Source organism: Piliocolobus tephrosceles, chromosome 8, assembly GCF_002776525.5.
Source record: "Piliocolobus tephrosceles isolate RC106 chromosome 8, ASM277652v3, whole genome shotgun sequence".
Lineage (NCBI taxonomy): Eukaryota > Metazoa > Chordata > Mammalia > Primates > Cercopithecidae > Piliocolobus > Piliocolobus tephrosceles.
The window spans coordinates 33015043-33085340 of record NC_045441.1 but is presented as its reverse complement, the minus strand read 5'-3'; the positions used below and the strand labels follow the sequence as shown (position 1 = coordinate 33085340).

General features: G+C 47.4%; 3 protein-coding genes and 1 non-coding gene across 7 annotated transcripts in view; all 4 read left to right on the top strand.

Moving 5' to 3' along the window:
* Window positions 1–1441, top strand: part of DDX56 (DEAD-box helicase 56) — an 8586-nt gene extending 7145 nt beyond the window's left edge. Inside the window, exons 13-14 of the mRNA XM_023226345.2 lie at window positions 340–416; window positions 777–1441. Of these exons, the coding sequence (XP_023082113.1) occupies window positions 340–416; window positions 777–854 (155 nt within the window). The 3' untranslated portion in view covers window positions 855–1441. The remainder of the gene's footprint in view (window positions 1–339; window positions 417–776) is intronic.
* Window positions 1442–18702: 17261 nt separating this feature from the next.
* NPC1L1 (NPC1 like intracellular cholesterol transporter 1) lies at window positions 18703–46956 on the top strand. Of its 2 annotated transcripts, XM_023226505.1 has the most exons (19): window positions 18703–19019; window positions 19890–21415; window positions 23243–23343; window positions 23748–23920; window positions 24182–24310; window positions 25527–25709; window positions 26299–26413; window positions 26595–26722; window positions 27954–28091; window positions 28328–28417; window positions 37883–38073; window positions 38282–38406; window positions 38998–39124; window positions 39293–39348; window positions 42185–42335; window positions 42608–42839; window positions 43346–43459; window positions 43558–43720; window positions 45879–46956. In XM_023226505.1, the coding sequence occupies exons 1-19, from the start codon at window positions 18966–18968 to the stop codon at window positions 46061–46063; spliced, it is 3981 nt and encodes a 1326-aa protein (XP_023082273.1). In that variant the 5' UTR covers window positions 18703–18965; the 3' UTR covers window positions 46064–46956. The 2 variants fall into 2 exon arrangements, with proteins under 2 accessions (XP_023082273.1, XP_023082272.1); XM_023226504.1 differs by lacking the exons at window positions 26299–26413; window positions 27954–28091; window positions 28328–28417; ... (7 more) ...; window positions 43558–43720; window positions 45879–46956 and having other exon boundaries at window positions 26595–26931.
* Window positions 46957–56110: 9154 nt separating this feature from the next.
* LOC111552320 lies at window positions 56111–56217 on the top strand. The gene has a single exon (XR_002734602.1). It is a non-coding gene; the product is annotated as a U6 spliceosomal RNA (small nuclear RNA).
* A 10101-nt stretch (window positions 56218–66318) lies between these two features.
* NUDCD3 (NudC domain containing 3) overlaps window positions 66319–70298 on the top strand; it is a 107223-nt gene continuing 103243 nt past the window's right edge. For all 3 annotated transcript variants that reach the window (XM_023226327.3, XM_023226328.3, XM_023226329.3), the window contains exon 1: window positions 66319–66822. In XM_023226327.3, the coding sequence (XP_023082095.1) occupies window positions 66631–66822 (192 nt within the window). In that variant the 5' untranslated portion in view covers window positions 66319–66630. The remainder of the gene's footprint in view (window positions 66823–70298) is intronic.

Sequence of the window (70298 nt, the reverse complement as noted above, 5' to 3'; positions counted from 1 at the left end):
AGCTGGGATGTGGGCCCCCGTATCTGTAGTAATGGGCCACAGGTGAAGAAATTACCTGTTGACTTTTATTTCAGCTACATTTTCTTTCTTTAAGGATGTCTTTTTCTTTCTTGTTACATGTTTGTTGGAACACATCTAAACAATACAGGAGAGTGATTTAGACAGTGGAAGTCTAAGGTGCTCACATTCTCCTAGCCCTGTGCAGGTGTGATAGTGAACATATATATGTCATAGGCTGCCAGTTGGGTCAGAATTGGAGAATTTGCTGCAGAATCAGTGGGAGGGCAGGGGTGGGAACAGTAGTGGTGAGCCCACTGCTCAGGCAAGCATCTCTTCCAGTTCCTCCTGCTCTTCGTAGCCTGGTGCGCCCTCACAAGAAGCGGAAGAAGCTGTCGTCTTCTTGTAGGAAGGCCAGGGTATGGCTCCTGGGGACTTGGGGACAGCTGCAGGACTCCTCCCCACCTGGCTCTTTGTCATCACCAGAATGTGTAGGCGCCTTGCCCTCGGGAGGGGGAGAGAGGGCACCCTAGAACCGGGCCCCCAAAATCTGGTGGCTGGGACACAATCTGGTGTAGGATAGGAATACTTTTGCAGCCGCCTGCAGGCCCTGCTTTTCTTTCCCCAGCTGCCTTTCCCCATTTCCTTGTCTGTAGCACCTTCTGGTCGTGTTGGCCAGGTGCGGGCACGGCTCCCTTTGTGTCTTTCTCAGTTGGGTGGGTGAGTGGATAGTTTGTCAGCCTGATTCCCCCAACTAACCTGTGACTTTGCCTCCTTAGAGAGCGAAGTCCCAGAACCCACTGCGCAGCTTCAAGCACAAAGGAAAGAAATTCAGACCCACAGCCAAGCCCTCCTGAGGTTGTTGGGCCTCTCTGGAGCTGAGCACATTGTGGAGCACAGGCTTCCACCCTTCATGGACAGGCGTGGCTCTCGTGCTTACTGTACAGCCTGAACAGACAATTCTGGGGCTGGCAGTGCTGGGCCCTTTAGCTCCTTGGCACTTACAAGCTGGCATCTTGCCCCTTGACAGCAGAATAAAAATTTTAGCTGCCCCAGTTTGTGCCTCCAGCATATGAAAAGGACTGTTCGAATCCCCAAAACATCAGGAGTCAGGAAACTTCCGGAAGACAGCAGCGCCTGGCTCTGCAGCTGCATGCAGTGCTTCACTTGGCCAGCAGAGGTCAGCTGTGCTGAGCTGCCCCAGCCATGAGAAGAGAAGCTTGTCCTTGCCGGCAGGTGGCTATGGCCGGCCCAGAGCCTTCCTGCACAGCTGCTGCTGCCCTGCTGCCTGGGATCAGGCTGGGAGATGGGCCTTCCTGACCGCCAGCCTTCCTCTCCCCAAGCACACGCACATGTAGATTCGGGGGGAAGCTGCCTGCTCTTCCTTAGAGGAGCCAGGGCAGTTAATCTGCTGGTCCCTTTCTGAACAACTGTTGATGTGTGAGCTGTGTCTGTGTGTTATGTGCATAAGCGGTGGTGTAACATGCACACACGTACTGTTCCTTGTGCCCTGGCTTCAGCTCTCCAGCTGCCTTCTCAGCCTGAAGGCTGGGCTTCTCTGCTGGTTTGAGGCCCTAGATTGCATGTCACCTGCTTACTAGGCGTTACAAGGCCAGGCTGGGGGCATGAGGAGGTTGGGGCAGTGGGAGAGTGGGGAGAAACTAGGGGAGTGTCTGCATATTTTAGAACCAAGTTTTTTCTTGGCAAAAACTTGTACAGAGACGAGTGAGGCTGGGCCTTTGGTCACGGTGGGACTGAAGCTAGCAGGACCCGAGATTTGGTGCCTCCATGATCCCTGCTCCTCTTCGGTTAATGCCCAAGGATTTCCATGAAGCCAGCGTGTATGATGGGGGCAGGAAGGTGGTATTTTCTGGGCAGGTGTGAACTAGAGCTGCCAGGGAGCTGCAGATAGTATTCTTGCAGTCTGGTGGTTAGGAGTATTCAGAAGGAAAAAGTTAATGGAACTGGAGATAAAGAGCAACCATTTGAGCATCTACTGGGAGACACGTGTCAACTGCACAGACCCTCTCGGTGGGCATCACTCCCACCTCTTGGAAGATGAGACAGGGCAGAGAGTGCCTGCAGTGCTGAGGCCTGGTCCTTGCCCTAGGTTGGCCTTCCCACCTGGCTTCATGGAGTGCTGAGGCTAGTCCTGGGGACAGTGAGCGCTCTGGATGTTGCGGCCAAGCTGTGTTCTAAAGTGATGCACAGCCTGTCTCCACTGTGTTTATCTCTCTGACCCTGTCACTACCAGTCACACCCTACCAAGAGAGCTTGTATCCCAGAGCCACCCTGGATGGAGAGGGGATTGGTTTCCCTGGTGATTTCCTTCTTGTGGGGATGGGGTAGAGGAACATGGAGCTAGCCTTACGCTGTATTCCTGCCTGGGGACAGCAGGGTCTGGGCCCGGAGCAGAGGAGCTTGGGTAAAGGTATGGTGGCTGTTTGTTCAAAGTGTACATTCAGGCTGGGCGTGGTGGCTCACGCTTGTAATCTCGGCACTTTGGGAGGCTGAGGCAGGTGGATCACGAGGTCAGGAGATCAAGGCCATCCCGGCCAACATGGTGAAACCCTGTCTCCACAAAAAATACAAAAATTAGCTGGGCGTGGTGGCACGCGCCTGTAATCCCAGTTACCCGGGAGGCTGAGGCAGGAGAATTGCTTGAACTCGGGAGTCAGAGGTTGTGGTGAGCCAAGATCGCACCACTGCACTCCAACCTGGTGACAGAGCGAGACTCCCGTCTCAAAAAAAAAAAAAAAACGTACATTCAGGGCCAGGCCTGGTGGCTCACACCCGTAATCCCAGCACTTTGGGAGGCCGAGGCAGGTGGATCACGAGGTCAGGAGATCGAGGCCAGCTTGACCAACATGGTGAAACCCCATCTCTACTGAAAATACAAAAATTAGCTGGGCAGGGTGGTGAGCACCTGTAATCCCAGCTACTCGGGAGGCTGAGACAGGAGAATCACTAGAACCTGGGAGGCGGAGGTTGCAGTGAGCTGAGATTGCGCCACTGCACTCCAGCCTTGGCAACAAAGCGATACTCCGTCTCAAAAAAAAAGTATACCTACCTTCCTCCTAATGGCATCCCTGGGCGAAGCTATTTCTATGTTTTAGGTGGGGAAGATGCGACTCAGAAGTTGCCTGGTGTATGAGGTTCTGTGCAGGGTTTGGACTCTGGCCTGTCCACCCTGGTGGAACAGCTGGTACCACAGGGCCTTTTGCTATGGGGTTAGGCACCATGTGGGCGCTCTGGGGCCAGGGCATTGGATAGGATGGGAGGATTGCTTGAGCCCAGAAGTTTGAGGCTGTATGATCACACAGCTGCCCTCCATCCTGGGCAACACACTGGGACACTCTGGTTTTTTTTTGTTTTTTTGTTTTTTTTTTTGAGACAGAGTCTCGCTTTGTTGACCAGGCTAGAGTGCGTTGGTGCAGTCTCAGCTCACTGCAACCTCTGCCTCCTGGGTTTAGACAGTTCTTACTGCCTCAGCCTCCTGAGTAGCTGGGATTACAGGCGGCTGCCACCACGCCTGGCTGTTTTTTGTATTTTTAGTAGAGATAGGCTTTCGCTATGTTGGTCAGGCTGATCTTGAACTCCTGACCTCAGGTGATCCACCTTGGCCTCTCAAAGTGCTGGGATTATAGGTGTGAGCCACCACGCCTGGCCGTGAGACCCCCGTCTTTAAAAAATAAAGGACAGGGACTGGGTGTGGTGGTTCACATCTGTAATCCCAGCACTTTGGGAGGCCAAGGTGGGCGGATCATGAGGTCAGGAGATGGAGACCATCCTCGCTAACACGGTAAAACCCCATCTCTACTGAAAATACAAAAAATTAGCCAGGCGTGGCGGTGGGCACCTGTAGTCCCAGTTACTCAGGAGGCTGAGGCAGGAGAATGGCGTGAACCCAGGAGGCGGAGCTTGCAGTGAGCTGAGATTGCGCCACTGCACTCCAGCCTGGGCGACGGAGTGAGACTCCGTGTAAAAAAAAGTGAATAAAGAAAGAACAGGAAAGTCCGTCTTCGTGTGCTGAGACTACAGAGAGAAAGTATACAGGGCTCGCTCGTTCAGTACCCCACCGGGGAGGCAGTTACCATGTGCCCATTTACATGTGAGCAAACAGGCACTCAGGGTTAGCTTCTTGGACTTAGTCTCTCTGGCCAAAGCCTGTGCCCTTTGCACAAACATGCAAATCAGGACTGGGGCAGGTGTAGGATGAGGGTATGTGTGCTATGGGCAAATGAACCTAGGGCTGTCCAGGGCCAGACAGCACAGAGGACGTGCGGGCCTGGAAGGGAAGAAGGGGGTGTGGCATGTGCTGCCTGGAAGCCTAAGGCTTCACTAAACAGCAGAGAAGCTTGAATGGCTTTCAGGCTGGTGACGCCCTGGGCTCAAGCATGAAGGTCAGGAGAGTGCAGTGGCATCTCCACTCTGGGCTGGCACAGTTTTGCCCACATCTACACCTGAATGGGTGCCTGAGTGTCTGGACTGTGCTAGGGTGTGGAATCGGATGGACAAAGCACAGTCTATGAGGCAAGGAGCAGAGATGGTCAACCAATGCAGACTGCTCGATAGTCATGTTGGGAGTTCAGGGTACTGGAGGGCTATAAGGGGCTCTCACCCAGTTGGAGAGAATGCTGGCTTCCTTGAGAAAGTGGTGAGAGTATCTCATTCCTAGACACTTTTCAGAAGACGACATACATGCAACCAACAAACATTTGAAAAAAAAGCTCAATATCACTGATCATTAAAGAAACACAAAACCACAATGAGATGCCATCTCACACCAGCCAGAATGTCTATTATTAAAAAGTTAAAAAAAGAAAAAAATAACATGCTGGCAAAGTTGCAGAGAAAAGGGAACACTTGTACAGTGTTGGTGGGAGTGTAAATTAGTTAAACCATCGTGGAAAGCAGCATGGCAATTCCTCAAGGACCTAAAAGCAGAACTACCATTCGACCCAGCAATCCCATTACTTGGTATGTACCCAAAGAAATGTAAGTCATTCTACCGTAAAGACACGTGCACATGTATGTTCATTGCAGCACTATTCACAATAGTAAAGACATGGAATCAACCTATATGCCCATCAATGACAGATTGGAAAAAGAAAACGTGGTACATATATGTCATGGAATACTATTCAGACATAAAGACGTGAGATTATGTTCTTTGCAGGAACAAGGATGGAGCTGGAGGCCATTATCTTTAGCAAACTAAAGCAGGAACAGGAAACCAAATACCACATATTCTCACTTTCTCTCACCAAATGATGAGAACACATGGGGACTAAGAGGGGAACGACAGATACTGGAGCCCAGTGGAAGATGGGAGGAGGGAGAGGAGCAGGAAAAATAACTATTGGGTACTGGGCTTAGTACCTGGGTGACAAAATAATCTGTGCAACAAACCCCCATGACACAAGTTTACCTATACAACAAACCTGCATATGTACCACTTAACATAAAATAAAAGTTAAAAACAAGGCCAGGCATGGTGGCTCATGCCTGTAATCCCAGCCCTTTGGGAGGTGGAGATGGGCAGATCACCTGAGGTCAGAAGTTTGAGACCAGCCTGCCCAACATGGTGAAACCCTGTCTTTACCAACAACAACAACAAAAGCCAGGTGTGGTGGCCCACACCTGTAATCCCAGCTACTCGGGAGGCTGAGGCAGGAGAATTGCTTGAACTTGGGAGGCGGAGGTTGCAGTGAGCTGAGATTGCTCCACTGCACTCCCACTTGGGTGACAGAGGGAGACTCCGTCTCAAAAAAAAAAAAAAAAAGCGATACATCAGACACCACATGGCAGGATCCAGGATCCAATCAGATCAAGCTCTGGCATCACCCCATGGCAGGATCCAGTCAGATATTACCTCCTAGCATCACCTCATTGTGAGATCCAATTAGATCATGCCTCATTACCCTTTGCTTATAAAACCCAACCCAACCCCTAGCTCAGGAAAAGAGATTGAGTATTCCCTCCTTCCTTGCCAGTTGACTTTAAATAAAGCTTTTCTTATTTCAAAATATAAAAAAGAGAGTATCTCTGCTGGGCATGTTGGCTGGCTCGTGCCTGTAATCCCAGCACTTTGAGAGGCAGAAGTGGGCAGATCAACTGAGGTCAGGAGTTCAAGACCAGACTGGCCAACATGGCAAAACCCTGTCTCTACTAAAAATACAAAAATTAGCTGGGCATGGTGCCTGGATAATTTCCATGCCCGGCTAATTTTTGCATTTTTAGTAGAGATGGGGTTTTGCCATGTTGGTCAGGCTGGTCTTGAACTTCTGACCTTGTGATCCACCTGCCTCGGCCTCCCAAAGTGCTGCAATTACAGGCGTGAGCCACCACCCCCGGCCCTCTTGTTCCTGATTTTAGAGGAAAAACTTTCAGTTCATCATAAAAAAAAAATATTTTTCGAGACAGAGTCTTCCTTTGTTTTCCAGGCTGGAGTGCAGTGATTCAATCGTGGCTCACAGCAGCCTCAAACTCCTAGGCTTAAGCGATCCTCCTGTCTCAGCCTCCTGAGTAACTAAGACTCAAGGTATGTGCCACCACACCAAAAATTTTTTTTGGTAGGGTCTTGCTTTGACCTTCCTTTGACCTTGCTTTGACCCTTGGTTTGACCTTGCTTTGACAGGGTCTTGCAATGTTGCCCAGTCTTCTCTTGAACTCCTGGACTCCAGTGATTCTACCACGTTGGCCTCCCAAAGCAGTGGGATTATGAGCATGAATCATTGAGCCTGGCCAGCCTTTTGTCACTGAGTATGATGTAAGCTGTGGGTTTTTTTTGTTGTTGTTGTTTTTGTTTTTGAGACGAAATCTCACTCTGTCGCCCAGGCTGGAGTGCAATGGCACAATCTCGGCTGACTGCAACCTCTGCCTCCTGGGTTCAAGCAATTCTTCTGTCTCAGCTTCCCAAGTAGATGGGATTACAGGCGTGCGCAACCACATCTAGCTAATTTTTTGTATTTTTAGTAGAGATGGGGTATCACCATGTTGGCCAGGCTGTTTTCTAACTCCTGACCTCAAGTGATCCACCCGCCTCAGCCTCCCAAAGTGCTGAGATTACAGGTGTGAGCCACCGCACCTGGACTTATTTTTTCAATATATGGCCTTTATCATGTTGAGAAAGTTACCTGCATTCCTTGTTTTCTGAGTGGTTTTATTATGAAAGGATGTCGGATATTGTCAGATGTCTTTTCTGCATCAGTTGAGAGAATCATGTGATTGTTTTTCCCCTTCATTCTATTAATCTGGTATAGTTCATTAGTTCATTAATTGATTTCCATATGTTGAACCATCCTTATATTCCAGGAATAAAGTCTACCTGGTCATGGTGTATACTCTTTTTTTTTTTTTTTTTTTTTTTTTTGGGAGATGGAGTCTCACTCTGTGGCCCAGGCTGGAATGCAGTGGCATGATCTCGGTTCATTGCAACCTCTGCCTCCCAGGTCCAAGCGATTCTCCTGCCTCAGCCTCCTAAGTAGCTGGGACTATAGGCATGCACCACCACACCCGGCTAGCTTTTGTATTTTTAGTAGAGAAGGGGTTTCACCATGTTGGCCAGGCTGGTCTCGAACTCCTAACCTCAAGTGATCTGCCTGCCTCGACCTCCCAAAGTATGGGGATTACAGGCTTGAGCCACTGCGCCTGGCCAATGTGTATCTGCCCCAACTTCCCGAGTAGCCGGGATCACAGGCATGTGCCACCACGCCCAGCTAATTTTGTATTTTTTAGTAGAGACGGGGTTTCTCCATGTTGGTCAGGCTGGACTCGAACTCCGACCTCAGGTGATCTGCCCGCCTCGGCCTCCTAAAGTGCTGGGATTACAGGTGTGAGCCACCATGCCCAGCTGATATTAATTCTGCTTTAAACGTTCGCTAGAATTTGCCAGTGAAGCCATCTGGTCCTGGGCTTTTCTTTTGGGGGAGTTTAAAAATTACTGATTTAATTTCCTTAGTTATATGTCTATATAGATTAGATTTTCTGCTTCTTCATGAATTAGTTTTGGTAGTTGAATGTTTAGCAATTTGTCCATTTCTTCTAGATTATCCAGTTTATTATATGTTCATTTATATTATCTTGTATTTTTTATTTCTGTAAAATTGTAAAGCTCCCACTGTCATTTGTGATTTTGGTAATATCAGTCTTCTTTTTCTTAGTCACCTTACCTAAATGTTTGTTAATTTTGTTGATTTTTTTCTTTTAAAATTTGGTTTTCTGTATTATTTTATTTGTATTATAGATTGCTTCTTCAGAAGATTTTTTTCAAGAAATCAACTTTTTGTTTCATAGCTATTCTCTATAGTTTTCTATTCCCTATTTCATTTATCTCAATTCTAGTCCTTACATTTTTAAAAATTCTAGCTTTGAGTTATTTTTTCTTGTTCTAGCTCCTTGAGGTGTGCAGTTACAAAATTTCAAATCTTTCTTCTTCTCTTCTTCTACCCCTCCTCCTTCTTCCCCCTTCCCCTTCCTCCTCCTCCCCCTCCTCCTGTTGGGGTGATCATACCCAACACCAGGTCATGGGGGTGACAAAGTCCGGGTGGAGTCAAAGGATTGAGAAAAAGACAGTTTGAGAGATAAAGATGGGACAATCAATCGTGGAGGCTGCCAAGGCTCTGAGCTCTGGGAGCCCACGGTATTTATTGCTAATCCAACAAAGAAACAGGTGGTGAGAATGTGGAGGTCAAAAGGGCAGGTGCATGATCTACAGCTGTGATGGTTTAGCATGTATATGGAACATGTTCTGCTACTTGAGATAATGGAAATAGGAGCCTAGTAGGGCTAGAAGCAAGGAACCAACAAGTCTAGACACATTCCAGGGGACATTATGCAAGCCCTGCCTCAGTTTCCCTCCCAACACTGAACTTTTTCCCAACATCCTCCTCCTCCTTCTTCTTTTCTTCTTTCTCTTCCTCTTTCTCTTTTCTCCTTTTTTGTAGAGATGGGGTTTTGCTATGTTTTCCAGGTTGGTCTTGAACTCCTGGCCTAATATAGTTCCCCTGCCATGGCCTCCCAAAGTGTTGAGATTACAGGCATGAGCCACCACGCCTGGCCCTTTCTTTAAAAAAAAAATAATAATAATAATTAAAAATTTAAAATTTTTTTTGAGACAAGGTCTTTCTCTGTTGCCCAAGCTGGAGTGCAGTGGTGTGATCTCAGCTCACCGTAGCCTTGACCTCCTGGGCTCAAGTGATTCTCATCCCTCAGCCTCCCGAGTAACTGGGACTACAGGCACATGCCACCATGCCTGGCTAATTTTTTGTATCTTTCTTGTAGAAACAGGGTTTAGCCATGTTGCCCAGGCTAGTGTCCCTCAATCCTGCCCCCTTGACCTCTCAAAGTGCTGGTACTACAGGCACCACGCCAGGGTGCTTTCTTCTTTTTTGATTGCGCTTACGGCTAAAAATTTTCCTCGTAGCACAGCTTTGCTGCATCCCATAAGTTTTGGTATGTTGTGTTTTCATTTTCATTTGTCTCAAGGTATGTTTATATTTCCTTTGTGATTTATGCTTTGATTCATTGGTTGTTAAGCATGTGTTGTTTAATTTCCCAATATCATGAATTTTCAGGGATTTTTTCCTGTAATTTATTTACTTTTTTTTTTTTTTGAGCCAGGATGGAGTGCAGTTGTGTGATCACGGCTCACTGTAGCATTGATCTCCTGGGTTCAAGCAGTTATCTCACCTCAGCCTTCTGAGTAGCTGGTACCACAGGTATGTGCCACCATGCCTGGCTAATTTTATTTTTTTTGAAACAGGGTCTCACTCTGTGGCCCAGGGTGGAGTGCAGTGGTGCGATCATGGCTCACTGCAGCCTTGATCTCCTAGGTTCAGGTGATCCTCCCACCTCAGCCTCCCAAGAAGCTGGGACTACAGGTGCACACCAATACACCGGCTAATTTTTTGTGTTTTTAGTAGGGATGGGATTTCACCATGTTGCCCAGGAAGTTCTGAACTCTTGGATTCAGGCAATTCGTTTCCCTCAGCCTCCCAAAGTATTGGGATTACAGGTGTGAACCACCACACCCAGCTTCTTTTTATTTTTAGAAATAGAGTTTCTCTATGTTGCCCAGGCTGATCTTGAACTCCTGGGCCCAGGAGATCCTCCCAACTTGTCCTCCCAAAGTGCTGTGATTACAGATGTGAGCCACCATGCTCAGCCCCTTCTGTTATCAAGTTCTAGTTTCATTCCATTGTGACTGGAAAATATACTTTCTATGATTTTAATTATTTAAAATATAACAAGGCTTGTTTTGTCACCTAACATACGGTCTATCCTGAGGAATATTCCATGTGCACTTGAAAGAAATGTGTATCCTGCTGTTGTGGAGTGGAATGTTGTATATATACAAGTGTCCGTGTGTTTTATAAATGTTCAAGACTTCTATTTCCTTACTGGTCTTCTGTCTAGTTGTTCCATCAGTTATTGAAAATGGAGTATTAAAGTCTCCAACTACTTATTGTTGCATTGTCTGTTTCTCCTTTCAATTATGTAATGTTTGCTTTACATATTTTAAGGTCACATTGTTTGGTGCATATATATTATTATTACATATTCTTGATGAATTGACCCTTTTAGTAATGTATAATGTCACATTTGTCTCTTGTAACAATTCTTTATTTAAATTCTATTTTGTGGTCAGGTGCAGTGGCTCATGCCTGTAATCCCAGCACTTTGGGAAGCCAAGGTGGACAGATCACTTGAGGTCAGGAGTTCAAGACCGATCTGTCCAACATGGCAAAACCCCGTCACTACTAAAAATACAAAAAATTAGCTGAGCATGGTGGTACACAGCTGTGATTGCACTAATGCACTCCAGTCTGTCTCAAAACAAACAAAAAACAACCTTCTCCCAAAAAACCCCAAAGTTATAATAATTCTGGCTTTTGTATTTACCCAGGTAAATACCTTTATTGGGGATTTTTATTTCTTTAAACATCTTTGAGTTACTGTCTGGCATCCTTTAATTTCAACTGAAAGAGTCCCCTTAGCATTTCTTGTAAGGCAGGTCTAGTGGTAATGAACTTTCTCAGCTATTATGTATCTGAAAATGTCTAGGATCGTTTTGCTGAAAAAGGATTTTTGGTTGATAATTTTGTTTGTTTCAGCACTGTAAATATATCATGCTCACTGCCTTTTGACCTTCAGCATATCTTGTGAGTAATCAGCTGATAATCTTATTGAGGACACCTTGTATGTGATGAGTCACTTTTCTCTTGTTTTCAATATTCTCTCTTAGTATTTGCCTTTCAACTGTTTGATTATATTATGTCTCAATATAAGTCTCTTTGTATTTATACTCCTTGGAGTTTATTGGACTTTTTAGATATTTAATATTCATGTCTTTCATCAAATTTGGACAGTTTTAGGCCATTATTTCTTCAAATAACTGTCTCATTCTCTCTTCTCTTATTGAACTTCCATAACACCCATGTTATTTTGTTTCATGGTGTACCATAAGTAACTTAATCTCTGTTCACTTTTCCTCACTCTTTTTCACATCTGTTCCTCAGAACTGATGATTTCAATTGTCCTACCTTCAAGTTCACAGATTCTTTCTTCTGCTTTCTCACATCTGCTCTTGAGCCCCTCTAGTGAAGTTTTTTATTTCAGTTATTATCCTTTTTAGGTCCAGAATTTCTGTGTGGTTCTTTTTTAATAATTTCTCTTTATTGATAACCTCATTTTGTTCATGCATGGCTTTCCTAATTTACTTTAGTCCTCATCTATTTTTGCTCTTAGCTCTTTAAGATAGCTATTTTAAAATGTTTTTGTCTAATAAGTCTTATGTTGGGCTGCCTTGGACACAGTTTTTGTCAACTTGTTTTTTCCCCCTTTGAATAGGCCATCTTTTCCCGTTTCTTTGTCTGCCTTGTGATTTTGCTGTTGCTGTTGCAAACTGGACTTTTGACTATTATAATGTGATAAGTCTGTAAATCAGATTCTCTCTCTTCCTCAGCATTTTTTTTAATTGCTGAAGGCTGTAGTAATGTTTGTTTTTATACTTTCCCAAGCTATTTTTGCAAAGACCATTCATTGTCTTTTTGTGGTCACCAAAGTGTCCGTTTCTTCAGCTTGTGTTTAGCCAGTGTTTTGACAGAGAATTCCCTGAATGCCAGGAGCTAAAAACTACACCACCACCACCACACACACACACACACACACACACACACACACACACACACACAAGCATACCTCTCCCATCTTTTGCAAATTGGGTTGGGACTCTTTAACACTTATCTAGGCTTGTTCTGAGCCTAGGATCAGCCTGTGACAAAAGTTTCAGGGCTTTTCTGAACATGTGTTTTGCCCTGGACATGCATGTAGCATTCTCAATTTCCTGTATACATAGCTGTTTTATTTTTGTTTGAGTTGGATCTCGCTCTGTCATCTAGGCGAGTGTGCAGTGACATGATCATGGCTCACTGCAGCCTCGCACTCCTGGGCTCAGGTGATTTTCTTGTTTCTGTTTCCCAAGTGGCTGGGACTATAGGAATGCACCACCATGCCCAATTAAGCTTTCCCTTCCCTTCCCTTTTCTCCCCTCCCCTTCCTTTCCCTTTCTCCTTCTTTTCTCTCTCTCTTTTCTTTCTTTCCCTTTCTTTCTTTCTTTCTTTCTTTCTTTCTTTCTTTCTTTCTTTCTTTCTTTCTTTCTTTCTTTCTTTCTTTCTTTTTCTCTCTCTTCCTTCTTTTTTCTTTTCTTTATTTCTTTTCTCTTTCTTTCTTTTTTCTTTCTTTCTTTCTTTTTTCTTTCTCCTTCCTTCCTTTCTTCCTTTTTTCTTTCTCTCTTTCCATCTCTCCTTCCCTCCTTCCCTTCCCCCTCCCTCCCTTTCTTTCCTCCTTCCTTCCTTGCCCTTCCCTTTCCTTTCTCTCCCCTCCCTTTCCTTCCCCTCCCCTCCCCTCCCCTCTCCTCTCCTCCCGTCTCCTCTCCTCCCCTCTCCTCTCCTCTCCTCTCCTCTCTTGTTCCGTCTCGTCCCGTCCTGTCCTGTCCTGTCCTGTCCTGTGTGAACATAGCTCACAGCAGCCTCAACCTTGACGGCTCAAGTGATCTTCCTGTGTCCCTCCCAAGTAGCTGGGACAGCAGGTGCCTAACCCCCGTCTAATTATTTATTTTTTTCTGCTCGTCCTCTGTGGGTTGGACCCACTGCCTAACCAGTCCCAGTGAGATGAAGTGGGTACCTTAGTTGGAAATGCAGAAATCACCCGCCTTCTGCCCTGGTCTCACTGGGAGCTGCAGACCGGAGCTGTTCCTATTCGGCCATCTTGGCCCCTTCTAATTATTTATTTTTTTGTAGAGACAGGGTCTCATCATGTTCTCCAGGCTGGTTTAAAACTCTTGGGATCAGGGCAGGATCCTCCCACCTCAACCTCTCAAATTGCTGAAGATTACAGGTGTGAGCCACCATGCCCAGCCTGCTTTTCTATTTTGTTGTAGAGACAGGCTCTCACTATGTTGGCCAGGCTTGTCTCAAACTCCTGGCCTCAAGCAGTCCTCTTGCCTTGGTCTTCCAAACTGCTGTGATTACAGGCATGAGCCACTGCACCTGTTGGCCTCTTCTTCTTTTTTTGAGTCAACGTCCAGCCTGGAGTGCAGTGGTGCAATATGGCTCACTGCAGCCTCAAACCCCTAAACTCAGATGATCCTCCCACCTCAGCCTCCCAAATAGCTGGTACTACAGGTACATGCCACCATGCCAGCTAACTTTTTTTAAATTTTATTTTTTGTAGAGATGGGGTCTTGCTATATTGCCCAGGCTGGTCTCAAACTCCTGGCCTCAAGTGATCCTCCCACCTTGGCCTCCAAAAGCATTGGCATTACAGGCATGAGCCACTGTGCTTGGCTCATAGCTGCTTTAAAAATTTATATACACACATATATTTTAAGACAGGGACTTGCTCTACTGCACTGGCTGGAGTGCAGTGGCACAATCATGGCTCACAACTCAAACTTCTGGGCTCAAGCAATCCTCCCGCCTCAGCCTCCCAAGTAACTGGGACTACAGGTGCATGCCACCATCCCCAGCTAATTTTTAAATTTGTTGTAGAGACAGGGTCTTGCTGTGTTGTCCAGACTGGTCTCAAACTCCTGGGCTCAAGCAATCTGCCTGCCTCAGCATCCCAAAGTGTTGGGGTTACAGACATAAGCCACCGTGCCTGCAAATTTTGTTGAATATCCAAATTGTCCAAGCTTCTCCTCTGGGTTTAAAATGGTATATGGCATGTCTCTACCTATAACCTCTTGCCCCAGGCATCTTTTCTGAACAATGTCCTGATTTTAGGCAAGAGACACAGCATCTTGCATCAGTTCTTCCAGGATCCACCAGATAAGAACAGATGCACATAATAGTTTGCAAATAAGGCCTGCTCGCTTTGGAGGGAGGGAAATGAGAACTGTGCTACTATTGTCTCAATTCCAAAACTGTTGGCTGGGTACAGTGGCTCATGCCTGTAATCCCAACATTTTGGGAGGCCAAGGCAGGAGATCACTTGAGGCCAGGAGTTTGAGACCAGCCCAGACAACATAGTGAGACCCCATCTCTACAAACAATTTAAAACACTAGCTGGGTGTGTTGGCACGTACCTGTAATTCCAGCTTCTCAGGAGGCTGAGGTTGGAGGATTGCTTGAGCCCAGGAGTTTGAGGCTGCAGTAAGCCATGATTATACCAGTACACTTCAGCCTGGGCTACAGAATTAAATCGCTTAAAAAAAAAAAAAAAAAAGAAGACCATGCTGCCATGCTGGGGAAGTGGGGCGGTTGCGGGCAAGACTAAGTGAAAACACCGCAAAACTTTCCTACTGTTTTGACGATGGCCTTTTTTAAATTGAGTGTTTGCCTGGTTGCTATAGGCCTTTGTTTTCTAGAGTGCCAACAAAGTTAATTCTGACAGTTGGGCTTGTTTATTCAGTGTTTCAGTTTGGAAATGAGAGCTTGGAGCTTCCTAGGCCACCATTTTGCAGATGTCATTTCCAATGGCGTTTTTTGCATCTCGACTTTTTCCTCGTATTCAGTGCTTCAGGACCGCAAGATGGTTGCTACAGCTACAGACCTTCCATCTTTCTAGCACAGCGAAAAGCGGGGAAGGCTAGAATATCATGCCAGCTGCTTACCTCTCCTTTCATGAGGAAAGTAAAAGCCTTCCCATGGGGATCCCAGGGCCCCTGCTAGCTGCAAAGGGGCCTGGGAGAGCAGGGAGAGCCTCTCTCACCTAAGCAGTAGACACAGTCCTTCACCAGAGTGCAGGTTCTGATGGCAAGAAAGACGAAGAGGCCACCAGCAGGCTGGATACCCCAAAGAGCCAGAAGTAGGGGATGTGATTACTCACATCTGTGCCAGTCAGAGTGTTGTACACATATCCAGCCAAGGTACCTGTGACCCAGGTCAGGTGACCGGCTTAGCAATGTCACCTACCTTCCTCTCAACCCAGATCCCCAAACTCTTTGAATGCTGTTGGGATGCAGAACAGCAAGTCAGCGAGTGATTTAAAAAAAAAAAAAATTAATTTTTATGGGTACACAGTAGATTATATATTTATGGGGTACATGAGATATTTTGATACAGATATACGATGTGTCATAATCACATCAGGTTGTAAATGGGGTGACCATCACCTCAAGCATTTGTCACTTCTTTGTGTTATCTCTCTGTAAAAGGATGTTTAATTACACCCTTTCAGTTATTTTAAAATGTACTGCTGATTGTAATTACCCTGTTGTGCTATCAAATACCAACTTTTATTTATTCTATCTAATTATTTTTTTGTATCCGTCAACCATCTCCGCTTCTCCCTACCTCCCCAGTACTCTTCCCAGCCTCTGGTAACCATCGTACCTAATTTCTATTGCCATGTGTTTGTTTTAATTTTCAGCTCCCACAAATGAGTGAAAACACGTGAAGTTTGTCTTTCTGTGCCTGGCTTATTTCAGTGAGTGATCCTCATGTCTCCAGGGCTTGTCTCCACATGACTCAGCAGGGGAAACCTCTGCCAGGTGTCACCCCAGAACCAACCACAGAGGGCTGCTCTGCTGATGGCTGCCTCACCCCCAGCTGCTCCCTTAGTGAACTGGCACAGCTCTGCGCCCTTCTCTGGACCTGCTCAGAGTAGCCACATTTCAGGCGTGTCTTATGATTCTAACATCAAGCTTATAATATCAGTCCTATTAATACCAAGAAAAAGTGGAAAATGAGGTATTATCTGGCAGTCATTAAATTAGTAAGGTCTAATGACAAACATAATACACGATGACGGTGAGACTGCGGGGAGATGGTGCCTTTGTGAGTTGCCCGTGTCAGTGGTAAGAGTCACGGCCCTCGGGAAATCACTGAGTCTTCATTACCCAAGACTGGCATCAACCCTTCACCAAATTCCAATAACTGAGGATCTGATAATCACCCGATAAATCCTAGATTAGCCTGAGGAAAGAAATGAGCTGTCCACATAAGAGTCGTAAACATTGGGCTGGGGCTGCTGGCTCACGCCTATAATCCCAGCACTTTGGGAGTCCAAGGAGGGCGGATCACAAGATCAAGAGATCAATCAAGACTATCCTGGCCAACATGATGAAACCCTGTCTCTACTAAAAATACAAAAATTAACTGGGCATGAGGGCACATGCCTGTAGTCCCAGCTACTTGGGAGGCTGAGGCAGGAGAATCGTTTGAACCCAGGAGGCAGAAGTTGCAGTGAGCCAAGATCGCGCCACTGTACTCCAGCCTGACAACAAAGCAAGACTCTGTCTCAAAAAAAAAAAAAAAAAAGGAATGGTAAACATTGTACTCTGACTCACAAATCTCATCTAGGGGAACTCGTTTTAAGGAAATATATTTTAAAAATAATAGGAAACATTGTTAGGCACAAAGAAGTCAACCAGAAACGTATTTATCAAAAATGATCTATTGGGAACCAGCCCAACAGTCAGAACCAGAAGAGGAGATCCCTGAGTTCTGTGGACCATAACCTAGTCACAGACATGCTGATCAGAGATTGAAGGCAACAGGGAGGATTTTTGTGAAAAGTCAAGAGAAAAAGCAGGATGCATGTGTACATAGCATATGGTCACAACTTGGCACGTGTGTCCAGAGGCACTGGCAGTTGGGTTGGGAGATCGGGTGTGAAATTTTCACTGTCTTTCCGAGCCGGATTGTGCTGCTGTTACACTGCTTGTGTTTCACAGACGACCCCAGGAGATCACATAGCTGGACTCTATCTCTCTGTGGTGCTAGGCTGGGCACAACTGGGCTCCAGGGGCTTAGCCTAGGCAGCCCCCATGGGAACAAATATATGAAAGACAGGGTGGGCCTTTCATATGCTTGTTCTGACACTCAGCCCCATGCATACCAACAGTGACTTCTTGCTGCAAGTGCCCACAGCCCTGCCTAAGGCCCTTTAACAGTGAGTGTGCCCGCTACATGCTGGGGCTGAAGCTTCCAGGAGTGTCCTCTACCAGTGACAGAAGAACGTGGTGGAAAGGTGTCTGTGTCCTTATTCCTTGGAGGCGACCCTCTTGGACATGTCCCCACCAGCTCCTGGAGGTCCCTGGGGGCAGGAGAAAGCTCTTGGATGCACTCTGGTCAGCTTCCTTCCATCCCCTGGCTCATTCCCCACTCACCAACTGCTGTCATCTGCGATCACCTCCCCAATGAACTTTTTGCACCGGGATCCTTATTTCAGGATCTGTTTCTGGAGGAACTAGATGACAACACCAAGAACAGAGGACCTAGAGAGGCAGCGTCATGGGTGGTGGGGTCTCTGCCTCTGCCGGCCAGGGACTTGGGAGCAGTTCTGGGAAGGTGCTGGATGGAGCTGTCACTCCCAGGGGCAGGCCCTTGGCTGCTGACTGTCTTTCCTCTCCACTATGGCTGTCTTGAGGACTTAGGGGTCAGCCTGACCCTGCCTTGGCCCGCTTCCTCTCAGCCTCTGTCTTCCCCTGCGTGAGGCTGGGGTCCACAGAACACTAGAGACAGGTCCCTCCCTGCAGCTGTCTCCAGTAGATGGCACGCAGGTGATGTTCCCAACAAGCTGCCCTTATCTGCAGCTCAGCTTTGGTAATGGGGGCCAAGGTCATGGCCCATCCTGGTGATAGTGAGAGCCCAAGGTAGGCCTTGAAGATTCCTATCAGGAGGGAGCAGAAAGTGTGTACCACGCCCCTGGGCCCAGGTGGAGCAGGGCTGCTGCTCAAGGCTCCCAGCCATGCTCTGTCCCTTGCTAGGGGTGACTGGTGGGACAGGCCTGGGCAAGGGACAAGAGGGAGAAGGTCAGGGGGAAGTGGGGATGAAGAGTAAAATGAGCAAAGGAGAGTCTTCCGATATCTGGGGTCTCTGTCAACTGTCAGGCCCGGGAGTGAGCTGTTCTTTCCCTTTGCTTCCTGGAGGAGGGGACTTTTGTCACTGCGTAACTCCACCCTGACTGCCCCTCTGTTATCAGGCTGTTAATATTAATTAAGAACAGTCGCTAGGGATGACAGTGCAGAGGGTGCCTCTGAGCCCATAGCTGGCCCTGGTCCCGAGAAGGGGTAGGGCAGATCAGGGGTCTAAGGCTGAGCCAGGGAGGGTGCAGAGGTTCCTCGGCCATGCTGAGTTCCTGAGGCCGGAGCCCAGCCAGTGCCTGGTTTCACCTGTGCCTCCAGGCCCTGGCACCAACTCCAGCAGAGGCTGAGTTAGGGGCTGATAGCGTGGTCTCTTCCCCTAACTGGCTCAGCCCTCTGGCTTCGGTCGTTTTGGGAAGTGAGTAGAGACCCTAGCACCTGCATGATGAGGCTCATCTAAAGCGGGGGCCTGTGGACTGGGGCCAAACAGTGGGAGTGGTGGATCATTAACTAGCAGGGCTCAGCCTCATTGGTCCCTAACCCAGTCAGGCCAGGGTTGTCATCGAAGGGGAGGAGGCTGCCTTAATGTGTGTTCAGCCCTTGGCTATCCCTGAGGCCTGGCCCGGCTACCCGCTGACCCCTTCTCGGACCCGGGATGGCGCAGGCTGTCCTGAGGGGCTGGCTGCTGTGGGCCCTCCTCCTGCGCTTGGTGAGTCCCAGGGCTTGGCTCCACCTTCCCTACAGCCTCCAGTCAGGGACCCTGGGGCCAGCCGTGTACCAGGCGAGTGTTACTGGGTAACAGCAAGGGAGCCTCAGGGCGTGCAGGCTGGGCCAGTCTCCGGACACATGAGGGATGCCAGGCCCCACAGAGGAGGGGTGCAGGTGGAGGGTTTCCAGGTCACAGGGTTGAATGCACACAGGGGTGAAAGAGGTCGCTGGACTGGGGTGCTCCAAGTCCCTCCTGTCACTGGCCCTACTGCGGTCCAGGCCTGCAGTTGAGGGAGGTCTGAGGCAAGGAGGTGCTGGGATGGGGTTACCTAGTGAGTATCACCTAGGGAGGGCTGAGCACTCTGGAGGCTGGGAGAAGATCCAGGACTGGTGCCTCTTAAGTTCCTCACTCCCTTTGTGTCTGGGAGGTGGGTGATGGCTTTCGGCCTCAAGCAGGTGGTGGTGGTGGTGGTGGGAGCCGGGGGGCCTCCTGCACAGACTCTCCATGAGAGACCCTGGCCTCTGGATGTGGTGTGCAGTGTGGGGACTCAGGCTGACTTTGATGTGGGCAGGGCCCGGCACCATGGAGTCAGCTTTGCTCCTTACCCATACCTGGCCTCTCCAGCAGGACCTTCCTAAACTGCAGGTCTATCAGGCCACACCTAGGAAGAAAGGCCTGGCTGCCCTGCCCACTTGTCACTCCAACACTGGCTGGCTGGTACATGCCTCCGGGAGGCTTCCCACTCCCCACGCTCCCCTTCCCTGCCTCTGCTCGATGTCTTTCTTATCGCCACGCCCTCCCTGGCTGCCTGCTGCCTGGATGGCACCCAGCTGGGTCAGGGCCCATGAGTGATGTTGCTGTGCTCTGCAGGCCCAGAGCGAGCCTTACACACCCATCCACCAGCCTGGCTACTGCGCCTTCTATGACGAATGTGGGAAGAACCCAGAGCTGTCTGGAGGCCTCGTGACACTCTCCAACGTGTCCTGTCTGTCCAACACGCCAGCCCGCAACATCACAGGTGATCACCTGATCCTATTACAGAGGATCTGCCCCCGCCTCTACACCGGCCCCAACACCCAAGCCTGCTGCTCCGTCAAGCAGCTGGTATCACTGGAAACGAGTCTGTCGGTCACCAAGGCCCTCCTCACCCGCTGCCCAGCCTGCTCTGACAATTTCGTGAACCTGTACTGCCACAACACATGCAGCCCCAACCAGAGCCTCTTCATCAATGTGACCCGTGTGGCTCAGCTAGGGGCTGGACAACTCCCAGCTGTGGTGGCCTATGAGGCCTTCTACCAGCACAGCTTTGCCGAGCAGAGCTATGACTCCTGCAGCCGTGTGCGCGTCCCTGCGGCTGCCACGCTGGCTGTGGGCACCATGTGTGGCGTGTATGGCTCTGCCCTTTGCAATGCCCAGCGCTGGCTCAACTTCCAGGGAGACACAAGCAATGGTCTGGCCCCACTGGATATCACCTTCCACCTCTTGGAGCCCGGCCAGGCTGTGGGGAGTGGGATTCAGCCTCTGAATGAGGGGGTTGCACGTTGCAATGAGTCCCAAGGTGACGACACAGTGGCCTGCTCCTGCCAGGACTGTGCTGCATCCTGTCCTGCCATCGCCCGCCCCCAGGCCCTGGACTCCACCTTCCGCCTGGGCCGGATGCCGGGTTGGCTGGTCCTCATCATCATCCTCTGTTCTGTCTTCACTGTGGTCACCATCCTGCTCGTGGGACTCCGTGTGGCCCCCACCAGGGACAAAAGCAAGACGGTGGACCCCAAGAAGGGCACCAGCCTCTCTGACAAGCTCAGCTTCTCCACCCACACCCTCCTTGGTCAGTTCTTCCAGGGCTGGGGCACCTGGGTGGCTTCGTGGCCTCTGACCATCCTGGTGCTGTCTGTCGTCCCGGTAGTGGTCTTGGCAGCGGGCCTGGTCTTTACAGAACTCACTACGGACCCCGTGGAGCTGTGGTCGGCCCCCAACAGCCAAGCCCGGAGTGAGAAGGCTTTTCATGACCAGCATTTCGGCCCCTTCTTCCGAACCAACCAGGTGATCCTGACGGCTCCTAACCGGTCCAGCTACAGGTATGACTCCCTGCTGCTGGGGCCCAAGAACTTCAGCGGGATCCTGGACCTGGACTTGCTGCTGGAGCTGCTGGAGCTGCAGGAGAGGCTGCGGCACCTCCAGGTGTGGTCGCCCGAAGCACAGCGCAACATCTCCCTGCAGCACATCTGCTACGCCCCCCTCAATCCGGACAATACCAGTCTCTCCGACTGCTGCATCAGCAGCCTCCTGCAGTATTTCCAGAGCAACCGCACGCTCCTGTTGCTCACGGCCAACCAGACACTGATGGGGCAGACCTCCCAAGTCGACTGGAAGGACCATTTTCTGTACTGTGCCAAGTGAGTCCGTGGTGGGGCCCAAGCGAGGAGCAGGCTGGGGCTGGGCTGCCATGGCCTCCCGGGAACCTGGCCGGGCATACAGCTGGTCCTGAAGGACCAGAGGTAGCTATTCCTATGACTCTGGCCTGGGGCTGCCCGGATGCTTATCTCTGCCTCTTGTCCAGCCGCCATTTCCTTTGGCCAGAGTTCCTGCTCATGGCTGCAGGTTTGTGCATGGCCATCACTGGCCCTTCAACCCCGGGTCCACTCTGTCTTTCTGCAGAGCTCCTGACATGTGGGAGCTCCCTGCCACACTCTTGTTTTAAGTCTGACAGAGGAGTCTGATTGGCACAGCACATGTTTATATTTGCCTTGTTTTGCTTCTTGTTTCTGTGCTAGGTGCTGTAAGGCCGTCGGTAGCCCATGAGGTACCATGGTATGCACTGGAAAAAGTGCCCTCAGGCCAGGGGTCATGGCTGGTCTCAGGCACCTGGGCCGGGTGTCCCGGGGCAGGCCACAGCCACACACACTCCTATTGATTGGGGTTCGGTCCTGGTTCTGTCCACTCTGGTGTGCTGCCAACAAGGCTGCTGGGCCAAGGGGCCCGAGAGCCAAGGGCAGTAGCGGGGCGGTGGCAGTGGAGGCTCCTTGAGGTTGGAGTAGAGCAGAGGTCCTCAAAATGAACGTTTAGTACTCCATAGTCCAGAGCAAATGGGAGTTAAAAGGGGCAAATAGCATCTTAGTGTTATTATGAAAACAGTTCTGACCTTACAGACCCTTGGAAGGATCTCCAGGACACCTAAGGGCCCCAGGCCACACTTTGAGAACCACTGGATTGGAAGAGAGTGCTGACACTTTCTGTCCACCGCTATCTGGCTCTGCATCCCCCGGCTGGGCCCCAAGTTTGGGCTGCTTCTCAGAGTGTCTGTGCCAGGAACCCAAGGGCTGTCTCTTGGAAACAGCGGGAACGAGAGGAGCTATTGTTTGCTCTGGGGAGGCATCGTGGCCTGACCTCAGACTCATGTCTGATGCTAGCTTTATAGTCCATTATAGGGCATTACCTTTATTTTGACTTTGGATGCTCACAACAACTCTTGGGTGGTCCAATTATCCCCACTTTACAGACATGAAAACTGAGGCTCGCAGGGGTGTGGTAAGCTGCTCAAGGTCACACAGCAACCAGCACTTGCTTGCTGAGAGCTGAGAGAGGGGCGTAGAGAGCTTCGCTCTGGTGTCCCACCGCATCTTCACAATGATGGGCTTTGCAGAAAGGGCTAAGCTGAAGGAACTACAGACTTGCCTGAGGGCACCAGGCTAGTAAACTCTGAAAACATTGGCTCCTGGGCTCCAGGATTCCAAATTTGACCTCAATACCTAGAGGGTTTTGGGGGGCCCTAGGCAGGAGAAGGAGGCTGAGAGGGCAACATTTGAGACAGCCCATGCCAGACCCCACGGCTCAAATCCCAGCTCTTCCACCCTCATGGGACTTCAGGTGTGATGCTCAATCCAGAATGAGATACTGTCAGAGCCAGGAAGGTCAGGCTAGTGTGTGGAGACGTGAGAGGCACAGAGGGACATGGCCCGGGGCAGCCGCTGCCTGGCACAGGGGAGGCACGCGGCAGCTCCAACTCACTCTGTGGGTGGGGGCCTGCAGGAGATCTTGCTGGATGGGAGCCATTTAGGACCCACTAGGCTGGGCTATCTGCAGTTATCTGCAGCCAGTGTCCCCCGCCCCACCAGCTCACCCTCCGTAGTGCTGTGGGTCTGGGGTGGGAGGAGAAGGGAGGGGCCATAGGGACTGGGCAGGGCCAGGAAAGGCCCTTTCCCTTTGTGGTCATCTCCCTCCAGTGCCCCGCTCACTTTCAAGGATGGCACAGCCCTGGCCCTGAGCTGCATGGCTGACTACGGGGCCCCTGTCTTCCCCTTCCTTGCCGTTGGGGGGTACAAAGGTAAGCTAAGTGGGCCCTGAGAGGAGGCCAAGGAAGATGCAGTACTGGGGCAGGAACCATAGACGGGAGGGTGGGGGTGGTGCTGGGGGTTCTCACAGCCTGGGGGTGACCTGGTTTCTGGAAGCTATAGGCCGACTCTGTCCTGTCTCCTCTCTCTGCCATCTCCTTTATCTTCTCATAGTGTTACTCAGGCACTCTGGTTTTTTGCCTGAGGTCTTACCTTTGCCTGAGAGAAGTGGGGTGTAGGAGATAAGGCCATGAATCAGATGAAGAAGGAGTGGGGGAGAAGGAGCAAGGGGTGATGGGAGGGGTGAAGCTAGATGGGGGAGGGAATATAGGGGTGCAGCTGGAGGGGGAGGGAGGCACGGGTGCAGCAGGAAGGGACTGAGCGTTTCTTATCCCAGGGGAGGAGTATTCTGAGGCGGAGGCCCTGATCATGACGTTCTCCCTCAACAATTACCCTGCCGGGGACCCCCGGCTGGCCGAGGCCAAGCTGTGGGAGGAGGCCTTCTTGGAGGAAATGCGAGCCTTCCAGCGTCGGATGGCTGGCAAATTCCAGGTCACGTTCATGGCTGAGGTAGGGGCTGCAGGGTCCCTGGCTCTGGGGGTGCAACCCAGGTGGTCTTGGGTCAGTTCCTGTGTCCCCAACCTGGGCAGTGGCTGCCTGCTCGGAACAGGGTGATTGTGATGGCTGTTCTTGTAGCCTCACCAGGGATTATGGGGGGCCATCAGACCCTGTGACACAACACACAGTTAGTGCCCAGTGACTGAGCTATTGAGAGCTGGCCTGGCTGGAGCAGGCACGGTCAGTGGGGGCTGGTCGGGTGTATGTCCACAGCGCTCTCTGGAAGATGAGATCAATCGCACCACAGCCGAAGACCTGCCCATCTTTGCCACCAGCTACATTGTCATCTTCCTGTACATCTCCCTGGCCCTGGGCAGCTATTCCAGCTGGAGCCGAGTGATGGTGAGAAGCGGGAGGGACACAGCTAGGTGGGCTAGCCCAGGACATCTTCAGCAGGCCTTCTACAACTTTCCTAACCAGAGCATCTCAGAACAGCAGAATGGACACACCTAAGTGGCTGCCCCAAAGGGTAGCCACCCTCTCGAGGGTGTTCTGTGCTGAAAGTGAAAGGCCAAGAGCAGTTTTCTTTTCTTTTTCTTTTCTTTCTCTTCTTTTCTCTTTTCCCTCCTTCCCTCTCTCTTTCTCTTTCTTTTCTTTCTCTCTCTTTCTCTCTCTGTCTCTCTTTTTTTCTCTTTCTTTCTTTTGAGACAGGGTCTTGCTCTGCTGCCCAGGCTGGAGTGCAGTGGCATGATCTTAGCTTGCTGCAACCTCAAAAATCCTGGGCACAAGTCATCCTCCTGCTTCAGCCTCCCAAGTAGTTGGGACTATAGGCACATGCCATTGCGCCCAGCTTTTTTTTTTTTTTTTTTTTTTTTGAGACAGAGGTTTGCTTTTGTTGCCCAGGCTGGAATGCAATGGCGCAATCTTGGCTCACTGCAACCTCTGCCTCCCAGGTTCAAGCAGTTCTCCTGCCTCAGCCTCCCGAGTAGTTGGGACTACAGGCATGTGCCACCACACTTGACTAATTTTGTGTTTTTAGTAGAGACAGTGTTTCTCCATGTTGGTTAGGCTGGTCTCGAACTCTTGGCCTCAGGTGATCTGCCCACCCAAAGTGCTGGGATTACAGGCATGAGCTACTGCTCCCGGCCAATTTTTTTTTTTTTTTTTTTAAATTTTTTGTAGAGACAGAGTCTTGCTTTGTTGCCTAGGCTGGTCTCAAACTCCTGGGCTCAAGCAATTCTTCCTCGTCAGCCTCCCAAAGTGTTGAGATTACAGGTGTGAGCCACCACACCTGACCTAAGAGCAGTTTTCTTTCTGTTACATGCCATACGCTCACTTGCCCAAATGCAAAGCTAATACTTACAATCTCTTGCAATGCATGCTCAAGGAAGATGGAGTAGGCTCACCTATGCCTTTGGGTTTCATGGACCTGCCCTTGGGAGGATGGCTCTGCAGAGGGGCTTTAATGTGAGATGTGAGCTCCTCACCACCAGGGGCATATCGGGGACCTGCAGGCACGGAGGGTGCCTGCCTGCTGTGGTGTCTCACCTAGCTGAGGCTGGTGGGCATACTGGGTAGGTGCTAGGTGGCCAGGGGGCTGAGCCTGTTTGCATTGCAGGTGGACTCCAAGGCCACACTGGGCCTTGGCGGGGTGGCCGTGGTCCTGGGAGCAGTCATGGCTGCCATGGGCTTCTTCTCCTACCTGGGTATCCGCTCCTCCCTGATCATCCTGCAAGTGGTGCCTTTCCTGGTGCTGTCTGTGGGGGCTGATAACATCTTCATCTTTGTTCTCGAGTACCAGGTAAGAAGGGAGGAACTCTCCATACCCCCAACTGCCCACTCTTCTCCCAACCTCACCTCCTGGCCAGATGGGACTCTGGCATGAATTTGCTGGGTCTCCCTGCAGACTCTTTCTGTTCATCGACACTCATGTTTACAATATCTGTAGAAACTAGAGTGTGTTGACATAAATGACTTCATCCTGCCTCTACCATCCGGAATTAGCTTTCTGTTAACCCCTTGCAATGTCTAGTAAAACCTCTCCATGTTAGTACATTACAGCCTCCTCCTGTCTTTATGCTGCTATATAGCATTCCATGGTAAGGATAAATCAGAGTCGATTTCACCTCTCCCTGTTGGTGAACAGGGTTCCAACAATGCTTGGAACAGGGATGCTATAGACATCTCGAATGCACCAAGCATTTCTCCCAGCCAGACCCTGGAAGAAGAACATTGGCCGTGGAGAGTGTGAGGGTCTTTGATGACTCAGGAAGGTCAGAGCAGCTCCTCAGGCCTGGCTGCAGCTCTGGGCACTTGCCAGCTCCCTGCTGGCCTTTGAGGGATGGTGCCCTTGGAGGGCCCTGGCTCTTATCCCTGCTGTTCCCACACAGAGGCTGCCCCGGAGGCCTGGGGAGTCGCGAGAGGTCCACATTGGCCGAGCCCTGGGCAAGGTGGCCCCCAGCATGCTGTTGTGCAGCCTCTCTGAGGCCATCTGCTTCTTCCTAGGTGAGCCTGGGGCAGACCCTCCCCACTCGGCATTAGGCCTGCTGGGTTAGTGCTGGGGCCTAGGAGTTCCCAGAGGGCAGTGGGTATAGTGCAGACCCCCTTCCCCCTGTACCCTGTCAATGTCGGCTCCCACTCTGCCCTTGAAGCCAGGGTGCCCTGACAGCCCTCTGCTCTCTCACAGGGGCCCTGACCCCCATGCCAGCTGTGCGGACCTTTGCCCTGACCTCTGGCCTTGCAGTGGTCCTTGACTTCCTCCTGCAGATGTCAGCCTTTGTGGCCCTGCTCTCCCTGGACAGCAAGAGGCAGGAGGTAGGGGCAGCTGGGCCAGTACCGAGGGACCTGCCCCTGGGTTCCCACCATGGCAGGGAGATGGGGTGGCTTTACCACCACAGAGATGGCCCAGAGAATGGGGTGGGGGACAGGGACATTGTGCTGTAATATTTAGGTAATATTTAGGCCATGTATTCTCCAATTTCCTATAGAAAAATAAATTTGTTTTGACAAATTTTGCAATATAATCAAACCTCCTTAAGTGCATGAGGTTCAGAAATAAAATACAGTTGACCCTTGAACAACGTGGAGATTAGGGGACCGACTGTCTGAGAAGTTGAAAATCTGCATGTAACTTTTTTTTTTTTCGAGATGGAGTTTCGCTCTGTTACCTAGGCTAGAGGGTAATGGCGTGATCTCAGCTCACTGCAACCTCTGCCTCCTGGGTTCAAGCGATTCTCCTGCCTCAGCCTCCCGAGTACTGGGATTACAGGCCCCCACTAGCACTCCTGGCTAATTTTTGTATTTTTAGTAGAGATGGGGTTTCATCATGTTGGTCAGGCTGGTCTCGAACTCCTGACCTCAAGTGGTCCACCCACTTTGGCCTCCCAAATGCTGGGATTACAGGCGTGAGCTACCATGCCTGGTCTGCATGTAACATTTGACCCCTCCAAACTTAATTCCTACTAGCCTACTATTATCTGGAAGCCTTAATGATAACATAAGTAGTCGATAACACGTCTTTTGAATGTTATATGTATTATAAACTGTATTCTTACAATAAAGGAAGCTAGAAAAAAGAAAATGTTAGTAAGAAAGTCATAAGGAAGAGAAAATCTATTTATTATTCACGAAGTGAAAGTGGATCATCATGAAGGTCTTTATCCTCATTGTCTTCAGGTTGAGTAGGCTGAGGAAGAGGAGGAAGAGGAGGGCTTGGTCTTGCTGTTTCGGGGGCAGCAGAGGTGGAAGAAAATCCAGGGATAAGTGAGCCCAGGCAGTTCAAACTCATGTTGCTCAAGGGTCAGCTGTATAAATGAGGGACAGACAGGAGTTGATCTGTTGGTTCAAATGATGGCATACAATTTAGAGATATTTTATCAAGATTTAAAAAAAAAAAAAAGGCAAAGAAAACAGCACACTGGTATGTCTCCATGAGCGGCACTGGCACAGGCCACCCACAGAAGGTGACACTCCCTGGGGGCAGGAAGGTGGTCCCTGGGATCTGGTCTGCTCTGGGACTACCTCGAGGGGCTGCCTCCCACTCCAGGCCTCCCGATTGGATGTCTGCTGCTGCGTCAAGCCCCGGGAGCTGCCCCTGCCTGGCCAGGGAGAGGGGTTCCTGCTTGGCCTCTTCCGAAAGGCCTATGTCCCCTTCCTGCTGCACTGGATCACTCGAGGGGTTGTGGTGAGTGGGCCTGGAAGCACACGAGGGCAGGGGGACTAGGTGGAGACCTCGCCTCAGGAAGAGCAGGGTTGGAGGTGGGGAGGTTGCCTAGGCCCAGGTGCTGATGCCTGGGGCTGGCATGCAAGTCTGCTCAACTCCAGAATGTTACCCATGACACCCTGACTGACTTACATTTGTGGGGAGATTGGGGGGCGGCTATTGGGCAGGGTGGTCTCATGCAGCAGGTCTCTTCTCAGCTGCTGCTGTTTCTCGCCCTATTTGGAGTGAGCCTCTACTACATGTGTCACATCAGTGTTGGACTGGACCAGGAGCTGGCCCTGCCCAAGGTGAGCTCAGGCTCTTCTCAACCCTTGGCCCTTGGGATTTGGGGAGGGGTAGTAGCAACCAGCAGGGATGGGTTGGGGGTCTCTAGCCAGGGGCTTGACCAGAGGTGCAGAACTACCCACTGCTTTGGAGGCATCTCCAGCAGTCCTGCAGAGTGAAGCCACATTCGTGTATGAACAGCACAACAGCCAGGTGCCAGCCCCGGGCCACAGTAAGAGAGATGGCCCAGGCACCGGAGGGCTGCCCATGTGAGACCGCAGGCCACAAAGAATGACTGTCACTTTGCTGAGTGCCTGCCCAGTGTCCAGCCCTGCGAATCCTCTGGCCCTGAAGCCCAGGGAGGGCAGGGGTTCAGGGAAAGGAAAGCCCCATGGTTGGAGGGGACCTCCAAGCTCACATAGGATTTGCAGAGGAAAGTGATAACAGACTGGCCAATGGGAGGCTGGGGTGAGCCCAGGTGTGTTTCCTGGGTGTGGCAGCGACTGTGGGGGTGGGACGAGCTGGAGGCCAAGGGCATGGTTGGGGAGAGTGCTGATTGCCCAGCCTGGATCAGTAAGTGTGTGGGCCAACAGGCACAATGCGTCAGCCAAGGCTGGAGACCTGGCTCATCTGGATGTGCACCAGTGGTGGCCATGGACTGGTGGCCAAGAGGAAGCAGCCACAGACAACAAAGTCTGAGACACATGGTCAGACTGCATAAGCAAGCTCTGGGGAGAGGGAGGGCATCAAGGGGACTTGATGTCTAGGACCCATCTGGAGAACTGTGATGGAGACTGGGGCAAGAGTCTGGACGCTGGCAGGAGCCCCAGCAGAAGCAGCGAGGCCCAAGCCCCACAGCAGGGCTGAGTGGGGTGTGGCTGGGGCAGTACTGGCTTGGAAGCCAGGTGAGGGAGGACAAGAGCAGACAGCTCAGGACTATACTTTGGGTGACCCTATGGAGGGAGAGCAGGTGGGGAGTCCCAGAATGAACCCGCCACCTGCAGAAGCCCTGGGGGCTATGTCATGGGGCTGAGGTGAAGAGGGTCTTTAGTGCCCCAAGAGCAAGAAGGAAGGACGTGATGGGCCACTAGACCCTGCTGAGGTTTTATGTTGACGTCTTTTGTTTATTTTTCTGTTGGGGACATTTGTTTCTTACTGCTTTTAAAATTTTTATCATTTTTTTCCAGTTTTTTATTGTGGTAAAATACACATAATAGAAAATTACCATTGTAACCATTTTTAAGTGTACAGTTCAGTGATATTAAGTACACTCAAACTATTCAACTATCACCACCATCCATCTCCAAAACTCTTTCCTTTTTGCAAAATTGAAACTTCACCCAATAAACAGTGACTCCCCATTCTCCCCTCCCCTCAGCTCCTGGCACAACCACCATTTACTTTTTTTTTTTTGAGATGGAGTTTTGCTCTTGTTGCCCAGGCTGGAGTGCAATGGCACAATCTCGGCTCACCGCAATCTCCACCTCCCGGGTTCAGGTGATTCTCCTGCCTCAGCCTCCCAAGTAGCTGGGATTACAGGCGGCCACCACCACACCCAGCTAATTTTTGTATTTTTAGTAGAGACGAGGTTTCACCATGTTGGCCTGGCTGGTCTTGAATTCCTGACCTCAGGTGATCCACCTGCCTCGGCCTCCCAAAGTGCTGGGATTACAGGTATGAGCCACCGCACCTGGCCTCTACTTTTTCTTTTTTGTTTTGAAATGGAGTCTTGCTCTGTCACCCAGGCTGGAGTGCAATGGTACGAACTCGGCTTACCGCAGCCTCTGCCTCCCAGGTTCAAGTGATTCTCCTGCCTCAGCCTCCTGAGTACCTGGGACTATAGGCGTGTGCCACCACACCCAGCTAATTTTTGTATTTTTAGTAGAGATAGGGTTTTGCCATGTTGGCCAGGCTGGTCTCGAACTCCTGACCTTGTGATCAGCCCGCCTTGGCCTCCTAAAGTGCTGGGATTACAGGCACGAACCACTGTGTCCGGCCCATTTACTTTCTGTTCTATGAGTTTGACCACTCTAGGCACCTCATATAAGTGAACTCAAACAATATTTATTTTTTTGGCTGGAAGTGGTGGCTCACTCCTGTAATCCCAGCACTTTGGGAGGCTGAGGCGGATGGATCACCTGAGGTCAGGAGTTTGAGACCAGCCTGACCAGCATTGAGAAACCCTGTCTCTACTAAAAATATAAAATTAACTGGGCATGGTGACACATGCCTGTAATCCCAGCTACTTGGGAGGCTGAGGTAGGAGAATCACTTGAACCTGGGAGGCGGATGTTGCGGTGAGCTGAGATCATGCCATTGCACTCCAGCCTAGGCAACAAAGTAAGGATTCGTCTCAAAAAAAATAAATAAATAAAAATAAGTCTATTTTGTCTGATATTAGTATAGCTATCCCTATTCTCTTTTGGTTCCTATTTACTTTTTTTTCACTTTTTTTCACTTTTGACCTATTTGTGTTTTTGGATCTAAGGTGAGTTTCTTGGAGAGAGCATATAGTTAGATCATGTTTTGTTGTTTTTTAGCAGATGGGGGCTGCCTAGGGCACAGTATGCAAACTCTCACAATCTTGATCGTGTGTTTAATCCATTCTACCACTCTTTTTCTTTTCTTTTTTTTTTTTGAGATGGAGTCTCTGTCTGTCACCCAGGCTGGAGTGCAGTGAAGCGATCTCGGCTCACTGCAACTTACATCTCCCAGATTCAAGTGATTCTCCTGCCTCAGCCTCCTGAGTAGCTGGGATTACGGGTGCATACCACCAAGCCTGGCTACTTGTTTTGTATTTTTTGTAGAGACGGGGTTTCACCATGTTGGCCAGGCTGGTCTCGAACTCCTGTCTTTGAGTAATCCACCCACCTCAGCCTCCCAAAGTGCTGGGATTACAGGCGTGAGCCACCATGCCTGACTCTACTACTCTCTTTTGATTGGAGAGTTTAATCCATTTACATTTAGAGTAATTACTGATGAGGAAGGCTTTACTTCTGTCATTTTGCTATTTGTTTTCTATATGCCTTGTAGCTTTTTTGTTTCTCATTTCCTGCATTACTGACTTCTTTTGTACTTAGTTGGTTGCTACTAGTGAAATTTTACATTTTCCTTTCATTTCCTTTTGTGCATAGTCTACAGCTAATTTTATTTGTGATTACCATGAGGATTACATTAAATGTGCTGAAGTTATAACACTGTAAATTTATGCCAACTTTCTTTCCATAGCATACAAAAACTCTGCTCCTATAACAACTCCATCTTATCCCCCTTTCAGTTATTGATGTCACAAAATTATATCTTGGGCTAGCCATGGTGGCTCATGCCTGTAATCCCAATGCTTTGGGAGGTGGAGGCGAAAGGATTGCTTGAGGCCAGGAATTTGAGACCAGCCTGGCCAACACAGTGAGATTCCATCTCTAGAAAAAATATAAAATTTAGCTGGTCATGGTAGCACATGCCTGTAGTCCCAGCTATGTGGGAGGCTTGCTTCAGTCCAGGAATTCAAGGATGCAGTCAGTTATGATCATGCCACTGCACACCAGCCTGAGCAAGAGAGAGAGACCTTGTCTCAAAAATTATATTTTTCAGCTGGGTACAGTGGCTCACGGCTGTAGTCCCAGCACTTTGTGAGGTGGTTAGATCACCTGAGGCCAGGAGTTCGAGATCAGCCTAGCCAACATGACAAAACTCCGTCTCTACTAAAAATATAAAAATTAGCCAGGCATGGTGGCACATGACTGTAAACCTAGCTACTTGGGAGGCTTGAGACATGAGAATTGCTTGAATCTAGGAGGTAGAGGTTGCAGTGAGCTGAGATTGTTTCACTGTACTCCAGCTTGGGCAATAGAGCGAGACTGTGTCTCAAAAACTTTTGTATTTTTAGGCATTATGTATCCAAAATCATAGGCTAATGATTTTTTTTTTTTTTGCATTAGTCTCTTCAATCATGTACAAAAAGGCGGAGTTACAAATCATAACATTTATAACTGCCCATTTATTTACCCTTGCTCGGGATTTATTTATTTATTTATTTATTTAGGCAGAGTCTTGCTCTGTTGCCCAGGCTGAAATGCAGTGGTGTGATCATAGCTCACTATAACCTCAAACTCCTGGCCTCAAAAGATCCTCCCACCTCAGCCAGCTGAGGTACTGGGATTACAGGTGTAAGCCACCGTGCCTAGCCAAGGGATTTTTATTTCTTCATACATCTTTGAGTTACTGTCTGATGTCTTTTTTTTTTCTTTTTTTTTTTTTTTTTTGAGACATTGTTTCACTCTTATTGCCCACCCAGGCTGGAGTGCAATGGTGTGATCTCAGCTCACCGCAACCTCCACCTCCTGGGTTCAAGTGATTCTCCTGCCTCAGCCTCCTGAGTACTGGGATTACAGGCATGTGCCACCACATTGGGCTAATTTTGTATTTTTAGTAGAGATGGGGTTTCTCCATGTTGGTCAGGCTGGTCTCGAACTCCCAACCTCAGGTGATCTGCCTGCCTTGGCCTCCCAAAGTGCTGGGATTACAGGCATGAGCCACCACGCCTGGCCTGTCTAATGTCTTTTTATTTCAACCTACAGGATTCCTTTTAGCATTTCTTTCAGTGAAGGACTAGTGATAACAAATTCCTTCTGCTTTTGTTTATCTGAGAATGTCTTAATTTCACCCTCATTTTAATTTAAAAAAATTTTTTAATTTATTTTGAGATGCAGTTTCGCTCTTGTCACCCAGACTGGAGTACAATGGTGTGATCTCAGCTCACTGCATCCTCCTCCTCCTGGGTTCAAGCAATTCTCCTGTCTCAGCCTCCTGAGTAGCTGAGATTACAGGTGCACGCCACCATGCCAGGCTAATTTTTGTATTTTTAATAGAGACGGGGTTTTACCATGTTGGCCAGGCTGGTTGTGAACTCCTGACCTCAGGTGATCCACCTGCCTTGGCCTCCCAAAGTGCTGGGATTACAGGCATGAGCCACCATGCCCGGCCCATTTTTACTTTTTAATTAAAACAATTTTTTTGAGATAGGGGTCTCACTATGTTACTCAGACTGGTCTCAAACTTTTGAGCTCAAGTGATCCTCCTGTCTCAGCCTCCCAAAGTATTCGGATTGTAGGACGAATCACCTCATCTGGCTTCTCCCTCATTTTTATTTTTTATTTTATATTTTTGAGATGGAGTCTCACTGTGTCACCCAGAGTGGAGTGCAGTGGTGTGATCTCGGCTCACTGCAACCTCCACCTCCGAGGTTCAAGAGATTCTACTACCTCAGCCTCCAAAGTAGCTGGAATTAACAGGTGCATGCCTCCATGCCTGGCTAATTTTTGTATTTTTAGCAGAGATGGGGTCTCACCATGTTAGTCAAGCTGGTCTCAAACTCCTGGCCTCAAATGATCTGTCTACCTCGGCCTCCCAAAGTGCTGGGATTACAGGCATGAGCCACCATGCCCAGCCTTCTCCCTCATTTTTAAGTGACAGTTTTGCTGGAATTAGGATTTTTCATTGACAATTGTTTTTTCTTCAGCACTTGTTTTTTTTTTTGTTTGTTTTTGAGACAGAGTCTCACTCTGTCATCCAGGCTGGAGTGTAGTGGCACAATCTCAGCTCACTGCAACCTCTGCTTCCCAGGTTCAAGTGATTCTCCTGCTTCAGCCTCCTAAGTAGCTGGGATTACAGGTGTGTGCCACCATGCCCGGCTAATTTTTGTATTTTCAGAAGAGATGGGGTTTTGCCATGTTGGCCAGGCTGGTCTCAAACTCCTGACCTCAGGTGATCCACCTGCCTCAGCCTCCTGAAGAGCTGGGATTCCAGGCATGGGCCACCATGCCCAGCATTCTTCAGCTCTTTCAATATACAAACCCACTGCCATCTGGGCTTTAAGGTTTCTGATGAGAAATATGCTGATAATCTTTTTGACAATCTTTTGTATATGCCAAGTCACTTCTTTTTTTTCAATGTTTTCTATTTTTTAAAAAACCGTATTTTATTTTTTAGAGACAGAGTCTTGCTATGTTGCCTAGAATGGACTTGAAATCCTGGGCTCAAGCAATCCTCCCACCTCAAACTCTTGAGTAGCTGGGACTACAGGTATATGCCACCATGCCTGGCTTATCTTTGGTTTTTGACAGCTAAATTATAATATGCAACCGGGTGCAGTGGCTCATGCCTGTAATCCCAGCACTTTGGGAGGCCAAGGCGGGCAGATCACGAGGTCAAGAGATCAAGACCATCCTGGCCAACGTGGCGAAACCCCATCTCTACTAAAAATACAAAAATTAGCTGGCCGTGGTTGTGCGCACTTGTAGTCCAAGATACTTGGGAGGCTGAGGCAAGAGAATCACTTGAACCCAGGAGGCAGAGGTTGCAGTGAGCTGAGATCGTGCCGCTGCACGCCAGCCTGGCAACATAGCAGGACTCCAACTCAAAAAAAAAAATAATAATAATAAAAAAAAATTTAATATCCTTTGGTGTGGGTTTCTTTAGTTTATCCTACTGGAGTTTATTGAGTTTCTTGAATGTTTATATTCATGTCCTTCATCAAATTTGGGGAGTTCTGGCCATAAGTTTTTCAAATAATCTCACTTCCCCTTTCTCTTTTCTTCTGGAATTCTTACAATGCATATTTTGGTCTATTTGATGATGATGATGTCTCACAGTCCCTTAGGCTCTGCTCTGTTCACTTTTGTTATTTTTTTTCTTTCTGTTCTTCAAACTCAGTAATTTCAATGGTCTTATCTTCAGTTTGCTAATTCTTTCTTCTGACTGCTTTTGAATCCCTCTAGTGAATTTTTCATTTAAGTTACTATACTTCTTAGCTCCAGAGTTTTTTTTCTCCTTTTTATGTTTTCTCCTTATTGATATTTCCATTTTGTTCATAAATTATTTCCTTGGCTTTGTTTTCTTTTAGCTCTTTGAGCAACTTTAAGGCAATTGTTTTATTTATTTATTTATTATTTATTTATTTATTGAGACAGAGCCTTGCTGTGTCACTGAGGCTGGAGTGTAGTGGTGTGATCTCAGGTCACTGCAACCTCTGCCTCCTGGGGTCAAGCCTCAGCCTCCCAAGTAGCTGGGATTGCAGGTGTCTGCCACCATGCTTGGCTAATTTTTGTATTTTTAGTAGAGACAGGGTTTCACCATATTGGCCAGGCTGGTCTTGAACTCCTGGCCTCATGTGATCTGCCTGCCTTGGCCTTCTAAAGTTCTGGGATTACAGGCATGAGCCACTACACCCCGCTGAGACAATTGTTTTGAAGTCTTTGTCTAGTAAGTCTGCTGTCTGGTCTTACCCAGGGACAGTTTCCGTTGCTTAGTATTTTCCCTTTGAATGGGTCATGTTTTTCTTTTTCTTGGTGTGTTTTTGGTTGAAAAACAGACATTTGATTCTTATAATGTAGTAGCTCTGGAGATCAGATTCTCCTTCTTTCCCAGGGCTTGCTTTATTTTATTTATTGCTGTTGGTGTTTCTGTGCTGGGGATCAGCCAAAGGCACAGAGTTAATGTCTTCTCAGGTATTTTATGAGCCTGCATATTTATCTGGGCATTTATGCAGTGTGGTGACTGTCTAAATATCCCTATATTTATGGTTGCTTTTGAATGTCCTTGTCCTTATATGTATGGTTCCCAAAAGGAAAATGAGGGAAAAATGAAGGGGTGGGAGATAGATGCTTACTCTTTAAATCTCCTGGAAGTCACTTTAGTAAGATGTGGAGGCAGTTGCAACAATGGTGGTGGGAGTTGCAATAGTGGCTGCCTGCCTGTGTATCTGTACCACCAATATCAGAAGTAATGATCAATGATCAGAACTCAGATATCAGAACTTGATATTTGGATTTATTTATTTATTTATTAGAGACAGGGTCTGGCTCTCTTGCCCAGGCTGGAGTGCAGTGGTGCAATCATAGCTCACTGCAGCATCAAACTTCCAGGCTCAAATGATTCTCCTACCTCAGCCTCCTGAGTACCTGGGACTACAGGCATGTGCCACCACACCCAGCTAACTTTTGTATATTTTTTTTTGTAGAGACAGGGTGTCACTGTGTGCCCAGATCAGTCTCCCACTCATGGGTTCAAGTGACCCTCCTGCTTGACCTCCCAAAGTTCTGAAATTACAAGTGTAAGCCATCATGCCCAGCTGATATTTGGTGGATGACGTCCTTGCCTACCCTGGCTCCTGCAAGTTGTGTACAAGCTGCTTCTGGAAAGCATACACAGCTGCATACCTTGAAGCTGGGAGTGGCAGATGGGTAGCTGCTACTGTACTAAAAGCTGAGATTGCCTGAAATTATCCACAATTTACTGTCCAAGCCTTATCCTAGAAGCTTCCAGCCCTCAATAGACTCCAGAGTTCCAAAATAATTACACCAGAGCTGGTGTGGTGGCTCATGCCTGTAATCCCAGCTGTTTGGGAGGCTGAGGCGGGTGGATCGCTTGAGGTCAGGAGTTTGAGACCAGCCTGGCCAACATGGTGAAACCCCATCTCTATTAAAAATACAAAAATCAGCCGGGAGTGGTGGCACGTGCCTGTAATCCCAGCTACTCAGGAGGCTGAGGCACAAGAATCACTTGAACCCAGGAGGTGGAGGTTGCAGTGAGCAGAGATCGCACCACTGCACTCCAGCTTGGGAAGACTCCGTCTCAAAAAAAAAAAAAAAAAAAAAAAGAAAGAAAAAGAAACAAAACCAAAATAGTTATACTAGACAAGTTGTTTTCTAGGCAGGGAGAGAGATTCCTCATACTTCCTACTGTGCCATTTTCCCTAATGTCTCTCTGAGCCTTTATGTTATAGAAGGGAGCAGACCATGAGGATGCCTGGTGCATAGCTTTGAGGGTGTATACACTGACATTTATGTGTGCACACAAATACGGGCCATTGTCACAGGCCAGCTTGTTAGACTGTGGCTGTGCCAAATTGGGGGTGATAGGAAGGGATACAGTTATGTGTATGTGCATGTTTGTGTGTGTCAGTGTGTGTTCATGTGAGGTGATATGAGCTGCTCTGTGCTTGCACCCCCGTAAGTGTACTTCTGTTTGCACCTGTGATTATACCTATTCTGTGAACCTTGGAGTATATTCATCTGTGGGTACACCTAAACCGTGTTCTGGTGTAACTGTACAGTGCACATACATCTTAAAGGTACCCCTGAGTGTGTGTGTCTGTGCATGTCCTTCTCTATATGTACCTTGTGTGTGACCTCTGAGCATGTACCTCTCGGTGTACATTTTGTGTACGTGTGTGCATGTACCTCTGTGTACCTCTAGGCATGTATCTGTGTGTATACCTCTGAGTGTCCCACTGACACATCCCTTTGAGTGTGTAACTGCATGTGTATCTCTGAACATGTTCCTCTGTGTGTGTTCCTCTGATCATGGACCTCTGAGCATGTTCCTTTTAGCATGTACCTCTGTGTGTACCTTCGAGAGTGTGAGCTGGAGTGAACCCTTTAGGGGTGTGCATAGCAAACTGAAGCTTACTGACCCTCCTCCACTCCTAGGACTCGTACCTGCTTGACTATTTCCTCTTTCTGAACCGCTACTTCGAGGCGGGGGCCCCGGTGTACTTTGTTACCACCTCGGGCTACAACTTCTCCAGTGAGGCTGGGATGAATGCCATCTGCTCCAGTGCAGGCTGCAACAACTTCTCCTTGACCCAGAAGATCCAGTATGCCACAGAGTTCCCTGAGCAGTGAGTGCCTGGCCCGCCCCACACCCCGGCCTACTCCCTGTTTGAGTCCCCCCAGTCCTCACCAGTCCTTTCTTCCTGCCTGTTGTACCCCTGTCCCGCTGCCCTGCTGCCGTATGCCTGGGGAAGGCTGTGTGGGGGTTGGGCCATGAGAAGAATCCACCACCCTGCCCAGCTGGCCTTGTCACCCTTCCTCCCACCTGCCCCTTAGGTCTTACCTGGCCATCCCCGCCTCCTCCTGGGTGGATGACTTCATTGACTGGCTGACCCCGTCCTCCTGCTGCCGCCTTTATATATCTGGCCCCAATAAGGACAACTTCTGCCCCTCGACCATCAGTGAGTTTGGGGCCATGGGGGCTCACTGCCCACCATAGCTCAGGCAGACTGAGGCAACAGAAAGGAGAGGACTGGAGAGGCTCCCTCAACATCTCGACCTGTCTTGTGGGGTCTGTCGGGGGCATGGGTGCAGACGTGGCCTGAAGGACAGGCACTCTGTGAGAAGCACCTGTGTGGGTGGCTGTGCTGGCCCGTGGGCATCACACACGTATGCTACTGTGTACTGTGCCCCACTTTCAGAGCACGCGGCACTCCTGGGTGGCAGGGCACTGGGGAGTCAGGAGTGGAGAGCTGCTGAGGTTGGCACATGGCCCCGCCGCCCAAAGCAGTGGCATTTGTAGGTGGAGAGGACTTTGTGGGGCCCATTTTTCTGCCCCAAACTTCCTTTCCCCTTCTGCCTGTAGGTTCCCACAGTTTCTATAGCCAAGAGGAGAATTTCTCCCACAAATAACAAAAGCAAATCCCCCTAGAAGTGACTAGTTGAGGCTGGAGTGCCTGGGACCTCTGATGGGATTGTTGGGGAAGGAGGGGCACACAGCAGCTGCTGCTGGCCCTGGGGTGTCACTGCCCAGACCCCTGCTTTCTCTGCAGACTCCCTGAACTGCCTAAAGAACTGCCTGAGCATCACAATGGGTGCTGTGAGGCCCTCAGTGGAGCAGTTCCATAAGTATCTTCCCTGGTTCCTCAATGACCGGCCCAACATCAAATGTCCCAAAGGGTAAGGTTGGGAGGGCCTTCTGCTGGGGAGGACAGACATGTGGGACCTAGGACGGGGGTGAATATAGAGAGGCAGGAGGAGGCTATCAGGGGCCTCTCTGGGGTGGCTGTGGGCTGGGCAGATGAAAGGAGCTTTGTTCCTGGCTAAGCCTTTGCCCTGACCTCACAGCGGCCTGGGAGCATACAGCACCTCTGTGAACTTGACTTCAGATGGCCAGGTTTTAGGTAAGCATGGCCTTGCCTGGAGGGGAGGACATAATCAGTTGCTCTGGAGGGCCCCTGAGAACCCCAGGGAATAGCCTGTCACATGTTGTCTCCCTCCTGTGTCAGGAGCTTCTTTTTTTTTTTTTTTTTTGAGACAGAGTCTCGCTCTGTGCCCAGGCTGGAGTGCAGTGGCCGGATCTCAGCTCACTGCAAAGCTCCGCCTCCTGGGTTCACGCCATTCTCCTGCCTCAGCCTCCTGAGTAGCTGGGACTACAGGCGCCCGCCACCTCGCCCAGCTAGTTTTTTGTATTTTTTAGTAGAGACGGGGTTTCACCGTGTTAGCCAGGATGGTCTCGATCTCCTGACCTCGTGATCCACCCATCTCGGCCTCCCAAAGTGCTGGGATTACAGGCTTGAGCCACCGCGCCCGGCCCTATGTGTCAGGAGCTTCTAACTGCCCTGGCCCTGTCAGCAGAGGTCTTGTTTCCCAACTCCACATCCTCAGACTTCATCCCTTCTCTCACTCCCAAGTCCATGGTCAGCGTTAAGTTTGTGGAATTCATTCAGCAGTTGATACCATACTTGGGAGTTCTCCACACCCTGGCTAAGCACCTTTCTTACCAGCACAAATTACACCCACAGGACAGCTGGCCAAATGAATTAGGATGCTTGGCACAGCACAATCCTAGCGGTTATTAAAAGTAACAAGAGGCTGGGTGCGGTGGCTCATGCCTGTAATCTTAGCACTCCAGGAGGCTGAGGCGAGAGGATCTCTTGAACCCAGGAGTTTGAGACCAGCCCAGGCAACATAGGGAGGCCCTTTATTTTTATTTATTTATTTTTTTATTTTGAGACAGAGTCTCACTCTGTTGCCCAGGCCAGAGTGCAGTGGTGTGATCTCAGGTCACTGCAACCTCCACTTCCGAGGGTCAAGCGATTCTCCTGCTTCAGCCTCCTGAGTAGCTGGGACTATAGGAGCATGCCACCACACCTGGGTAATTTTTGTATTTTCAGCAGAGATGGAGTTTCACCATGTTGGCCAGGCTGGTCTCAAACTCCTGACCTCAGGTGATACAACTGCCTCGGCCTCCCAAAATGCTGGTATTACAGGCGTGAACCACTGTGCCTGGCCTCCTGTACCAAATAAAATTTAAAAAACTGCCTGGGTGTGGTGGCGTGTGCCTGTAGTTCCAGCTATTCAGGAGGCTGGGTGGGAGGAATAATCTGAATCTGGGAGGTTGAGGCTGCAGTGAGCCGTGATCGCAATGATCGCAACACTGCACTCCAGCCTGGGCAACAAAGTGAGATCCTCTCTCAAAAAAAAAAAAAAGAGAAAAAAAGAAAAAGGTGACAAGGGAGATGCAGTTAGACTGACAGGAAAAGGACCCACAACATGCTGTCAGCTCATACAGCAGATGGCAGAACGAGACAGCCATCTGTGTAAAGGAGCTGGCTATAGCTCTGTGCAGACATGCTCGGTGTAGGGGCCCTAAGGGAGCTCGTGCTGGAGACAGACATGGGGGTCGTTGGTGGGTGGGGGAGCTTTTGAAGGGTGATCTCACTTTGTACTGAAATAATTTTTAGTTTGAACTGCTGGCTGAAAGCTGCCTGAAGTTCACTCGACAATCACTTGAACCTGGGAAGCAGAAGTTGCAGTGAACCGAGATCGTGCCACTGCACTCCAGCTGCGGTGACAGAGTGAGACTCTGTCTCGAAAACAAAAACAAAAACAAGAACAAAAAACCCTTTATTGTGTAAGGGTCTTAATAACCTTAATTTCTTCTTCTTTTTTTTTTTTTGAGACGGAGTCTCGCTCTGTCGCCCAGGCTGGAGTGTGGTGGCGCGATCTCGGCTCACTGCAAGCTCCGCCTCCAGGGTTCAGTCCATTCTCCTGCCTCAGCCTCCCGAGTAGCTGGGACTACAGGTGCCTGCCACCATGCCCGGCTCATTTTTTTGTATTTTTAGTAGAGACAGGGTTTCACCGTGTTAGCCAGGATGGTCTTGATCTCCTGACCTCGTGATCCACCCGTCTCGGCCTCCCAAAGTGCTGGGATTACAGGCGTGAGCCACCGCGCCTGGCTTTCTTTTTTTTTTTTTTGAGATGAGGTCTTACTCTGTTGCCCAGGCTGGAGTGCAGTAGCACAATCTCAGCTCACTGCAGCCTCTACCTCCTGGGTTCAAGCAGTTCTCCCGCCTCAGCCCCCCAAGTAGCTGGGATTACAGGGGTGTGCCACCACGGCTGGCTAATTCTTGCATTTTTAGTAGAGACAGGATTTCACCATGTTGGGCAGGCTGGTCTCGAACTCCTGATCTCAGGTGATTGGCCTGCCTTAGCCTCCCAAAGTGCTGGGATTACAGGCATGAGCCACCGCGCCTGGCCAATAACCTTAATTTCTTAAAATGTCATTAAGAAATAACCTTGATCTGGCAGGAGCCCTAAGCCACAGTTCTAATAATTCAACTGTTCTCATTTTTCTGTCTTCCTTTCTAGTCCTTTCCTATAGGAATATGCAAATTAAAAACCAATTAAGTTAATTTTAAAAATCCAATGCATATCTTGAAACCATATAGAGAAGAATCTGGGTTCACTAGAGAGATCTCTATAGGCTTCATTCAGCAAAGGTCAGGCCTGGGTCTCCCACAGCAGTGGGGCCAGCTATGGAGTTTGCAGGGCTGGTGCAAAACAAAAATATGGACCTCTTGCACAAAATTTACTAAGAATTTCAAATGGTGGTGGCAGAGCCCTGAACCCAGCTTGATCACATGCCTGTGCCACTGTGTCTGGGGTATTCTGAAGGTGTCCTGGAAAGGGCTCTGACCTTTTACCTTCCATCTTCTGTGTGCCATGGCTGTCCAGCCTCCAGGTTCATGGCCTATCACAAGCCCCTGAAAAACTCACAGGATTACACAGAAGCTCTGCGGGCAGCTCGGGAGCTGGCAGCCAACATCACTGCTGACCTGCGGAAGGTGCCTGGGACAGACCCAGCTTTTGAGGTCTTCCCCTACACGTGAGGACCTGAGTGGCTGGGCTGGAGGGAGGTGGGGGATGGTTGCTGGAGATTGGAGGTTAGGGCAGAGGGCTTGCAAGGAGTTGCATGAGATGAGCATCAGTTTTAGGTCAGGAGGCTTTGGCTGCAGACTTGGGCCTATTTCTTATGCTGGTTTGTACCCCAATATAAGCCTGCCTGACCCTCAGCATTCTCCTTCTGAAGTGGGGTGTCCCACCCACCTTGAGGACCCCAGAGGCCTGAGCTTGTGACCATGCTCTGTACTCTGGCAGGGTCACCAATGTGTTTTATGAGCAGTACCTGACCGTTCTCCCTGAGGGGCTCTTCATGCTCAGCCTCTGCCTGGTGCCCACCTTCGCTGTCTGCTGCCTCCTGCTGGGCCTGGACCTGCGCTCCGGCCTCCTCAACCTGCTCTCTATTATCATGATCCTCGTGGACACCGTCGGCTTCATGGCCCTGTGGGGCATCAGTTACAATGCTGTGTCCCTCATCAACCTGGTCTCGGTAACCCAGCAGACACAGGCACCAGGGGGCCCTGGAGGGGTGGTTGGGGATCCAGCCTCATAGAATACTCCCAGTTCCTTTTTTTTTCTTTCTTTCTTTCTTTTTAGAGGCAAGGTCTTGCTCTGTTGCTCAGGCTTGTGCAGTGACATGATCACAGCTCACTGTAGCCTAGAACTCGGGCTCAAGCGATCCTCTGACCTCAGCCTCCCAAGTAGCTGGGACTATAGGCATGTGCCACTGCGTCCAGCTAATATTTTAATTTTTGTTGTAGAGACAGGGTTTCACTTTGTTGCCCAGGATGGTCCCAAACTCCTGGGCTCAAGTGATCTTCTCACCTCAGCCTCCCAGTGTTGGGATTATAGGCATGAGCCACTGCACCTGGCCAAATACTCTGTCTAGAATCTAATGCCTGCCCTGCGCTGGTCCTGGTGGAGGCCTCATCTCCCCATCCCCAGTTCCTTCCCCACCTCTGCCTTTCTTGGCTTATGCCCCCTCTCTGCCCATAGGCGGTGGGCATGTCTGTGGAGTTCGTGTCCCACATTACCCGCTCCTTTGCCATCAGCACCAAGCCCACCCGGCTGGAGAGGGCCAAAGAGGCCACCATCTCTATGGGAAGTGCGGTGAGTGGGGAGGAGTGGGCCACCCTGTGCCCCACTCGACACCCTGTGCCCTGCTTGATGCCCTGTGCCCTGCCTGACACCTGGTTGTGACCCCCCAGGTGTTTGCAGGTGTGGCCATGACCAACCTCCCTGGCATCTTGGTCCTGGGCCTTGCCAAGGCCCAGCTCATTCAGATCTTCTTCTTCCGCCTCAACCTCCTGATTACTCTGCTGGGTCTGCTGCATGGCTTGGTCTTCCTGCCTGTCATCCTCAGCTATGTGGGTGAGTGCCCAGGCCTGTTCCTACCAGGCTGTCATGATTATCGTGACGACAACAGTAACAGTGCATGCTTACCACGGAAGCTCAGGAAGTGCACACAAGCCATGGGCAGACGTCAGAAGCCAGGACCATGACCATGTGGCACTTCTAGGCTTTGAAGCTTCTGTTGTTCATTTAATGTGCTGTGAACATCTTTTTTTTGTCAGCAATGTATGTCTCAAACAATGTTTCTGTGGCCCTGTACACTGTGGATCTTCACTGCACTGCTGTTGGACTTTTAAGCATGCCTTTCAGCAAGAAATGTTTTACACCTAGAGGTGACATGCACAAGCACACACAGACATGCCTGCCTAAAACAGATGCTTCACTAAATAATATTAATACTTCTCTTATACATGTGAAGCATTCTGATATTTCTGGTTCCATTTTATTATTATTATTATTATTAATTGTTTTTGGAGACAGGGTCTTGCTCTGACACCCAGGCTGGAGTGCAGTAGCATGATCACAGCTCACTGCAGCCTTGACTTCCCAGGCTCAAGTGATCCTCCCACCTCAGCCTCCTGAGTAGCTGGGACCCCAGGTGTACATCACCATACCAGCCAATTTTTTATTTTTTGTGGAGGTGGGGCCTCCCTGTGTTGCCCAGGCTGGTCTCAAACTCCTGAGCTCAAGTGATCCACCTTGGTCTTCCATAGTGCTACCTTGGCCTTCCACAGTGTTAGGATTACAGGTGTGAGCCACTGTGCTTGGCTTTTATTTTAACTTAAATTTATTATTTATTTTATTTTAATTGATTGAGATGGAGTCTCACTCTGTCGCCCAGGCTGGAGTGCAGTGGTGTGATCTCAGCTTCTTGCAACCCCTGCCTCACAAGTTCAAGCCATTCTCCTGCTTTAGCCTCCCAAGCAGCTGGGATTATAGGCACATGCCACTACACCTGGCTAATTTTTTTAATTCATTTTTTATTTTTAGTAGAGATGGGGTTTCATCATGTTGGCCAGGCTGGTCTCGAACTCCTGACCTCAGGTGATTTGACCGCCAAGGCCTCCCAAAGTGCTGGGATTACAGGCGTGAACCACTGTGCCTCAGCCCTACCTTTAATTTTTTTTTTTTTTTTTAAGACAAGAGCCTCGCTCTGTTGCCCAGGCTGGAGTGTGGTGGTGCGATCCCAGCTCACTGCAACCTCTGCTTTCTGGGTTCAAGCAATTCTCCTGTCTTAGCCTCCTGAGTAGCTAGGATATCAGTGCACACCACCATGCCTGGCCAATTTTTGTATTTTTATTAGAGACAAGGTTTCACCATGTTGGTCAGGCTGGTCTCGAACCCCTGACCTCAGGTGATCCCTCTGCCTTGGCTTCCCAAAGTGCAGGCCTCCCAAAGTGCGGAGATTACAGGCGTGGGCCACCGCACCCAGTCTCAGTAATTTTTTGAAATGCTGGCCAGGAGTGGTGGCTCATGCCTGTAATCCTAGCACTTTGGGAGGCTGAGGCGCATGGAGGCTCAAATTGAGCCTCCCAGGATGAAGGTGTTTCTGGCTCTCAGGGTGGGCAAGCTGGGAGGAGTTCAATTTTACCCCCCACCAGATAGTAATAATAATATTACTAGAGGACATTTATAGAGGGGTGTGTTTGTACATCAACATATGTGTCTGTAATTCTCTTAACTACCCCCCCGAGGTAGGTATCATTATCCTTCCCTTTTTACAGATGAGGGAACTGAGACACCTGCCCCAGGTTACAGACTTGGTCAAAGGTAGCAGGGGTTGGAGCCCACGCAGCTCCATGGTTCCTAAACATGTCTCTTGTGGGGACTCCCTGACCCTCTTGGAAGGAGTAGAGTGTGTGTGCTGGGGGTGGTGGGTGAGACATAAGAGAGGGGCAAGGAGGAGCAGTTGTGGGGTGTGCTTGGACGAGGGGTATCCAGGGCCTTGGAGCTGCAGGTGGTGGCTTTTCCTTGGAGGCTCCCAACATGCTTGGGGGATGGGGGGACCAGGACATCCCTGAAGCTTGGGCTGCAAATGTAGTGACCCCAGAAGGCACATGGCACAGAGCCCCCCTGGGACCCTTCCTGCCTTGGGTTTGTTGTACAGAACCAGGAATAGCTTCTCACCTGTGTCCCCTGCCCACCTCTCTGACTGTGGTTCTCTGTCTCTCTGCAGGGCCTGACATCAACCCGGCTCTGGCACTGGAGCAGAAGTGGGCTGAGGAGGCAGCGGCGGCAGCCATAGTGGCCTCCTGCCCAAATCACCCCTCCCGAGTCTCCACAGCTGACAACATCTACGTCAACCATAGCTTTGAAGGTTCTATCAAAGGTGCTGGTGACGTCAATGGGCGGCAGTTCTGATACGGCCAGAGGCCCTGCCTAGGCTCTATGGCCCTGAACCGAAGGGTTATGAGGGTCTTCCCTGTGACTGTCCCTTGACACACGCCCTTCTCAAATCCTAGGGGAGGCCGTTCCCATGAGACTGCCTGTCACTGGAGGATGGCCTGCTCTTGAGGCATCCAGGCAGCACCACTGATGGCTCCTGTGCTCTCACAGTGGGTCCCCAGTTTCCAAGTCACCTAGGCCTTGGGCAGTGCCTCCTCCTTCTGGGCCTGGGTCTGGAAGTTGGCAGGAACAGACACACTCCATGTTTGTCCCACACTCACTCACTTTCCTAGGAGCCCACTTCTCATCCAACTTTTCCCTTCTCAGTTCCTCTGTCAAAAGTCTTAATTCTGTGTCAGTAAGTCTTTAACACGTAGTAGTGTCCCTGAGAACGCAGACAGTGACCACTGCCCTGGGTTGTGATATCACAGGAGGCCAGGGAGAGGCAAAGGCTCAGGCCAAGAGTCAACGCTGTGGGAGGCCGGTCAGCAGCCACTCCCTCCAGAGCACACCTGCAGGTCTGCCATCTACGGCCCTTTCTGGCAAGAGAAGGGCCCAGGAAGGGTGTTCCCATAAGCACCTTGGTCATGGATTAGCCCCTCCTGGAAAATGGTGTTGGGTTTGGTCTCCAGCTCCGACTCTTATTAAGGCTGTTGCTGCCAGTCAAGGCCATTCAGTATTCTGAAGGCTGGGAGCTCTTGGGGCTGGGCTGGTCCTCCCACCTTCACCTCAGGCCTTGGAGCCGAGGCCTCAAACCAGCCCAACCCGAGTTCTTGGACAGCTCTCCAGAAGCATGAACTGCAGTTAAGATGAAGATCCTGGCTCGGTACTGTGCACATGGGTGTTTAATAAACATTTGTTGGCAGAAATGGTGTTTTATGTCACATGTCCTACCCTGGCTGCCTCTTGGCTTAAGATAATTTTTGTGAATGACACAAATAATATATGTGTGGGAGAGTGATTTGTGGAGATACTCGTGTGTTTTGTTCTATTTCTCCTCCCTCTTTTCAAGAAAGTAGTCAGGCCATCGTGTGCTCATGCTTTACAAGGGCCTTTGAGGAGTGGGAGTAATTTCCCTTCAAACTGGGAGGGCGCAGAGCCTGAGAGTCAGTCAGGAGTAGGATGTGCAGCCCCTCCTTTTCTGGAACAGCCTGTGAGGTAGGCAACACCTGGAGGAGCTAGAGGAGAACCACGGTGCATTCAGGGAGGGAAGAACCCACCGTCCAAATGACCAGCTCCCAGGAGGGCCCCAGGCCAGGGCAGTGGGTAGAAATGTCAAGGAACATTCCAGATCCCCTCGAGTCTTTCTGCTCCCCGCTGGGTCCAGCCCTTGTTTGGCTGAGGGGCTGCTGTTGCCTTGAGGCTCAGAGGGACTGTTGGCATGTAAAGGGAAGACAAGCAAAAAGGGGTGGAAAGGAACGGGCGTTTCTGGAGCCTACTATCTACTCTCGGGTCCTCATAAGAGCCCCATGTGCCAGCATCAATAGCCCACCTTTGGGAGGGTTGCTGGCTGGCCATGATGGACAGGAGGTCTGGTGAAGGGACGGCTACCAGGGAATAGAGGCTGAGGAGAAATCGCACAAGTCACCCTGTTAAAAACTACACAGGTGCAGAATAAACAGATAGATCTGAGGAACAAAATAGCTTTTGACAGCAGACATTTCAAATCAGAGGAAAGGGTAGACCCTTCAGTAAATGGCATGAGAGTAGTGAGCAAATTATTTGGATCAAAATAAAGTTATATCTATACCTCACACAATACACAAGATAAAAAGTACAGACAGATTAAATAACTAAATACAAAAATGAAACTATACAACTATCAGAAGGAAACACAGAAGAGTATGTTATAATCTGGGGGTGGGAAAAGTTTCCTAAGCACAAAGTCCAGAAGCCATAAAGGTAAACAATAAGGTATGACCATATAATAGTGGAAAACATCTGTAAACACACAAACAAAAAAATTACAGTTGAAAGACACATATGAGCTCAGAAACGTAGTTGCAACGTATTTAACAGCAAATAAAATCAAGAAAACACAAAGAGTGCCAGTAGCGCTCCTGCAAACATGGCGAACATTCCTAAAACTCACTGGACTTTCGGTAAGAAGTGTGGGAAGCACCAGCCCCACAGAGTGACACAGGACACATTTCCCTGTATGCCTAGGGAAAGCCATGTTATGACAGGAAGCAGAGGGGCTACAGTGGGGAGACTCAGCCAATTTTCCAGAAAAAGGCTAAAACTACAAAGAAGATTGTGTGAAGGCTTGAGTGCGTGGAGCCCAACTGCAGATCTAAGAGAATGCTGGCTATTAAGAGATACAAGCATTTTGAACTGGGAGAAGGTAAGAAGAGAAAGGGCCAAGTGACCCAGTTCCAAGTATCATCTTTTGTTTTATTATGAAGACAATAAAATCTTGAGTTTATGTTTAAAAAAAAAAAAGAATACACAAAGAGAGTCCAGGTATGGTGGCTCATGCCTGTAATCCCAGAACTTTGGGAGGCTGAGGCAGGAGAATTGCTTGAGGCCAGGAGTTCAAGACCAGCCTAGGAACATAGCAAGATACTGTCTCTACAAAAAGTTTATAAGTTAGCCAGGCTAGCTACTTGGGAGGCTGAGGTGGGAGGACTGCTTGAGCACAAGAGTTTGAGGCTGAGGTCAGTTAAGATGGCACCACTGTACTCCAGCCTGAGTGAAAGAGTGAGCTTCTGTCTCAAAAAAAAAAAAAAAAAAAAAAAGAATATACAAAGAAAGGCAGGAGTGGGGAGGGGTCTGGGTTATGTGGCTAACCCTCCCATTAGAAATAACAGAAATTCTAGCTAAAATAAATCTTAGCCGTGTGTGTGTGTGTATGTGTCTGTGTGTGTGTGTATGATGCATACAAGTTTAGAGTGTTTTAACCTTCTTGATAAATTGAGATTTTTATAGTTTGAAATGACTATAAAAATATCCCTCTTTATCTCTAGTATTTATTTTTGTCTGTTTGTTTAAGAGATGGGGCTCTCACTTTGTTGCCCAGGCTGGTCTCGAACACTTGGCCTCAAGGGATCCTCCTTCCTCAGCCTCCCAAGTAGCTGGAATTACAGGTATGAGTCACCATGCTCAGTCCTATCTGTAGTATTTTTTCAACTGTATAACATTGTGTGTGTATATAATGTATATATATATACACACACACATATAAAATAACATACAGTTGAACAAATTTTATACTTAATAGTCAAGCATTGAAACCCTTTCCCCTGAGACTGTGAATGAGACAAAGTTGACCACCTTTACCCAACATTGTACTGGAGGTCTTAGCCATTGTAATAAGGCAAGAAAAATAAATTAAGGTCATAGGCTGGGCGCAGTGGCTCACGCCTGTAATCCCAGCACTTTGAGAGGCCGAGGTGGGCAGATCACGAGGTCAGGAGATCAAGACCATCCTCGCTAACAGGGTGGTCAAAAATTAGCTGGGCGTGGTGGTGGGCACCTGTAGTCCCAGCTACTTGGGAGGCTGAGGCAGGAGAATGGCGTGAACTCAGGAGGCGGAGCTTGCAGTGAGCCGAGATTGCACCACTGGACTCCAGCCTGGGCAACAGAGTGAGACTCTGTCTCAAAAAAAAAAAAAAAAAATTAAGGTTATAAAGATTAGAAATAAGAAATTGACATCATTCACAGATGACATAAATGTGTATAAAAAAGGTTCAGGCTGGGTGCAGTGGCTCATGCCTGTAATCCCAGCAATTTCTGAGGCCAAGGCAGGAGGATCACTTGAGGCCAGGAGTTCAAGACATAGCAAGACCCCACCTCCACAAAAACTTTTTAAAAAAAGATCCAGGCCAGGCGCGGTGGCTCAACCCTGTAATCCCAGCACTTTGGGAGGCCGAGACGGGCGGATCACGAGGTCAGGAGATCGAGACCATCCTGGCTAACATGGTGAAACCCCGTTTCTACTAAAAAATACAAAAAACTAGCTGGGCGAGGTGGCGGCGCCTGTAGTCCCAGCTACTCGGGAGGCTGAGGCAGGAGAATGGCGTGAACCCGGGAGGCAGAGCTTGCAGTGAGCTGAGATCTGGCCACAGCACTCCAGCCTGGGTGACAGAGCGAGGCTCCGTCTCAAAAAAAAAAAACAAACAAACAAACAAAAAAAAGATCCAAAAGAATCTATATATAAACTATTGGAATTACTCTAACAAAAGATAGTCAAGAAAACTATGAAAAATAACAAATTTGTAATTTGTCTAATATTCAGAGAAATTAACTGTCAAAAGAAATGGAGGAATATACCATGAACTGAGGACTCTATACTACAGAGATGTCAATTCTCTTCAAATTAATTACTAGTTTCACCATAATTTCAATCATAACCCCAGAAAATTTTTTATGGAAACTGATAAGCTGATTCAAAAATTCATATAGAACCACAAAAGACGAAAATTCACCAAGGCAATCTTGAAGAAAAACAAAGTCAGAGAACTTACACTACCAGAACTCAAGATATTATAAATATACAGAAATAAAGATAGTGAGATTTTGGCACAAGGAAGGACAAATAGAATAATGGAAAGAATACAAAGTCCAGAAACAGATGATATCCACAAGGACACATGATTTATGATGGAGGAGGCATGCACAGCATTGGGTAAAGGAAGTTTTTCAATGCATGATGCTGACCTAGTTGGGTGTCCATACAGAAAGAAATGAATCATGATCCTCTTCCCCAAGATACACAAAAATCAGTTTCTGATAGATTGTTGATCTAAATGTGAAAGATAAAATGATAGAATTCTAAAAGATAACATAAGAGAGTATCCCCAAGACTGAAATAGGAGAAACTTTTCTTAAGAAACAAAAGCCTTACGTATAGAGAAAAAGATTGATAAATTGAACTGTATTGAAATTTAAAAAAAAAAACCTGTTCAACAAAACACATCCTTAGGAGAGATAAAATTCAAACCATAGAGAGGAAAATATATTTGCATATATCTGAAATACGCACATATCTGATAAAGGGCTTGTGCTTAGAATGTATAAACAAACTCCTACAACTCAGTAAGAAACAGACAGACAACCGAAAGAAAAGCTAGGCTGGCTACTGAAACAAGCAAATGGCCAATACAAGTTCCTCAACTTTGTTAAGTCACCAGAACAAGGCTGAGTAAAAGAACAGTGGGAGTTCTTCCTCTTCCCTTCCCTCACAGTTTGGCCTACAGGCCATGGGGTAAGGTGGGGCCAGGAAGCACATGTGGGGTGTCAGAATCCAGGTGGTGTAGGGAGGGATTCCACTTTGGATCTGAGGGAGGAGAGGAGGGCATTCCACACAGAATAGGAGCTACATAGGCCCAGTATGGGGCTAAGATGTCAGAACTGAGCTCTGATGTGCCTTTCTCCATGAGCAGAGGGGCTGGATGTGGGAGATGGAGGGTGGAGGAAAGGTTCAGAGCCATCTAGAGATGGCAATTCAGAGGAAATGGGAGGGCAGATAATCTCACTCCTCACAGTGAGGCAGAGTTTCCAAGCTGGTTTTGTCACTCCTCTGCTGGGCCCCTTTGGGCAATATATTTGACTTATCTTGGCTTTAGTTTCTTTTCTTTTCTTTTCTTTTTTTTTTTTTTGACAGAGTCTCACTCTGTTGCCCAGGCTGGAGTGCACTGGTGTGATCTTGGCTCACTGCAACCTCTGCCTCCCAGGTTCAAGTGATTCTCCTGCCTCAGCCTCTTGAGTAGCTGCAACTACAGGCACCTGCCACCATGCCTGGCTAATTTTTGTATTTTTAATAGAGACAGGGTTTTGCCATGTTGACCAGGCTGGTCTTGAACTCCTGACCTCAGGTGATATGCCTGCTTCAGCCTCCCAAATTGCTGGGATTACAGGTGTGAGCCACCACACCCGGCCTGGGTTTGGTTTCTTTATCTGTAAAAACAGGGACAGTTTAGCTGGGCACAGTGATGCTGTAGTCCTAGCTACTTGAGAGGCTGAGATGGGAGCATCTCTTGAGCCTAAGAATCACAGGTCAGTCTGGGCAACACAGCAAGACCCCATCTGAGAAAAAAAAATTAGTGGCTGAGCACAGTGGCTCACTCCAGCAATCCCAGAACTTTGGGAGGCCAAGGTGGGAAGACTGCTTGAGCCCAGGAGTTTGAAACCAGCCTGGGAAACACAGAGAGACCACAATCTCTGCGTTAAAAAAAAATTAGCTGGGTATGGTGGCACTCACCTGTTGTCCCAGCTACTTGGGAGGGTGAGGTAGATCTCTTGATCCCGGAAGTGGAGGCTGCAGACTGCAGTGAGCTGTGATTGTGCCATTATACTCTAGCCTGGGTCCCAGAGTGAGACCCTGTCTCAAAAAAAAAAAAAAAAAAAAAAAAAATTAGGAAAATTTTCCCTGACTCCCCATAGTTTTTTTTAAAGGACGAAATGAGATATTATATGTGAAAGCATCTAGTACTTGTGACATAGTATGTGCTTACTAAGTGTTTCCACTTCACTTCTGCCTAAAACCCCGTTCAGTTCTTGAGTTCCAGATACCTAACTGTGATGAGAAGAGATGCAGCCAGAGGTACCTCAAGGATAACAATACCCCACCCCCAATCCTGATACCTGATGTACTAAAGTTAGAAGTTTTAAAAAGCCTTGTTCTTCCTTCAGTTTTAAGTTCCGTATACTGATGAACTATCGGTCACATTTCACAGTTTACTTTAAAAATAAACAGGCTTCCAAATTAACCTACTTACATGGTTTGGCTGTGTCCCCACCCAAATCTCATCTTGAATTCCCACCTGTTGTGGGATGGACCCGGTTGGAGATAATTGAATCATGGGGGCAGGTCTTTCCTGTGCTGTTCTCATGATATCAAATAAGTCTCACAAGATCTGATGGTTTTAAAAAGAGGAGTTCCCTTGCACAAGCTCTCTCTCTTTGCCTGCTGCCATCCATGTAGGATGTGACTTGCTCTTCCTTGCCTTCCACCATGATTGTGAGGCTTCCCCAGCCACATGGAACTGTAACTCCAATTAAACCTCTTTCTCTTGTAAATTGCCCAGTCTAGGGTATGTCTTCATCAGCAGTGTGAAAACGGACTAATATATCTACCTTGGAAAGGCCTTGTGATCCATGGTGACATCTTGTCCCTAAGGTAAGAATCTTATCATGAGTTCCGCAAATTGTTGATGTACTGATTAACGTGTAACCCTCTGACACTGGGAAGAACGCTGATTTATTTCTGAATCATCAAGCTTTACTGATTATCTTGCATGTAGACATTTTAGCCTGTATGTTGCAATAGGTATCCAATAATTGTAACCTCTGTATTTTACCCTCCAATGAAAGAGGAAACAACTCCTGTATGAGTCATCCCCTCCCTTATCCTAAACTTTCCTATAAAAGCCTTCTACCTTGTAACAGACTGGAACATTCCTAACATTGTTAGTGTGTTTCCTAAGTGGATTCTCACATTTGGCTTCAAATAAACCTTGATCAAATTAGTTCTGCCTCAACAGCCTTAATTTCAGTCAATAGTACAAGCCTCTGTTTTTCTATTTAATCCCTACTTTAAAGGTAACCTTTGGAAAATGTTTAGCCTGTTTACAAATGTAATTAATTGAACATATTTTAACTGCATTTATAAAGGTAATATTCTCCATTTTCTTTCTAAATACTCTGTACATAAGACACAAAATCTTCCCATATACTTAACTCTTTTAAACCTAATAAATTAAATTTATGGAATATCATTAATATAAAGTTCTTATAGATGTTGTAACACTGCACATACATTTAGCAACATTTCAATTTAAAATCTTAAGCTTATATGAAATACCATTTTAAATTGGAGTTACACAATTCTTACACTAATAGACCAAATACTTTTAAATGTTACAAGCATATAAAACACGAAATATACAAAAATTTCCCCCATCACACAAATATTCTTACTAAGGTTTTGCTTCTTTGAAACCTTTCTATACCCATTGTATTAGTCTGTTTTCATGCTGCTAATAAAGACATACCCAAGACTGGGTAATTTATAAAGGAAAGAGTTTTAATTGACTCATAGTTCAACAAGGCTGGGGAGGCCTCAGGAAACTTACAATCATGGCAGAAGGGGAAGCAAACATGCCCTACTTCATATAGCACCAGGGGAGAGAAGAATCAGTGCCCAGTGAAAGGGGAAGCCCCTTATAAAACCAGCAGATCTCATGAGAACTAAGTCATTATCAGGAGAACAGGATGGCGGAACCCACTGTCATGATTCAATGATCTCCAACTGGTCCCTCCCACAATACATGGGGATTATGGGAACTGAAATTCAAGATGAGATTTGGGTAGGGACATAGCCAAACCCTATTACCCTTTTACCTACCTCCCTCCTCCCTCCCTTCCTCCCTCCCTTCCTTCCTTTTTCTTCAGAGTCTCTCTGTCACCTAGGCTGGAGTGCAGTGGTGGAATCTTGGCTCACTGCAACCTCTGCCGCCCAGGGTTAAGCTATTCTCCCACCTCAGCCTCCTGAGTAGCTGGTGGGACTATAGGCGTACGACACCACACCCAGCTGATTGTTTTGTATTTTTAGTGGAGATGGGGTTTCACCATGTTGTCCAGGCTGTCCATAACCATTTTTTAAGTGAGTTATAAATGGGGTTCAAAGGTCATACCGCTCTCCTGAGGAAGACAATCATCATCTCAGATAACCAAGGTTGCCTATGCAGTAAGGAAGAAGTCAGTCATCATTCTGGGTAACTAAATGTACCTAAGACCAGAGACATCAGCTGAGAGTGAGACCTGGAGTCTCAGGCATCTGGAGTAGTTATCTCACTGCCAATTAAGCTTACATGGTGAGTCAAAAGACCCAGAATACCCAACACAATATTGAAGGAAAATAAAGTCAGAGGACTAACACTATCTGACTTGTAGACTTACTATAAAGCTATAGTAATGAAGACAGTGAAAGAACTGGTGAAAGAACAGATAAATAGATCACTGTAACAGAATACAGAGTCTAGAAATAGACCCAAATAAATATAGTGAAGCAAAGGTAGACTTTTTTTTTTTTTTTTTTTTTTGAGACAGAGTCTCACTCTCTCACCCAGGCTGGAGTGTAGTGGCACGATCTCAGTTCACTGGAACCTTTGCCTTCTGGGTTCAAGTGATTCTCATGCCTCAGCATAGCTGGGACTACAGGCCCGCAAATATGCCTGGCTAATTTTTGTATTTTTAGTAGAGATGGGGTTTCACCATGTTGGCTAGGCTGGTCTCAAACTCCTGACCTCAGGCGATCTGCCTGCCTTGGCTTCCCAAAGTGCTGGGATTACAGGTGTGAGCCACCACACCTAGCCAAAAGGTAGTCTTTTCAACAAATGATACAGGTACAACTGGACATCCATGTGCAAAAACATAAATCTAGACACAGACTTTGCACCCTTCACAAAATTAACTGAAAATGGATCATAGACTTCAATGTAAAATTCAAAACTATAAAACTCCTAAAAGATAACACAGGGTAAAACCTAGATGACCTTGGGTGTAGCGACCTTTTGATACAACACCAAAGGCATAATTCATGAAAGAAATAATTGATAAACTATAATTAACAAATTTTTTAAGCAGTAATAGAACGATGAGTGTATTTCATTGAAATTTAAAACTTCTGCTCTGCAAAAGACAATGTCAACAAGGAGAAGACAATGGCCAGGTGCGGTGGCTCATGCCTTTAATCCTAGCACTTTGGAAGGCACAGGCGGGTGGATCACTTGAGGCCAGGAGTTTGAGACCAGCCTGGTTAACATGGTGAAAATGTGCCTCTACTAAAAATAGAAAAATTAGCTGGGTGCAGTGGTGCATACCTGTAATCCCAGCTACTTGAGAGGCTGATGCACAAGAATCATTTGCAACCAGGAGGTGGAGGTTGCAGTGAGCCGAAATTGCACCACTGTACTCCAGCTTGGGTGACAGAGCGAGACTCTGTCTCAAAAAATATATAAATAAATAAAATTTTAAAAAGATGAGAAGACAAGCCACTGCCTGGGAGAAGAAGACACATCTGTGCTGGCTTCAGCAGCACATATGCTAAAATTACAGTGGTACAGAGACGATTACCATGGTCTGTGCACAAGGATGACATGCACATTTGTGAAGTGCTTCAGATTATAAAAAAGAAAAAGATCTATCCAATAAAGAACTTTTATTTAAAATCTAAATGGACTCTCCAATACAAAAATAAGAAAACAAGTAACTCAGTTAAAAACTTAGCCTTACCAAGGAAGATGTACAGATGGCAAACAAGCATATGAAAAGATGCTACATGTCATATATCATCAGGGAAATGATCATTAAAACAATAATGAGATACTACTACACATCTATTAGAACATCCAAAATCTGGAACACTGACACCACCAAATGCTGGGAGGGATGTGGAGAAGCAGCAACTCTCCTTCATTCCTGATAGGAATGCAAAATGGTACAGCCACTTCGGAAGACAGTTCTGCAGTTTCTTCTAAAACTAAATATATCTTACCACATGATCCAGCAATCACATTTCTTGGTATGTACCCAATGGAGTTGAAAACTTATGTCTACACAAAAACCAACACATGGATGTTTATGGCAGCTTAATTCATAATTGTCAAAACTTGGGGCCGGGCGTGGTGGCTCAAGCCTGTAATCCCAGCACTTTGTGAGGCCGAGACGGGCGGATCACGAGGTCAGGAGATAGAGACCATCCTGGCCAACACGGTGAAACCCCGTCTCCACTAAAAAATACAAAAAACTAGCCGGGCGAAGTGGCGGGCGCCTGTAGTCCCAGCTACTCGGGAGGCTGAGGCAGGAGAATGGCGTAAACCCGGGAGGCGGAGCTTGCAGTGAGCTGAGGTCCGGCCACTGCACTCCAGCCTGGGCGACAAAGCGAGACTCCGTCTCAAAACAACAACAACAACAACAACAACAAAAAAAACTTGGAAGTAACCAAGATGTCCTTCAGAGGTGAATGGGTTAATCCACACAATGGAATATTATTCAGCATTACAAAGAAATGAGCTATTAAACTATGAAAAGACATGGAGGGGCTAGGCGTGGTGGCTCACGTCTGTAATCCTAGCACTTTAGGAGGCCGAGGTGGGCAAATCACAAGGTCAGGAGTTTGAGAAGAGCCTGGCCAATATGGTGAAATCCTGTCTCTACTAAAAATACAAAAATTCACTGGGTGTGGTGGCAGGTGCCTATATTCCCAGCTACTTGGATGACTGAGGCAGGAGAGTTGCTTGAACCCAGGAGGCAGAGGTTGCAGTGAGCCAAGATCATGCTATTGCACTCCAGCCTGGGCAACAAGAGTGAAACTCCATCTTGGGAAAAAAAAAAAAAAAGGAAAGAAAGATAGAGAGACAGAAAGAAAGACAAAGAAAAGACACGGAGGAACTTCAAACGTATACTACTAAGTGAAAAAAGCTAATCTAAAAAGTCTACATCTGTCTGATTCCAATGATATGACATTCTGTAAAAGACAAAGCTATAAAGATAATAAAATGATCAGTAGTTGCTAGGGTTTGGGATTAGGGGAGTTCAATTGGCAGAGCACAAGACTTTTAGGGCAGGGAAACTACTCTATATGATATTATAATCATGGAGGCATATCATTGTACATCTGTCCAAACCCAGAATGTACAACACCAGAGTAAGCCCTAATGTAAACTAAGGATTCTGGGTGATATTGTAGCAAATGTACCACTAGTTGTAACAAATGTACTATTTTGTACATTCTGATGGGGAATGCTGAGAATGAGAGAGGCTATGCATGTGCGGAGGCAGGAGTGAGTATATGGGATATCTCTGTACCTTCCTCTCAGTTTTGCTGTGAACCTGTAACTACTCTAAAAATGTCTTTTAGAAAGCCCAGTTTTTTACTTCTCTTTATGGGTTGATTTCCTTCTCTCAAGTAAAAAATGGGCTTCCTCCATGTAGCAGATGATAAGGCTTCTTTCATCCCAGAGAAGAGAGTTCTCTCTTGTCAATTACAGCCAGAAAAATCTCCAAGAAGGATTTAGATGGTCCTGGTTTGCTCCCTCCCATCCCTCTTCCTTTGGATCTCAGATCAGAAGTGACTTCTGGGATACTGCCCTGTTACCCATCTTGGTCAGGTCCCTGTTATGTGCTCCTGCTATACCATATCCTACTCCCTCCTAGTTCCCCTCACAGTTTGAAGATAAAAATTCACTGGTGGGGTTACACGGTTCCCCCATGTCTGATTCCTCCTCTAAACTGTAAGCTATAGGAGGCAATGACTTTATCTTTTTGCTTACCATTGTGTTTCCAGCACCTAGCACCTGGCACACAGGCACATAATAAATATCCATTAAATAAATGACTGAAATAAACAGAGGGCTCTTTTGCTGTCATTACTCTGAAGAGTAATTATTACATAGCAGTGACAGCTTAGTGTATTCTCAGCAACTATTCTTTTGTTTTAAAACCATTTATTTTTCAGGCCAGGCATGGTGGCTCACGCCTGTAATCCTAGCACATTGGGAGGCCGAGGCAGGTGGATCACAAGGTCAGGAGATGGAGACCATCTTGGCTAACATGGTGAAACCCCGTATCTACTAAAAATACAAAAAAATGAGCCGGGCATGGTGGTGGGTGCCCTGTAGTCCTAGCTACTCGGGAAGCTGAGGCAGGAGAATGGCATGAACCCAGGAGGTGGAGGTTGCAGCGAGCTGAGATTGCACCACTGCACTCCAGCCTGGGCGACAGAGTGAGACTCCGTCTCAAAAAAAAATTATTTTTCTGATAATAAACACAACAGGCTGGGCACAGTGGCTCATACCTGTAATCCTGGTACTTTGGGAGGCCAAGGTGAGAGGGTCGCTTGAGTCCAGGAGTTCGAGACCAGCCTGGGCAACATTGTGAGACATCATCTCTATTTAAAAACAAACAAACACTCCTCAAATCCCCATAAACTTACGATAGAATACTTGTAAGACAAAGAAAAGCACAGTTAAGAAAACAAAAAACAAAAATTACTTATATCTGTAACCCAGAGATAACCACTCTGTGTGTATGTATACAGTCTTTTTAGCCTTTCAAAATATACATTCTGTCACTTATAGTTAACATTTTTTATAGTATTTTTATTGGTTTAAATATAGTATACCTTTTGCCACTTAGTTTTTTTTTTTTTTTTTTTTCTTGAAGACAGGGTCTTGCTATTTTGCCCAGACTGGTTTTGGACTCCTGGCCTCGAATAATCCTCTCACCTTGGCCTCCCAAAGTGCTGGGATTATACGTGAAGAAGGGGCTTTACTGGTCCAACCAGAGACAGAAACTAAGAATCCCTTCTCCCTCTTGGACACCTCTGCTTCAGGGGATTCTTGTATCCACTGAAGCCCATCCATACACCCCTTGGAGTCTTACCCATTCAAGATGATTCACCACCTATTTCCCAAGATTCCTTTTCTTCTACACTTACTATGCAAGCAATTACACCTGGGGCAATCACTTCCTTCTCCTGCCATCTCAGCTCCTGGGTTTTCTTTGTTGTACACTTTTTTCTTTCCCTTTCCTTCCACTTTTGGTAGGCATGAGCTATGTAAGCAATAGGCAATGACCACAAAGCCCTTCAGAGGTCCCTCCCATGCAGGGAAGCTGAGGCAGGAGAATGGCATGAACCCAGGAGGTGGAGGTTGCAGCGAGCTGAGATTGCACCACTGCACTCCAGCCTGGGCGACAGAGTGAGACTCCGTCTCAAAAAAAAATTATTTTTCTGATAATAAACACAACAGGCTGGGCACAGTGGCTCATACCTGTAATCCTGGTACTTTGGGAGGCCAAGGTGAGAGGGTGGTTCCACCACTGGAACCACTGTGCCCAGCCTAGTTTTAATGTATTTCACTTTACATTTAAAGTGAGTTTCATTTAAGCAGCATACAGTTGGGTCTTGCTTTTTTAGTCAGTCAGACAATCTCTTCTAATTGAAAGGTTTATTTACATTTAATGTTATTGTTATTTTAAATATATTTTCCATATTCAGAAGCAGCACTGTCATAATCTGGCTTCCATTAAAAAAAAGTTTTCAGGTATTTCTTTGCCTTCACAAGGTGCTCCAGCCCCTTGTTTTTCTTCTGGTCCGCCATCTCCACAGTCCAGTCTCTGATGTGGAGGGTTAGAGTGCCTTTTCCTTTTGACCCCAAAAGAGCTTTTCTGAGTAGGCTGTGATTATCAATATGGCTTTAAATCTGTAATTGGGTTATTGTTCTGCTTTTTCTGCCTGCTTTTGAATTTCTTGAGTGGTTTGTATGATTCCACTTTATCTCCTTTGTTGCCTTATGTGACCACTCTGTTTTTTTAATTTTTATTTTTAGAGCTTTCTTTACAGTTTATAGATAATCTCTAACTTACCACAGTCTACCTTCAAATAAATTATATAACTTCACATGCAGTATATGAATCTTACAACTGTATCCTTTCACTCTATCCCTCTTGGCCTTTGTGTTATGGTTGTAATACACTTTACTTGCGTACATTATAAACCTTAGGATGTCATGTTATTAATTCTTTTGCTTTAAGCAGTCAAGTATATTTTAAAGAGATTTTCAAATTAATAAAAATGGTATTTCATATTTGCTCACTTAAAAAAATTTCTAGTGCTCTTTATTTCATTGTGTAGATCAGAATTTTCATCTAATGTAATTTTCCTTCTCACTGAAAGACATTTAACTTGTTTTTTTTGTAGTTCAGGTCTACTAGTGATGACTTATTTCAACTTTCGTATGTCTGAGAAAGTCTATTTTTCATTCATTTTGGTAATATATTTTTGCTCAGGGCAGAATTGTAGGTTGACATTTTCTTTAAACATTTTACAGATGTTTCTACATTATCTTTTGACTCACATTGGTTTGAGAGGTCTGCTGTTATTCTTATGTAATCCTTTGTACATAATTTATCTTTTTTCTCTGGCTACTTTTAAGATTTATCTTTATCAGTGCTTTTAAGCAATTTGACTATTATGTTCCTTGGTGTAGTTTTATTTATGTTTCTTATTATTGGGGGTTCAGTGAGCATCTTGGCTCATGGGTTTTTGGTTTTAATGAATTTGGAAAAAGTTCAGCCATTGATTCTTCAAACATTTTTTCTGTTCCCCACCCCAGCCTTTAGGAACTCAGCTATATGTAAATTAGACAAGATGAAGTTGTCTCACAACTCACTGATGCTCTTTTTTGTTTTTTTGAGTCCTTTTTATCTCTTTTTCAATTTAGGTGGTTTCTGTTGCTATTTTTTCCAAGTTCAATAATACTTTATCTATTTATTTCTTTATTTCTTTTTATTTTTTTTGAGATGGAGTTTCGCTCTTGTTACCGAGGTTGGAGTGCAATGGCATGATCTCGGCTCACTGCAACCTCTGCCTCCCAGGTTCAAGCGACTCTCCTACTTCGGCCTCCCAAGTAACTGGTACTACAGGGGTGTGCCACCATGCATGGGTAATTTTTGTATTTTTAGTAGAGACGGGGTTTCGCCATGTTGGTCATGCTGGTCTTTAACTCCTGACCTCAAATGATCCTCCCACCTTGGCCTCCCAAAGTGCTTGAATTACAGGTGTGGGCCACTGCTCCTGGCTGTATTTCTAATCTGTGGTACATCTCATCTGGTGTATTCTTCATTCGAATACATCATATTTTCACTACTAAATGATTTCATTTTTTAAATGTCTTCTCTTTAGTTAACATGCTTGCTATGGTTGAAATGTGTCTCCCAAATTCATGTGCTGGAAATGTAAGCCCCAATGAAACAATGTTGGGAGGTAGGGCCTAATAAAAGATAATTGGATCATGTGGGTACAGCCCTCATTAATGAATTAATGTTATTACTACAGTGAATTAGTTACCATAAAAGTGAGTTGTTATAAAGTGATGCTGGCCCCTGGTGCCTCTATCTTGTATACTCACTTGCCCCTTCTGCCTTTTGCTTTCTGCCAAGGGATGACTAAACAAGAAGGCCCTCAACAGATGCTGGCATCAAGTTCCTGAACTTTCCAGCCTCCAGAACCATGAGCTAAATAAAGGCCTGTTATTTATAGATTACCTGGTCTGTGGTATTGTTATGGCAACAGTAAACAGACTAAGATAGAAAATTGGCACTGAGAAGTGGGTCTATTGCTATAACAAATATCTGAAAACATAAAAGTAGCTTTGGAACTGGATAATGGGTAGAGACTGGAAGAATTTTGAGGAGCATGCTAGAAAGAGCCTGTATTGCCATAAATGGAGCATTAAGGGTGAAGTCTCAGAAGAGAAGAGATATAGGGAAAGTCAGAATCTTCTTAAAGATTACTTCAGTGGTCACGATTGTTGATAGAGATATGGACACAGTCTCTGATGTGGACAGTAAATGGCCTTTACTGTCTATATCTCTACCAACATTAACAGTAAATGGCCTTTACTGGCAATATATCTACCAACATTATATTTAATACTGGTAGAGGCCATTCTGATGAGGTCTCAGACAGAAATGAGAAGCAAGGTATTCGAAACTTGAATAAAGGGCATCTTTGTTATAAAGTAGTAATGGTGGAACTGTGTCCATGCCTGACAGCTTTATGGAAAGTGGAATTTGAATGACAAACTAGGATATCTGGTGGAAGAAATACCTAAACAGTTAAGCATTCAGGCTGCTACATGGCCATTTTTAATCACGTATAGTGAGATACAAGAAGAAAGGAATGACTTAAAGACAGAATTTATAATTTAAAAAGAAGCAGAGTGAAAGATTTGGAAAATTTATAGCCTGGCCATGTAAAATATAAAAAGGTACATTTAGGAGAGTGAACTCAGATCGTGGCCCAGAGACTGCTTGCTGAAGAGATTAGTGTGAATGGAAGGGAGCCAGATGCTATTCACCAAGGCAATGGGAGAATGACCTCAAAGCTATTTCAGAGATTTTCGAGGCTGCCCCTTCCATCACAGGTCCAGAGCTCTAGGAGGGCAGAATGATTCTGGAGGACAGGCCTGGGGTAACGTCCATAGGCTCACTGCCCAGAGCTGCCTTGGAACTCCGCTCCCTGCATTCCAGTGCAGCATTCCTCAGCTGCCCCAGGCAGAGCTCATGTGGGACCAGGTTGGTTTGGATTGCTGTTTTGGAGGGCACAAGCAGTAAGCCTTGGCAATGTCTGCATGGTGCTAACTCTGTAGGGATGAGTGCATGGGTGGTGGGGTCATGGCAGCTTCCACTTAGTTTTCAAAAGATATATCAAACAGCTTGAGGCCCAGGAAGAAACTTATTGCAGGGGAAGAGCCACCACAGAGAGTCCCTACTAAGGCAATGCTTAGCAGGAATGTGTGGTCAGAGCTGTTACAGAGAGTTCCCACCAGGGCGGCACCTAGTAGAGCCCAAAACTGTAGAGCTACCCTTGTGTAACCCCAGCCTGGTAGAGCTGCAGTCATGAGACTCCAAACCAAGAGAAAGCCATAGAGATCTGGCTGCCTGAGGCCTTGGGGGCCCAATCCCCAAACCAGTGTGCCCAGGATTTAGAACATGGAGTCAAAGGAGATTATTCTCCAGCTTTAGGACTAAATACAGGTTTTTCTCTGCTGGGTTTTGGACTTACTTGGGGCCTGTTGCTGCCATATATTCCATTCTGCAATGTGCTGTATTCACTTCATAAATTCATACCCACGGATTCTCAGTAAATACATGTTGTGTGTGAATAAAAACTATGGATCACAATTTATTTATTCAGCCACCTATGGTTGGATGTTTAACTCTAGCTTTTCACAATTATAAATAATGCTGTAATGAATGTCCTCATATAAATAAATCCATACAGTCGCTTGAATATAGTTATAGGGTAAATTTCTTTCTTTTTTTTTTTTTTTTTTTTTTTTTTTTGTGATGGAGTTTTGCTATTGTTGCCCAGGCTGGAGTGCAATGGCACGATCTCGGCTCACCACAACCTCTGCCTCCTGGGTTCAAGTGATTCTCCTGCCTCAGCCTCCTGAGTAGCTGGGATTACAGGCATGTGCCACCATGCCTGGCTAATTTTGTATTTTTAGTAGAGATGGGGTTTCTCCATGTTGGTCAGGCTGGTCTCGAACTCCCAACCTTAAGTGATCTGCCCGCCTTGGCCTCCCAAAGTGGTGGGATAACAGGCGTCAATCACCGTGCCCAGCTGGTAAATTTCTAGTAGTGAAATTGCTTGGCCAATATCTATGTACATTTTGATTTTCAATAGTGTACTGGATTTCTTTTTCTTGCCTTTTCTGATCTGCTCTCCACCTTTTTCCAACCTGCTCTCTTCCTTGGAAGGCTGATCCAGATGAAGAGGGTTAGCCTGTTCATCTTAACTTCTGGCTTCAAAATGGATGTGACCATTAGTCACTACCAGCAGGAAGTCAGAGGGCAAGGAGTTAGAGGACAGGCGGGCTTCTCCACTAGCAACTATTCATCTTGATTTTAGAAGCCACTTTCTTCCAGGCCCTCCAGGCCCAGGGGTGGGAACAGCTCCCTGCTGTTACTCGTCCCATGGTCCCATTCTATCTCATGCAAGGTTTCAAAAACCTTGCCCCTATCTTTGTAAATAGTCCCTTTTAAAAGCCCCCTTCAAACTACCCAGCTTGGGAGGGCCATCTGTTTCCTACCAAGATCCTGACTGATAAAGCTAGATTTTGTCAAACTGCCTTAAAAAATGTCTGTATATTCTTACACTTTCACCAGCGGTGTCTACAAGTGTCTGCTCCCCCACATCTTTTTATTATAGTATATAATGAATCTTCTTAAAACATTACATTTTAATTATAAAATATTTATTAATAAAATGCAGAAACCCTTTAGATTTACAGAGGGCAATATTTGACATCCCCAACTTCGATCTCCTTTATTCTTATTTTTAGCTGAGGTATTTTGTTTCATTAAACCATAGTTTAGTTTCTTTTTCTCTTTTTTTTTTTTTTTTGAGACAGTCTCACTCTGTTGCCCAGGCTGGATGGCAGTGGCACAATCTAGGCTCACTGCAACCTCCACCTCCCAGGTTCAAGCAATTCTCCAGCCTCAGTCTCCCGAGTAGCTGGGAGTACAGATGCGTGCCACCATGCCCCGCTAATTTTTCTATTTTCAGTAGAGACAGGGTTTCACTGTGTTGTCCAGGCTGGTCTCGAACTCCTGACCTCGTGATCCTCCCGCCTCAGCCTCCCAAAGTTCTGGGATTACAAGGGTGAGCTACCTTGCCGGCGGAATCTTGCTGTCTTCTAGTAAGCTCATTAAAGAGATTTGCAAAAATGTAAAACTATGTTACTCCTCTCGCTGAGCTTTTATTGCTTTGAAGAACATTATTTTTTGCATAAAAGTATGTTAACATGTAATGTGTTTTATCGTCATTTAAAAATGGATATTTAAACATTTTCTAAGTTTTAATTTCTAATGTAGTACATATTGATAAGTATAACCCATATCAACAAATGTTCTTTGGAGTGTTCAACAAATTTTAAGAGCATCAATGGTTCCTAAATCAAGAGTTTCAGAACCACTGTTCTAGGGCAATTTACCTGAGTTTGATTTTACTTACAATTCATTAAAGCGTAGACACTATGAAGACGTGTTAACCTTAATGTTTTATTCTAGAAGAGGTGCAAATCATTTATATCCACTAGAAATGATAACCTATGGTTTTATCATCTTGTACAACACCAGCCAGCTTTGTATCCAACCTAATCTTACTCTAATGATTTGTCAAAATGTTTAAAGTCCACTTCCTCAAAATGCTTTTGAATCAGCTTTACCATATCATTGTTAATTTGCTGAAGAAATCCTGGATATGTGTTCATGATATATTTGTATGAGTGTCACGCTTTTAAGATTATACTTTGACAGATACTAACAACATATGCACACATGACGTATATATGTATATACATACTATATACACATACACGTACATATTTCACAACGATGGCATACGGATTCCCTATTCTGAATCTAGCTCTTTCCACTTAATATACGTGAATGCACTCACTCTTTTCTTTTCTTCATCGTCTTGACCTTCTTCTGATGCAACGCCCTGAGTTTAACTCACAGCTCTGTTATTGATAAGAAACCCATAGATCCCACATATACGCATTTTCCCATATCTGGCTCACTAACAAAAAGCTTACCGCAGCCCCAGCTTTAACCACAGGTTCCGAATACCCAGGCGGGAACTGAACACAGAAATAAGGCTCCACAGACAACGTGACAAAAATCCGAGCAGTCACGTGACACTGCACGCCCCATAGTTTTTTTCGCCCTCTTCAAACATGGCGGCCAAGCGACCGCAGCGCAACAGCAGCCACGGGCCTCCTTCCGCGTAGGAACCTCAATGCTGACTTTATCGGGCTCTTTTGTCAAAGACCACCTCAGGGCAAAGAGCGTGGGGCAGCTGGGCCCGGGGAAAACAGCCCGGGGTCGCAGGGGCCTAACAAGCACGGACCGGAAGTTCTGGAGCCACGCCGTCCGGCGGAGCCGTTGGCTGCGGACGCCGGAAGTGGCCAGTCGGCAGGTCTGAGGCGGCGCTCTGTGTGTGAAGCGTACCTAGGGCGGGAGGCGACATGGAGCCCGGAGCGGCGGAGCTGTATGACCAGGCCCTTCTGGGCATCCTGCAGCACGTGGGCAACGTCCAGGATTTCCTGCGCGTTCTCTTTGGCTTCCTCTACCGCAAGACAGACTTCTATCGCTTGCTGCGCCACCCGTCGGACCGCATGGGCTTCCCACCCGGGGCCGCGCAGGCCCTGGTGCTGCAGGTGAGGCGGGCAGGCCTGCGGTCTGGGGAGCCGCCGCCCCCGGCCTGCCTTGACTCCTGGCGCCCGCTCCTCCAAGCTCTCCCAGCCTGTTTCCTCCATTTCATGGTATCCTGGGGTTGAGCTTTCGAGAATGGCTTCAGTAATTTGAAGCGCGGATTGGATGTCAGTTTATTCCGCTGAGGGAGCAGCCGGGGTTCGCTCCGGACGTCCTGAGGTTTCAGAAGTAGTAAGCCGACTGTTAAGAGCCCTGCTCAGCACCCGGCAGCGCGTACCCCTCACGGTGGTGGGGTCTGCTGGTCAGGGAGTGAAATCCATGCAGGCCAGACAGGAAGGAAGTACGTTTACAGCAACAGAAACGTGCATGCCCCAGAACTACCAAAGACTTGAGCTGGCGGTGATGACGGAGGCATTGTGTGGATCAATGGGTGTGGCCGCTTGTTTGAAATGTGACTTCCCAGGTCAAAGACTGTCATTGTAGTGATGATTAAAATTTCATTTGAACTTAATTCCATACCTTCCAGGTTAAGTTTATTGTATGTTGGAAGTGCTGTCAGTACTCATTCAGTAAAGTTGACTGGGCACTTTTGAATGTAGTAAGCAACCGTTTGCTGAATGTAGTTTACACTCTTAGGTACGGGTGATAGGGGTGTTTAAGTAGTGGTTTCTCTCTGTTTGTGACACTTACAGTTAAAGAGGGAAAACTCAGAAAGTAATAGAAAACTTTGTAACGGCAATTATTTGATGGAGCCCATTGTAAAGAAAGGAGATAGAAATGATGGTTGAGAAGTGAAGAAGGTTTCATAAGAGAGATGGGACTTCTGATGAGATTGAAAGAAACTATTCAGCCAAGCATTAAGCCTGTTTGTAGAAACCCAAGAAGATAGAAATGCTGATGATACCTCCCCCAGTTCTCTAGATGTTACAATTTATAAAGTGTTTCAGATGTTTCCTCCTGAAATCTTTTTTTTTTTTTGGGACGGAGTTTCGCTCTGTCGCCCAGGCTGGAGTGCAGTGGCCGGATCTCTGCTCACTGCAAGCTCCGCCTCCCAGGTTTTTACGCCATTCTCCTGCCTCAGCCTCCCGAGTAGCTGGGACTACAGGCGCCCGCCACCTCGCCCGGCTAGTTTTTTGTTTTTTTTTGTTTTTTTGTTTTTTTTTTAGTAGAGACGGGGTTTCACCGCATTAGCCGGGATGGTCTCGATCTCCTGACCTCGTGATCCGCCCGTCTCGGCCTCCCAAAGTGCTGAGATTACAGGCTTGAGCCACCGCGCCCGGCCTCCTCCTGAAATCTTAATGCATGCTGCAGGTTGATCGGATGTTACTTTCCTCAGTAGAAGCCAAAGCTTTGACTGTCTTGGTAACTACCAGGGTAATAGGGCCAAATGAAGAATGGGGTTCCATTAGGGTTCAATTTCAGAACTTAAGGCTATTCCTCATCCTTGTCAGTGGCATAAGTGCCATCTTAGTGATCAGAGAGCTGTTGAAGGTGGCCTTTAGCAGGACCTTATGGCAGGTTAATGAAGGCTTGCCATTTGATCTTCAGTCTCTCTGTGAAATAGGTAAGTTTCAAGTTTACATACCAATTCAGCAAGGTTAAGTGATTTGACTGAGAACACACAGCCATTCACTGTAGAGCTGGAACTAAAAATTTCATTTTGTGAAATCCAAATCTTCCTGTTCTATTATTTAACCATTCCATAGTAGCATGAGAACACTTTTGTCCAGGATGATTGTAGTTTTTTGCAGAAAGGTGTGGAGGAGAAAGGAGTATATACGAATATGTATAGTGTCAGATGTTTTATATTCTGCAGTTGTTGTCTTATTTAACCCTTAACATAACCTGAGAGGTTGGTCTTTGTTTCACAGATGAACTGACAGAGGTAGTGCACTCATTTACCTGGTAACTCATTTACCTGGTAACACCTGTTATAAGACACTTCCATAGGTTAGGGTTTGGTGACCAGTCTAGTGAAGTAGTGGAGATGGGGAGCAGGGATGGAAGAAGGGGAGGGATGGGTCAATGATGATCCAAGGTTTAAACTTGGGTGACTGGAATAGTGATAATGCATTAACTGAACTGTCACCTGGGTTTAGGGGAAAAAGTTCAGTTTTAGGTTGAACTTGAAGTTCCCGGTAGGAGTCCCTGCCCATAGGCTATTGGAATTACTGGACTAGATCTTTTGGGAGCTAGAGCAACTGGAGTGATTCGAGGGAGAGAGACGAGCCAAAGGTGAAGAACAGGTCTTGGGGAATAATCTTGGTGGAGAGCAGTAAGTTTCACAGAAACGCAAGAGGACAATCTTCAGCAAATGGTTAAGAGAGGTGTCATGTTTTCTGGAAGTGGTTCTCAACTATCAGCATCGCTTAAGGAACTTTTTTTTTTTCCCCCAGAGACAGAGTCTCACTGTCACCCGGGCTGGAGTGCAGTGGCATGATCTTGGCTCACTGCAGCCTCCACCTCCTGGGTTCAAGCAATTCTCCTGCCTCAGCCTCTTGAGTAGCTGGGATTGCAGGCATGCAACACCACGCCTGGCTAATTTTTGTATTTTTAGTAGAGATGGGGTTTCACCATGTTGGCCAGGCTGGTCTCAAACTCCTGACCTCATGATGTGCCTGCCTCAGCCTCCCAAAGTGCTGGGATTACAGGTGTGAGCTGCCGCACCCGGCCAAGGAACTTTTAAAAACACATATTCCTGGATATTTTGGTTGGGTAGATCAGGGTGAATCCTGGGAACTTGTTCTTTTTTTTTTTTTTTTTTTGTGAGGTGGAGTCTTACTCTGTTGCCCAGGCTGGAGTGCAGTGGCGCAATCTTGGCTCACGGCACCTCCACCTCCCAGGTTCAAGTGATTCTCCTGCCTCAGCCTCCCGAGTAGCTGAGATTACAGGCATGCGCCACTGTGCCCGGCTAATTTTTGTATTTTTGGTAGTAGAGATGGGGTTTCACCACGTTGGCCAGGCGGGTCTTGAACTCCTGACCTCAGGTGATCACCCACCTCGACCTCCCAAAGTGCTGGGATTACAGACATGAGCCACCGTGCCCGGCCGGAACCTGTTCTTTTATCCGCAAAAGCTCATTTGGCAGGAGGCTTGTAAAGGTGATTTCAGTATTGACAAGGATTTTGTTGTGGGGTGGGACAACACTGAATGAGACTGAGTGACTTGGTACCAGCATAACATTATTTCTGTGTGGTAGTAGGTGATCTCCTGACCTCTCCACTCCTACTCATCTGCCTCTTAGGATTTTTTTTTTTTCTGTCCCTAACTTGATGGCATAAGGCTGCTTCCTGTGGTCTGCCCCTCCACCCCGACCAGAAGTGGGATGCTTGGTGTCTCTGCTGAATATAGGCAGAGAAGAATTTGGATGGGAGTGCTGGGCTGCATCATTGTAGAACTTCAAAGTGTTCCCTTAATATTTTGGGGAGTGCAGTGTTGGTGTAGAGTTAGGCAGCTCATATGTTTCCTCCTAAGAGTTTGC

Coding starts and splice junctions, on each gene's coding strand:
- NPC1L1 (XM_023226505.1), top strand. CDS start 18,966: ATGGCGCAGGCTGTCCTGAGGGGCTGGCTGCTGTGGGCCCTCCTCCTG. Junction 39,349..42,184: donor TTCAGATGGCCAGGTTTTAG/GTAAGCATGGCC, acceptor ATGGCTGTCCAG/CCTCCAGGTTCATGGCCTAT. Junction 43,721..45,878: donor TGTCATCCTCAGCTATGTGG/GTGAGTGCCCAG, acceptor GTCTCTCTGCAG/GGCCTGACATCAACCCGGCT.